At 44.0% G+C, this 72,089-nt stretch overlaps 1 protein-coding gene across 2 annotated transcripts; it reads left to right on the plus strand.

The window, feature by feature from the left end:
* Positions 1-5,661: 5,661 nt before the first annotated feature.
* SERTM1 (serine rich and transmembrane domain containing 1) lies at positions 5,662-42,703 on the plus strand. Of its 2 annotated transcripts, none has more exons than XM_030563469.1 (2): positions 5,662-5,737; positions 39,575-42,703. In XM_030563469.1, exon 2 carries the CDS (start codon positions 39,761-39,763, stop codon positions 40,082-40,084), a length of 324 nt encoding a protein of 107 aa, XP_030419329.1. In that variant the 5' UTR covers positions 5,662-5,737; positions 39,575-39,760; the 3' UTR covers positions 40,085-42,703. The 2 variants fall into 2 exon arrangements, with proteins under 2 accessions (XP_030419329.1, XP_030419323.1); XM_030563463.1 differs by having other exon boundaries at positions 5,677-5,996.
* The last annotated feature ends 29,386 nt before the right edge of the window (positions 42,704-72,089 follow it).

The raw sequence follows: 72,089 nt of genomic DNA on the forward strand, positions 1-72,089 counted from the left end.
ATTCCCCCATTGTTCAATTCACTCAGGTCTTGAGGTAAATAAAGCTCACTGAAGTTGGGAAGACTGCATTATGGCTAGGAGGGAGGGAGTTAACTTCCTTTGGAAGAATTGGATTTTGGGAACTGCTAGACACAGATGCCACCTAGAAAGGCCATTGTTCCAATCTGGAAAATTCCCATTGCACTTGCTTTTTCTCCTCTTCCTCTTCAGAGGGAGAATCTTTCTGTCCTAATTTCCCCACTTTTATTTACTGTCAGAAAATTGACCTGTAAGTCTGAGGAATTCTTGTTCTTCTTCTTTTTTTTTTTTAAAGGTACTATACTTTAAAGGACATTTACTCACCAAGCAGATTTCTTCAGTCCTTTGCAGTTGAGTACCACCAGCCATACTAGCAGAATAGAACTAGTTTTGGAGCCTGTGAAGTCATCATTTATCTATGATTGTAACCAGTGACATGCAAATACAGAGCTTGCCATGAGGATCGCTCTGGGCACAGTATCCAAATAAGAAAGAATACAGCAAATTCTCTGTATTTTTGTTTAAATAGCTTCAGTAGGATTCCTTGCCTCCACTGGGAAATGATCATTGCTAACAGTATATTTTCAACTTGATTTGTGCTTTATTTGCCATAGCAAATTTGCCATAGTAACTCCTTAGCCACATGTGTCCCTTTCAGCAGCGTTTGCAAGTTAAGCTAAGCCAACATTAAGTAATTCCATGTTTGAGATTTCATAGTATGAAATAAATAGTCTACTCTGGTTCTTATACTATGCCTACCGCTGTGATGTCAAAACATCTAAATATAAAAAAGCAGAAATTACTTTTTCCCAGGATGAAACCTATAAGGAGATTTTGCCAATCTGGGACTAAAATCATCCCTTTTGATTAATCCATCATGACTTCCATTGATGTCAATGGGGCTCTACCAGGGATGGATTTAGTCCATTCTTTGGGAATAATTTTACCTCTGGGATTTATATTGTATTAATTTCTGCTGCTCAGTCCTCCAAAGCTGGCTCTATATCATGATATACCAAGCTGCCCCTTTCTGTTATGAAATTATGTAAACTGCATCATGAAAAACGATATGTTGAAGAAGTACCTAATGGCATATTATGAACTGCACAGCTCCCATAGAGCAATTAAAAATGATAAACAATCTTTTCTAACATTTTCCTCAAAACTGCACATGGGCTTCAGCCAGTCACAAGACTTAGCTGCAGCGAATGCATTAAACAATCCATCTGCTCTTCGCACTGTTCATCACTGATTTATAACCCATTTGGCCAACAAAAACAAAGCTGATGAGATGAGTTCTCCAGAGACCAACTACAGCTTTTCACCTACAGTGTCCAGAGAAAGAGATGTGTCCTATCCAGCTAGTGTTTTCCCAGGATTTGGACCCAGCAGATATGTTATTTGCAGGCTTCATGCACATGTTATTGTCTGCGTGGACTTACAGGATCTTGTTTAGGTCTCAGTTATACTCCTGGAAATATAATAATTTAATTGCCTTTAGTGGAATTGTTCTAGATTTGCTCCAGTGTAACTGAGATTAAAATGTGACCTACAGTATCCTCAAAAGGCTCAGCAGTTCTTCAGAAGACTCTGAGGTGGTATCTCATGGATTTTTCAAGGACACTTCCAACCTTTCACTTGCTACTGGGACTGATATATTTTTAACTCTTCCCTTCAGTGAGCCACATCTTGGCCCCATTGGTGCAAAAGGACTATAAAGCTACCCTAAATTGGCAGCCAAGGATTTCGCAGTATGCCACACCTAATATTTGGGTGTACAGCCAGCATAGTCAACTCTACATCACCTCCTTCCGGACTCCTAGGGTAGGGGGAAGCCTGGGGATGGTAGAAACAATGACCACAGTATTCTTTCTCCAGTGATCCCTGGCTAGTTTACTCTACCTATCTGGGAATTTATATGGCCCGCCTTACAGTAGCATCTGAGTGTATCACAATCACTAATTTCTTTTATCCTACCCACCTTTATCCCAAGGTGAGGAGGGAACATTTAGCCCCATTTTACAGATGAAGAACTGGGTGACAGGATAGATTAAGTGACTTGCCCAAGGTCACACAGGAAGTCTGTGTCCTAGCCAGGAATTGTATATGAGTTTCCTGACTCTCATTTCAGAGCTCTGACCATCTTCCAACCCCTTTGGTGTCCCTAGCCTCTGTTTGCCAGAAGCTGGAAATGGGCAACAGGGGATAGATCACTTGATGATTACCTGTTCTGTTCATTCCCTCTGACACACCTGGCATTGGCCAGTGTCGGAAGGCATGATACTGGGTTAGATTTGGCCCTGACCCAGTATGGCCATTCTTATGTTCTTATATTCCTTTTGGGCCCTTACAAGCTACTGGAACTTAAAAGTTTCTCTCAGTAGTGCTGGTACCTTGAGCAGGGACTTGGATTAGATGACCTCTCGAGGTCCCTTCCAACCCTGATATTCTATGATGCCTGTTTCCTGAAGGAGGGAATTCCTTCCTCCCTCCTACTAGCCATCACAAGGAAGAGCTAAGCTTCTCATGACCAGCAATTCAACCTCCATGGACTATGACCTGTGGAGCAGGAGGGAGGATGGGAATGGGATTTGGGCTCACCCACACTGGGCTGGCAAAGGGGAAGAAAGAGTGAGCATGGGCAGATAGTTGTATACACACAGAGCCAGCACACACTAGAGGATACCATGGGGAAAGAGGGATTCTCTATCAAAAACATGGAACAAAAAACCCAGCAGGAGAATGGGGAATAAAAAGACGCAGAAAGGGTGTTCAAAAACACAGGTCTTAAGGTGTGGGAGGGTTTTTTTCACATGCATATACAAATGGGAGAGCTTTGGTGTAGACAGATGGGAAGGAGCGTTCACACATACTTTGGAGCAGAAACACTAGGAAGGATATAAGGGGGACAAGGAATTGCATACAGAGCAGGGACAATATAGCAATGTAGTAGAGGACAGAGAAATGCCGTCAGAGAAAGCAGGAGATGTGGAGGATGGAGAGAGTATAAGTACAGAGGGATACTCTCATGCACAAAGGACAGTGAGGATGGAGGGATGGGGGAAGGATTCACACACAGAGAGGAGTGGTGGAGTGGGGGAAGAATTCACACACAGAGAGTGGGGTGGGTAGATGGATTCACACACACAGAAGGGTGGTTGGGCTGGAGGGGTGGGTGGCAGGATTAAGAACATAAAAACGACCATCCTGGGTCAGACCAAAGGTCCATCCAGCCCAGTATACTGTCTTCTGACTGTGGCCAATGCCAGATGCCCCAGAGGGAATGAACAGAACATGTAATCATCAAGTGATTCATCCCCAGTTGCCTATTCCCAGTTTCTGGCAGACGTAGGCTAGGGACACCATCCCTGCCTATCCATTGATGCACCTATCCTCCATGAACTTATCTAGTTCTTTTTTTGAATCCTGATATAGTCTTGCCTTCACAACATCCTCTGGCAAAGAGTTCCACAGGTTGACTGTGTGTTGTGTGAAGAAATACTTCCTTTTGTTTGTTTTAAATCTTCTGCCTATTAATTTCATTCGGTGACCTCTAGTTCTTGTGTTATGAGAAAGAGTAAATAACACTTCCTTGTTTACTTTCTCCTTACCAGCCATGATTTCCCTTATTCATCTCGCCTTTTGTAGGTTCCAGAACTATCTCCTACAAGCAGCAGCAACACACACAGAGTGGGTGGTGGGGATAGGGTTGGGGGGTAGTGGTGGATGGATTCACACAGAGTGGTGGGAAGGGAGGCATAGGTGGAAGGACTCACAGGGAATAGGGGCAGTGGGAGTAGAGGGTGAGGGATTCACATGTAATAGGGGTGGTGGGGGTGGAGGGTGAGGGATTCATGTGGAACAGAGACAGTGGGGGTGGAGCGTGAGGGATTCACACACACAACGGGGTGGAGGGGATGGAGGGTGAGGGATTCACATGAATGGGGCAGTGGGATGGAGGGTGAGGGATGCACACAGAACGGGGCGGTGGGGATAGTGGGTGAGAGATGCACACGGAACAGGGGCGGTGGGGATGGGAGGTGAGGGATGCACACGGAACAAGGGCGGTGGGGATGGGGGGGTGAGGGATACACACGGAACAGGGGCGGTGGGGATGGGGGGTGAGGGATGCACACGGAACGGGGCGGTGGGGATGCGGGGTGAGGGATGCACACGGAACGGGGCGGAGGGGATAGGGGGTGAGGGATGCACACGGAACGGGGCGGAGGGGATGGGGGGTGAGGGATGCACACGGAACGGGGCGGTGGGGATGCGGGGTGAGGGATGCACACGGAACGGGGCGGTGGGGATGGGGGGTGAGGGATGCACATGGAACGGGGCGGAGGGGATGGGGGGTGAGGGATGCACACGGAACGGGGCGGTGGGGATGCGGGGTGAGGGATGCACACGGAACGGGGCGGTGGGGATGGGGGGTGAGGGATGCACACGGAACGGGGCGGTGGGGATGGGGGGTGAGGGATGCACACGGAACGGGGCGGTGGGGATGGGGGGTGAGGGATGCACACGGAACGGGGCGGAGGGGATGGAAGGGTGAGGGATGCACACGGAACGGGGCGGTGGGGATGGGGGGTGAGGGATGCACACAGAACAGGGGCGGTGGGGATGGAGGGTGAGGGATGCACACGGAACAGGGGCGGAGGGGATGGAGGGTGAGCGATGCACACGGAACGGGGCGGAGGGGATGGGGGGGTGAGGGATGCACAAGGAAGGGGGCGGAGGGATGGGGGTGAGGGATGCACACGGAACAGGGGCGGTGGGGATGGGGGGTGAGGGATGCACACGGAACGGGGCGGTGAGGATGGGGGGTGAGGGATGCACACGGAACAGGGGCGGTGGGGATGGGGGGTGAGGGATGCACACGGAACGGGGCGGTAGGGATGGGGGGTGAGGGATGCACACAGAACGGGGCGGTGGGGATGGGGGGTGAGGGATGCACACGGAACAGGGCGGTGGGGATGGGGGGTGAGGGATGCACACAGAACGGGGCGGTGGGGATGGGGGGTGAGGGATGCACACTGAACGGGGCGGTAGGGATGGGGGGGTGAGGGATGCACACGGAACAGGGGCGAAGGGATGGGGGGTGAGGGATACACACGGAATGGGGCGGTGGGGATGGGCGGTGAGGGATGCACACGGAACAGGGGCGAAGGGATAGGGGGTGAGGGATGCACACGGAACAGGGGCGAAGGGATGGGGGGTGAGGGATGCACACGGAACAGGGGCGAAGGGATGGGGGGTGAGGGATGCACACGGAACAGGGGCGAAGGGATGGGGGGTGAGGGATGCACACGGAACAGGGGCGAAGGGATGGGGGGTGAGGGATGCACACGGAACAGGGGCGAAGGGATGGGGGGTGAGGGATGCACACGGAACAGGGGCGAAGGGATGGGGGGTGAGGGATGCACACGGAACAGGGGCGAAGGGATGGGGGGTGAGGGATGCACACACCCAGTCCCTAGGCACCGTGCAGCAGCCTGGCTGTAGGCAGCCGCTGTCATTACAGCAGCAGGAGGAAGGTGGCGGGAGCGCTGATTGGCTGATTGGCTGCCTGGCGCCCGGCCCCGCCCAGGACAGGGGCGCTGCGCTCTCCCCGGCTGGCGCGGGGCTGTGTGAAGTAGGACGCCGGTGGCAGCCCCGCGCTCGCTCTGGTCCCGCTCGCTGAAGCCAGACTGGGAGCTCGGGCCATTTCCCAGAGCAGGTCAGTGAGCTGCCCCCCACCCCCGGCTGGGCTCGCCCCCTGGCGATCCGCAGGAGTAACGGGGGTTGCATGGGCGCACGCGGGGCTCTCCGGAGTGACCCATGTGGTGCGGCTGGGCAGCGGGAGCTGAGCGGCGCTGCAATGGCTGTGCTGTCCCAGGGCTGCCCATGCCTCATGTCAGTCCCGGCCTCCAGCGGTGGAGCCGATTCTCGGGACTTTAGAACCGGATCATCAGGAGCTGCTGAGTCTCCTTCAGTTGGTGAGCGCAGGGGAGAGGGGGGAGCTGGCAGTGCCCCGGCGGTTGATTTCCATGCAGACTCGCTCTTCTGATGAAGAAGGAGTTTGCTCTGTGCAGTGTCAGCGAGGCATGGGCCCTCCTGCCCCCCACCCCACTTAAAACCTAATTTATTCAAATGGTCCCAGTTTATAGCAGCCTCCGGAAACATCCCCCCCTGCGCCTGCCTGAGCCGCACCTCCCTGGGCTTGCTCTGCTCGGGGCATGGGGCTAGGAGGCGTTTTCCTCCCAAAGTGGTGGAGAGATTCGCCAGCTGGGCAACCGCTGAGGCTGCTCCAGAGCTGAACCTTTCACTTTCCAAAGGGACAGGAGAGAATCTGCTTTGCTTCATTGCTTGACTTCCCCTCCCACCATGGTCACTTCCCAGAGAGGCAGCTTGGTCCATTCATCCTGCGCAGCGAGGCAAGGATCAGTCAGTTGCAAAAGAAGAGTGATAGGTTCAGATGTTTACAGCTCTGGGTGTGGGGATGCTGCTATGTTGAGGGGTCAGGACAAGGGCTAGGAGTCAGTCCCTTTGGGTGCTGGGATTTGTTTGCTGCAGAACTTTCTCTGCACCTCCTGAAAAAATTAGTTGGGTTCATTGTGGATCGGTTTCAGGTGTACGATAATTATAATATAACCCCGTTAAGGGTGTATGCAGCTTACCTCTGGAGAGTGGTGTATAGTGGACAGTTCTCAGTTCAGTAAAAGCAAGTGTTATGGATCGGGCTAATGGCAATGCTGTGTAATTTCTGAAGCGATCATTCTCACTTTTTCATTACTGATTTATGCATCATTAGTTTTCTCACAGTACCCTACTGAAACTGATAGTTGCATGTGTTGGTGGTTGGGTGGGTGGGGAATTAACATACTTTTTGCTGTTTCAGATTATAGTTTTTCTTAAGTCGTTTGCTGTACATTTTCCCTGCTTGGGCTTTTAATGCAATGTGATACTCACAACTGCTGCATAAAGGTCACTAAACGAAAATGATTCATGCTTTTTCAGCAAGAGAAGAAAACAGTTGCAGAGTTTGAATCTGCTTCCCCTGAAGTCAATGGGAACGTTGCCTTTGACTCTGCTGAAATCAGGATCTGGTCCTTAATTAAGAAGGAAAAAAAATCTTTGCAGTTGATTGGAGTTCTAGCTTGCTGCACAGGAGTTGGGGAATTTTTCTGCATTCTACTGAGCCAGTGTAATGTGCTTTCTTCATGATCTGAGTTATCTGATTTCAGTCTTGGATCAGCATATCACACTCAGTCAAAGGTGCCTATACAGATAGATATGTAATATTTATCTCAGAATCTATCCATTTATCTCAGGCCTCCCATCACCATATATTGCACCTGATATTGACTGGTGGGATCAATGATGAACAACATATTAGTAATGTTAACAGAGCTTTCAAAACAGGATTTGAAAGCCTGACTTAATTGTAGGAAAACCCCTTCTGTCCCCTCTGCATCAGGATGAGTTACTGTAGTTAGAAAGAGAATACTGGATATTTTGTCTTTTTTGTGCCATAAAAGAAAGGGTAGTAATCAATGACATCTAATTTGTGGCTTGTTTTGTCTGTTTTCCTTTGTGGCTTTATTGTTTTCAGACATGATGTGATGGAGTAACGTACTATTTTTGTCCTTGTTGGCCTTTTCTTGACTCATTCAAATACTTAAAAATAAAAACATACTTTTTTCAATTCAGAGAAATTGTTTTGTTTTCAGGCAGAGGGATAGACTCTTTCACTGAGCCCAGGTGATGGACTGTGTCCATGAATTGGCTCTTTTCAGAATGGAAAAGATGCAGAGTCAGAACAGGCATATGTTGGTTTCTATTCTTTAACTATCCTGTCAAATGTAAGTTCTGTAGTGCAGAGCTAGATTTGTTACTGTACTATATATTCTGGAGCTCTGGAGGTTAAGGTTGCCATCGGCATTACATCCCGCATTATTTGTGTGTGGCTATGACAGGAGTTGTTGCCATTGAAAATGCATGGCAAAATTCCCACTGAGTCAGGATCAGGCTTAGACAGTACAATATAGAAAAAATATAAGTTGATGCATCTGCAGAAAAGTACATGCTCCCAAATCAGTTTCTTCCCAAGTAAAGGCCAGGAAGTGTTGCAGTATCATCGATATAGCATGTTTAATGTGAGATGATGAAGCCTGGGACAGAAAGCAGGGAAAGTGAATTCTCACTATCCTTGCATTGCTAAACAATAGGCAGGAGAGAGAGAGAGAGATGGGAGGAGTTGGTTAAAAAGCTAAACATTTTTGAGAGAACTTAACAGTTATAAAAGCATATAAAAGATATCATGCATAATAAATCAGATTAAACAGAATTCAGAGGAAATCATAGTAACATGCTAGAATGTACTACTAGTAGAGCCACATTTTGACGACTGCAGAGTTCTAGCATACTGTACATAGTATTGGTCATTTTATTGTGAAAAAGGATATGACTGAAATGTAGGGATGTATGGGGGTAATCTTCCCAGTTCAGAGACTCAAGAACCAAAAATTATGGAGTGATGGATCAATGCAGGACTGGAGCTGTTTCATACTAATCCCTTATGACTTCACTTTTTAAATTCAAATTGGCCATGGCCTTAGATCTCCAGGCTGTAATGGACTGAAATGAATCATGGCTTGGAACCACCCATACTTCCTTCTCTTTGATATTTTTACTCTAAGGGCTTGTCCACATGAAGGATTTTTGCACTGGTGTCACTGCCTATTGCCTGTCTTGCTAACCCATACCTTCCCTTGGGCAGGGTCACATCATATGATCTGAAGGGTCAAGAAACAAGCATGTCCCTCCATCCTCTGACAGCCTTTTAGATGGTATTAAAAGGTGTTGTTAAAGATGGTAATAACTGTCCTCTTTGGGGAGAAGAGAGGAAGTTAATTGAGATAGGCTGGAGCAGCTGTTGTTGATGAAGTCAGTTCTCGTTTCCTAGAAGAAAAAACAAGACAAACACACACAAGAGAGGAGAGAACAGCAAAGGCAGAAAATGCAGCTGTCTCTTGTGGACTCTCACTTGAAACCTCACTGCTGGAAGAACATAAATACAGCACAGAGTCTCATCAGCGACTCCGAGACCTGGCAAACTTGTACCAGCATCGGGCTTTCTAGAGCATTGCATTGACTGCCATTCTGGTGACAGGCTTACTGCAGTGTTGCAAAATAAGCAGTCCTGGTTGGCTAAGACAGTCTCTTATTGGACAGTCACATAGGGAAAAAGGAGAGGAATAAGAAAGAGAAGAATTCAGGTAGGGGGAAGGAAAAGGATACGTGGGGGGAGGAAGATCGGGGAGAGACGGAAGTCTCACATGCCAGGTGGTATTTTGGTATTCACCTGGAGACAATGGAGGTGGTGATGTCATCTGAGTCCCTCCCTCTGGCCTGCTCTGGTCAGGATGGATTAGGATGAAGGAAGTCTAGGGTCCCAGGAAACGGTGGGAGTGACAGCCATGATGCAGAAATTCAGCCCTCTCTCAGCTAGCAACTGTCATGTTCATTTCCACTCTGCTAATTTTCACCCCAAAGTCTCTGTTTAAAGACCCCAAAAGGGGGCGATGAGTGGAATAGCCCATCCCCTCATTATTTTGGCCACCAATTAGGCCTAATTTACGACACACCAATTTTGATCTATTGATTTTCAGTCCCATGCTTTTCTTGTTTTCAGGCATGATCTTAACACAACCCGTAAATTATATCAGTAGGCCTTTTTGTTTAGACTAGTCTTTGTGGCTTCCTTTTGCATCTTTTCCCATCAATATTTATTGTTATTGGTTATTGTGACATTTGATGAACTTTCACTCACTTTTTACAGTTGAGTTCACAATTAGGGTAAATATGTAGGCTCAATTACCACAACACTCCTCATTAGTTAAGGGGAAACTAACACCGTGAGAGCCCTTAGACTGTATTCTTTGGAAACAAGGATAGTGGGGTCCAATGTTGAATTTTCTGATTGATGTTATTTTGAGCAGTATCAAACCATAGGGGCCCAATCCTGCAGACCTTTAGTCTCACAAGTGAATGTGAGGCTAAGGATTGCGTTACTTGTGCAATGTGAATGAGGGGTGCTAATAAGGACAACACGCATAGGGTTAATTGTGTCTTGTAGGTGTAGCCTATAGTAAATGATGCTGCAGAGCTGCACTGCCCCAAATACCAGAAAGCAATTCTGCCTCAGGGTCACAGAATACCTGCCAGAGCTCCTAGCTGGGCAGAGACTGTATGCCTGCTCCCAAACCCCTTGAGGAGGTGCAGCTTAATTCTCCTTGTGTAGCCAGCTAGCATTGTGAGCCAGTGCATTGTTGCAGCGGGAGTGGAGCATGGCACAGTGCATTCCTGGGGATTCAGGATGGAGTAGCCCCCTTTACTCCCTGAAGTGCAGGCACTGGAATTCTCTCTGATCCTTACAGGGGACACGCATTCCCCATTCCTCTACTGCTTTCCTGCATAAGGGCCAGGCAGGATTTTCTCCAAAGAGAGCTCCTCACTGACCAGAAGACACTTGGATGAGAACAGAAAGGCATGTCACTATTTGGGGAGATGGGCGTGAATGCGTGCTAACAGCAAATCACACACTAACATAATTCGACTGCCATTTGTTTACTCTGAGGGCATAGATGGTGCCACCATTACACACATTGATCAGCACCTTAGCCCATGAACCCTGCTCATTTCCATTGGACTTTTCACAGCCTAAGGTCCTACTCTCTGTGTGTGAGGCTGGCAGAACCTGACCCAGCCTGAATGACAAAGGGAGGCTATCAGACAGAGCTAGTTGAATTTTTTTCAATTACTTATTTTCATTCAAACTTAATTGAGAATGTAATGTTTTGTGAAAAAGTGGGGTTTGAATTAAATCTTGCAGGTTTTCATTGAAAAAACAGTCCTGTCCACAAAATTTGCAGTTTTAACAGAAAACTTGTCAGTTTGGGATGCCAACAAACAAACATACATCAGATTTTTGAGGGTTTTGGGGTGTGTGTGTGGGGGGGAGGGGTTTCAGCAACAACTAAACCAAACCATACCTGAATACCTGACAATCTGAAACAAACAATGAAAAAAATCATTCACTTTTTTGCAGGGGAGAAAAAAAAACAAAAACATTTCCCCAGCAGATCTGTTACAAGACCCCTTCCTTTGCGGAGTCAAGGTCGGGGAGGTAATATCTTTTTATTGGACCAACTTCTTTTGGCAAGAGACAAGCTTTTGATCTTATGTAACAGCGACAGACCCAGTCGTTGGCGGGTGGGATCGAACCTGGGATCTTGGGAGCTAAATGTGTGATCCAAAAGCCTTATGGCTGGTAGCTAAGGCTGTACAGCAAGCTCATCAATCTCTCTCTCTCCCCCTAGGTGGTCTCAGTGCCACTAGATGGGACAGAACACCACACTCCAAAGGTGTGTGGGTTACACTTACACAGAGCTCTTCAGGTCTGGGAGAGTAGTGTGTAAGTTTGAAAGTTTGTCTCTCTCACCAGCAGAAGTTGGTCTAATAAAAGGTAATATCCTAGGACCAGCATAATTTCAGCTCCTGCCTCCCTCCAGTCACTTTTAAGTATTGAAGGTACTTTGTATAATTTCAGTGAAACGGGATTAAAATTAAAAATTTTACAGATCAGAACTTTTTTCCAAACAACAAAATACTTAAAATATTACCACCCACTCCTGTGTATAGATCATGTATCTGTGCTGTAGCCATAACCCTCTCAAGCTCTATGGTCATTTTTATACTGTGTACATGTTATGTTATACTCAGGTTAATAAAGAAACTCAGATATTTAAAAAGCAAACAAACAAAAACCCATTACATACAACAGTTCCTTTGAGTCAGATTCAGCCTCCTCCTTTCTTGGGAGGGCACCGGGCTTTCCCTCCTTGTGTGGTCAGGCACAATTGCAGTCCTTGCTGAGGAGTGCAGAGATTGCTCCCTATTTACTCCCACAGAGGTGCAGGGAGGAGACAGGATCTTGTCCCCATCCTCCTCCCCCAAACTCACTGGTCCATAGAGCAAGTGTGGATATATGCTTATCAAGGCAGAATTCCTCTGAGTTATAACCGGGGCAGTACCATGATGCACTCCCCCTTAATAATAGACTCTGTGTAAATGGCACAACTGAGCCTTTGGGAATAGCTTTTAAAGGCATTAAACAGATATTAGAAGGAATAAAAAGTGTGTGATACAACTGCTTATCCAAAGGACCTATTGTAGATGAGCTTCCTGATCTCCTAGACTAACTAGTCCTTCTCAAATGGTACTCCTCATATAATTCAAAACTCAGCCCTATCTGTCTCAATGGATACAGCTGCCATTTGAATATGAATGAACACATTCCAATAGACTTGAGGATGAATTAGTTTTTGCATTACAGCTCCAGCATATATAATCATTTTCGGCTTGTGTAGGCACTGTTTTCTTCGCTATGTACGGAAGCCACTGCACTGTATGTAACAGCAGAATAAATAAGTGCAGCGTTCAGTGTGAAAGGAATTTGTTCATGAAGGTCCTCTATAGACAAGAGAGACATGGAACACAAGTGCAATCATTCGTATTTGTCTAGTTTGAGGACAATGTGCATTTTGAGGAGACTCATGAATCTTCCCTCCAGAGAGTCTTTCTGAAAGAAATGAGGAGTAGATAGACGGTCTATCCTGGGAGGTGCTGGGTATTGAGGGTGCTCACCACCTTTTAGGATTTAGTTTGAGTTGTCTACTTAGTAGGGTTATTATGTGATGACCAATTTCCTTAAGGGGCATCAACACTTAGTTCCAGAATGGGGAGAGGTTTCCAGGATAATGTCTTGATGCTTTTGGGCAGAACAGTGTAATAAATGTAATCAAAAAATTTGAATGTCAACAATGTACTTAGTAGTCTTGGTAGCACTAGGTAATTTTCTTTATTGAATTTGGACAGGCTTAAGCCATAAGTAAAACAATGATAGAAGGGATAAAAGCAACGTACCGATGTGTTAACATTTATCCCTAGAAAGCTATTTCTCGAGAGTAGTTCACACCAAATGTGCTGAAAGGGTAGACGTTTTAAATATAAAGATTATGTGGGTCTCTTTCCTTTCAGGGAGGATCTTTTTGAAGGTGGCACTATTTGTTTTAATCTGCGTGGTCTGGACTGTTTCCCCATGTGCAGTCAATTTAATCTGCATTGCTGAAGACAGCACATGGGCCAGATTCTAATCTTAGATATGTGATACATAGTGCTACACAAAATCTGTTGCTGCCCTTGTGCAGACCTTGTGCTTACTGATGGATCTTTCATGGTAAGAAAGCAAACTGTAAGCTCTTTGGGACAGGGGCTGTCTTTTTGTTATGTGTTTGTACAGTGTCTAATGTAGCAGAGGGGCCTTTAGGTGCTACCACAGTATAAATAATGCCTATGAATTATTCGTAGTAGTATTTATTTTATTAAGATTAGAGCTAATGCAAACCCACCTGAGATTAGAATCTGGCTCTGTGACTCCAAAGCTGAAAGCAGTGCCACAGGAAAGCAAGCTGTTGATGCTCCTCATTCACTCCCCTGGGAGGGATGACGAGAAGGGTAGTAGGATGACATGATGGTAAAACATAGACTAAAAAGGATTTTTTTTATAGGGCTGTCAATTAATCATAGTTAATGCAAGCAACTAATTGAAGACAAATAAACTAGATTAATAATAATCGTGATTAATCACAGTTTTAATCACACTGTTAATAATAGAATACCAAAGCACATTTATTATAAATATTTTGGATGTTTTTCTACAGTTTCAAATATACACAGCATTTTTTATTACAAATATTTGCATTGTAAAAAAGGTAAATAAAATAAATAGTATTTTTCAGTTCACCTCATACAAGTACTGTAGTGCAATCTCTATCGTGAAAGTGCAATTTACAAATATAGAATTGTTATTAGGGCTGTCAGTTAATCACAGTTAATGCTTGCAATTAACTTAAAATAAACCAATATATTATTTTTTTTTAACAAGTGTTAATCACACATCTCTGGAGATGGGACTTGGCAGCGGCCAGGTGGGGAGGGAGGCACTGGCCGTGGTAGTGAGCAGGAGGCGGCCAGGGAGAGGGGACTCCATAACATCCAGGCCACATGCACAGATTACTGAAGTGCCTCATGCCCCCTACTTCCTATGAAAATCTATTGATTTCCTTTACGTGAGGAGAAGGATAAGAGTAATCGCGAGCAGCCACAAGGACATGAAGGGACAGGGAGCTTTGGAGTCGCTGCCACAGGACCCCATCCCCTGGGTGACTCTAGCAGCAGCCCCACTGCTCTAATCGATTGTGACCCTGTCCTGTAGTCTGTGGGTGATTTGAGGCAGCCAGTTAAACACCTTTCAGAGGGAAGAGAGGAGTCTGTCCCACCCCCTCCCCCACCTGCACCATCCCCTCCCTGCTGGACAGGACTGACTTTGAAAGTGGGCCACCATCCAGGGCACCGTGCTCAGGGGGATGCCGCTGCATGCCTTGGGGCTGAGGTGCCCCTCCTCCCACTGCCCTGCTCCACTGCTGCTCCCCCCTCTGCCCTCCCACCCCATGGAGCCACCTCTGGCCAAGCTGGTGTGAACCGGGAGTCTGCCTTCTGTCTGCTGTGCAGAGCAGGGGCAAAAGAACTGATATCTGGGTGTCCCCCTTCTCTGCCCATGTACCCAGTCACCGCTGAGCTATGGTCGGGGAACAGGGAGAGCCTCTCTGCAGCTGCTGCTGGCTCAGGAGTGACTGTTGCTGACAGCAGCTGCTGCTTGCTGAAAAAGTGTTCAGGCTCCTGAGTGCTCTGCTTAGAAAGACAGCGCTCCCCTGAAAAACACCCCCCCCACACACACTCATACTAAACCAATATCTGAAATGGCATCCGTGGTGAGCCAGGAGTGGCCAGAGGGCTGCAGGAGGGACATTGGATCTTGCGAGATACAGCCCCGTGCGACAGCATGGAGCCCGCCCTGAGCCACTGGCCAAGTGGCCGGCACCATGAGCCACAACAATAGCACAGAAGTAGGGGTGATAATACACCATGTACTGTGCCATGCTTATTTCTGATTGACTGAACAAGAAGTCAAAAACAAGAATAACATTGTCAGACACATAGATGAACATGACTTGTTGGGGGAAGAGTCAGCATGGTTTTTGTAAAGGGAACTCATGCCTCACCAATCTACTAGAATTCTTTGAGGGGGTCAACAAGCATGTGGACAAAGGAGATCCAGTGGCTACAGTATACTTAGATTTTCACAAAGCCTTTGACAAGGTCCCTCACCGAAGGCTCTTAAGACAGTAAGCTGTCATGGGATAAGACAGAAAGTTCTCTCATGGATTGGTAACTGGTTAAAGGATAGGAAACAAAGGGTAAGAATAAATGGTCAGTTTTCAGAATGGAGAGAGATAAATAGTGATGTCTTCCAAGCAGGGCCGTCCTTAGGATTTATGGGGCCCTATGCAGTATTATTAAATTGGTGCCCCTATGCCTTACCCCAGCTTGCAGCCCGGTGGGGGAGCTGGGGGTGGGATGAGGCAGCAAAGGATAATGAGATGCCCATCCCACCTCACGGTGACAGAGAGTCACAGTTCCCCACAGTTAGAGACCCTCCCATACCTTTTCCCTCATGCAAAATGGATAGGTAGAAGGTACCGAATTAAAAGCACTAAGCCTGGGAATAAAAAATGGCAGTCACAGGTTTTTTGATATGCCCTGAAGTTTGTCAGACATTTATTTGCAAAAACTTTGTAGTAAGGGTGAGTCAGCTGTTTTGCCGAATACAAGATTAAATATTATGGAATACCTGATGCAGCTCTTCTGTTTTACATTTTCTTAATCAGTATTTCTAAGATGATTTTATATTTTAAATGTACTCTTAAGCTTCATAAAGTAATCATTCCAGATGACTATATATTTAACTCACTGAAACAAAGACATTATTTTAAATTAAGCAGTCGCAGAGGTTTAGTATGTTCATAACAATGTTCATTGCTTTTAGAAAAAGGGAACACTAATTTTCTTTGTGTGATCTCCATAACAATAGACATGTTTATGAAATTTCACCAACTTTAAAAAAATGTTTCCAAAGATTTTAGGCATAACAAAGGATTTTATATCTTACTAAAGTATTGATTTTGCTGGAGGATTCTCTTAAAACTAGTTAATCAGATAGTTAGAGGTAAAGAAAAAGAAACTCTTTGTCTAGCTATCTGGAAGCAAAGGAGTCTTGTCCCTTTAAGGGCTCTCTTCAGTGGGGGTGTGAGGGTAGGAGGAGAGGGGGTGAAGGGAGAAAGGAGTGGATGGAAAGGACAGGAAGACTTTGGAAGCGAGTTTTTGTACTATAGTAATTAAAATGTGTATTTTATATAAGGGTGGTCTTTTGAAGGATTTATTTTAAAAACTGTGTGTCTGAAGATCCAAGCATTTAAGGCTAAAGATGATCGTGCATCTAAAAATCTGTGCAAGGATTTTTTAGAGATGTGATTTTATAATCTTCATCAACTCACTAATGAAATATTTTTAAAGCAAATTTTAAACTAAGGTCCTGTAGACTGACATGTTCTGAGTAAATATTACAGCAGGAGTCGACAGCCTTTCAGAAGTGGTGTGCTAAGTCTTCATTTATTTACTCTAATTTAAGGCTTCACGTGCCAGTAATACATTTTAACATTTTTAGAAGGTCTCTTTCTATGAGTCTATAATATATAATTAAGCTATTGTTATATGTAAAGTAAATAAGGTTTTTAAAATGTATAAGAAGCTTAATTGAAAATTAAATTAAAATGCAGAGCCCCCTGGACTGGTGGCCAGGAGCCAGGCAGTGTGAGTGCCACTTAAAATCAGCTCCCGTGCCACCTTCGGCACGCATGCCATAGGTTGCCTACCCCTGTATTACAGTAATGCACAGCTGTTTTTATCAGCAAATTCAGAAACTGAAAGTATATACCTGGGGTTTGGCAAATGCCTGTTAAATGGATTCATTACCCCTTGAATAGCTCTTTAACAGTTTCAGTGTTGTGCTCATAGGTCTGGCAGGCTGGAAGACTCTCACTTTTAACTAATAGATGAGGAAGACTCACCAGGCTGCAGCAGCAGGCTGTGGGAGCCTGCTGCAAGGGTTAGAACAGGGATAGGAAAGCCAGTAGGGTGGACACTAAGACCCAGTGGTGCCCCAAATTTTCAGGTGCCATATGCAGCTGCGTATGTTGCGTATGCCTAAGTACGGCCTTGCCCTCAGGGGTCTGAACTGGGCCCAGTCCTATTTAACATATTCATAGATAATTTGGAAAAAGGGTAAACAGTGAGGTGGCAAAATTTGCAGATAATACAAAACTACTCAAGATAGTTAAGTCCCAGGCAGACTGCGAAGAGCTACAAAAGGATCTCTCAATACTGGGTGAATGGGCAACAAAATGGCAGATGAAATTCAGTATTGATAAATTAACAGGAGTACTTGTGGCACCTTAGAGACTATGGGTATGGCTACACTTGAAATTTCAAGGCGCTGCCGTGAGTGTGGTCGGAGTGCCAGCGCTGGGAGAGAGCTCTCCCAGCGCTGCACGTAAACCACATCCCTTATGGGTGTAGCTTGCCGCACTGATTACACCGAGGCTTTACAGCGCTGTATCTTGTAGTGCTCCAGGAGGTGTTTTTTCACACCCCTGAGCGCGAAAGTTGCAGCGCTGTAAAGTGCCAGTGTAGCCAAGGCCTAACAAATTTATTGAGCATAAGCTTTCGTGGGCTACAGCCCACTTCATCGGATGCTTAGAATGAAACATATAGTAAGAGGATATATATACATACATACAGAGAACATGAAAAGGTGGGCGTTTCCCTACCAACTCTAAGAGGCTAATTAGTTAAGACGAGCAATTATAAGCAAGAGAAAAAAAACTTGTAGTAATGTAACCCTTCTGCCCCTCTGAGTTGGCAGCAACAAGGGCCGGGTTCAGTATCCAGGGGTTCCGTTTCAGTAACACAATGCATAACCGACTGGAGCCCCCACCCAGTGACCTGGGACACTCACATACCACACCCCCCTGGACGCCTCTAGGAGGCAATACTTCCCCTCTCGCAAGCACGGAGTCTGAGTGTAGCAAAATCTTTTTAATAAAGGAAGGAATTAATGCGGCATCCCATTGGAGAAACACCACAAAACAGGGTATAACACAAACCATAAACAAAAACACACCTCCAAGTACGTTTGGCACTGTCCTTTTTTCCCCTTAGGGTTTTAAGTCCAATCACCCCAAAGTCCAACAACCCAAAAGTCTCTGGTCAATGCCACCCCAGAGTTCGAGAGTTTATCTGTAGAGATCCCTCCCCCCAGCCTGGGTAGAAAGGGGCACCTTACGTGGTCCGGGGCCAACTGCCCTGCCTCTCCATGGGTTCTGCTTCCGCCTTCTCCACGAACTGCTCTGCTTTACCAGCCGCTCCACGCTGCTCCTCCAGCCGTCCTCAGAAACTGCTCCGCTCCACCAGCTGCTCTGCTCCATGAGCTGCTCCAGTTCTCTCTGCAAACTGCTCAGCTCCGCTCGCTCTGTGGGCCGCTCCACCCATCCCACAGCTACTCCGCTCTGCTGCCACCAGCTGTCCCGTGATCCGCTCCACTCCGCCAGCCGCTCTGTTCCACAGCATATCTTCAGGCTCCCCCACTAGTTAGCACAGTACTCAGTGCTCTCAGCTCAGTTATTTCAGCTCTTTAGTGATTTCAACTCTTAGTGATCTCAGCTCTTAGTAGGGGAGTCCCAGTGCTAGTGCACCATTAGCGCAAAGTGAGTTCAGCTCAGTAACATGTATCTAGATTCTTAAGGGAATAAAAAAATCAACTCTGACATTCCACAGAGGAGAGAGGAGGGGGTGGAACTGGTGCTTCTGGCTCCACAAGGAGACTGCACCACCAGGCACAGATATCTGTCCCCAGCCTCTCTCAATTCTCTGGGTTTTGGAACCCATGTCCCTTGTCTAGCAAGTACCACCCAACTGAGGGTGAGTCATTTGTCACCAAGCAGTCCCACCGCTCAGCAGTCTGGGATAGGGTAGGCGTGCCTATGCAAATACACTCTCTGAAATTCTTTCCACCAGATGTCAGTGTAGAGCTTATCCTGACACTGCTTACAGTAATAATCAAGATGGCCCATTTGATAAATACAAATTAATATACATTGGAAAACATAATCCCAATTATACATATAAAATGATTGGGTCTAAATTAGCTGTTGCCACTCAAGAAAGATCTTGGAGTCATTGTGGATAGTTCTGAGAATATTCATTCAGTGTGCAGCAACTGTCAAAAAATCTGAGAATGTTGGGTATCTTTAAGAAAGAGATAGATAATAAGACAGAAAATATCATATTGCTTCTATATAAATCTATCATATGCCCACATCTTCAATACTGCATGCAGATGTTGCCCCATCTCAAAAAAGATATACTGAACTTGGAAAAGGTTCAGAAAAGGGCAACAAAAATGAGTAGGGGTTTGGAACGGCTGCTGTATGAGGAGAGATTTATAAGACTGGGACCTTTCAGCTTTGAAAAAAGACAACTAAGGGGGGATATGATAGAGGTCTGTAAAATCATGACTAATGTGAAGAAAGTAAACAATAATTTCATTTGGTGACCCCTAGTTAATAGACAGCAGGTTTAAAACAAACAAAAGGAAGTATTTCTTCACACAACGCACAGTCAGCCTGTGGAACTCCTTGCCAGAGGATGTTGTGAAGGCCAAGACTATAACAGGGTTCAAAAAAGTACTAGATAAGTTTATGGAGGATAGGTCCATCAATGGCTATTAGTCAGAATGGGCAGGGATGGTGTCCCTAGCCTCTGTTTGCCAGAAGCTGGGAATGGGCAAAAGGGGACAGATCATTTGATGATTATCTGTTCTATTCATTCCCTCTGGGGCACCTGGCATTTGCCACTGTTGGAAGACAGGATACTGGGCTGGATAGATCTTTGGTCTGACCCAGTATGACGGTTCTTATGTTCTTAAGCAGGACGGAGTGGGCTTGTAGGCTCTAAAGTTTGACATTGTTTTATTTTTGAATGCAGTTATGTAATAAGAGAATTCTACACTTTCATGATAAAGAGATTGCATTACAATACTTGATGAGGTGAATTGAAAAATACTATTTTGTTTATCTTTTCTACAGTGCAAATATTTGGAATAAAAATATAAAGTGATCACTGTACACTTTATATTTTGTGTTATAACTGAAATCAATATATTTGAAAATGTAGAAAACATCCAAAAAATATTTAAATAAATTATATTCTGTTATTGCTTAACAGTGTGATTAAAACAGCAATTAATTGCTACTGTTTTTTATCTCACGATTAATTGCAATTAATTTATTGCTTGATAGCCCTATTTTTTTTTTTTACTATATAAACATAATTTTTTAGCTAAACTCTAGGAGGACATACCAATCAGAGACACAAAACATACCAGGCACCCACTCAGTTTGTCTTTCATACAAATGCTTGTCCCTTAGAAATTCAGTCACTTTCCCCCTTAGTTCTTTTGCCTTTACAGTCTGGTCATCGCTAATCTCTTAAGTTTGGGTTTTTACTCTTTTATAGGAGTTTTCTCAACATGCCCTTCTCCTGCTAGCTGTCCCTTTAAATCTGGCTGAGATAACCAGGTACAGCTCTAATTTAAATGGCCATTCGGCATCTGACTTCTAGGGTTTGCACCTCCCTGCTAGTAAGTATTTTGTTCCTTTGCTTTACTTCCTCTCTGTCACCTTCCTTTGAAGTGTGAGTGTGGTCGCAGCGCCAGTGCTGGGAGAGAGCTCTCCCAGTGCTGCAGGTACTCCACCTCCTCATGGGGATTAGCTTGCAGCGCTGGGAGCTGCGCTTCCAGCGCTGCGGCACTGTTTACACTGGCGCTTTACAGCGCTGTATCTTGCAGCGCTCAGGGGGGTGTTTTTTTTCACACCCCTGAGCGAGAAAGTTGCAGCGCTGCAAAGCGCCAGTGTAGCCAAGGCCTAAGAAAACAGCTAAATGTTACACAGGTTGGGCCCGATCCCAAGTTGCCCTGCGCCTTGTGTAGCCATGGTACAAAGTGCAAGTAAAGTTCATTTGAGTCAGAATGGTAACAATTTACATTCTCTCTGCATTGGTTTAAACTGATTATACCACATACAGAGCAATGGAAAATCTGACCCATTAAATGTATTCCAGATGGTAAAAACACAGACCCCACACATCAGCCTATTTAATCAAGGGCAAGGTAAGTATCCCTAAGCCTTTGAAGCAGGTTAAGTGTCCTTTTTTGAAGCCGAGGAGAAAAAACAAACATACATTTTCTCTTGCACAAATACCACCTGATTTAATTGGTAGCCAAATCACCTGGGATTCCTATCTTGTTAGTTCATAAGCTAAGAAGTGAAGGGCTTAGTTAGGACTTTAATGGGAAACTGCTGAGGAAATAACTAGTTGTGGCAGGCAGTAGTTTTGGTGATTCACTAGGTGGCACTCTTCCCACTGAGGCATTATTTAGCTGATTCCATGCCCCAGCATAGTGTCATAGGACTCTGTGCTGTGCGAGGGTCCATCTTTCAGATGAATGTAAAAACAAGATTCTTATTATTTGGACTTTTTAATTGCTAATGGCAATATTTACAGCAATAGGGAGTACTAATCATGTAATTCTGGCCAAATTCTCACTGGGGAATTATGTTCTATCTCCCCAGCTAATCACCCTGTAGCTTCAATTGGAAAAAGTGATCTTACATCTCTCTTCTGAGCTACTGCATAGTTTGGTTGTATGCAACTTAAAGGCTACATCCTCCCACACCACTGTTGGTTGCACTTCAGTGCTGAAGGGATCCCTGCATATCAAGTTTGTTGAACGCTTTGTTAGCTGAAAGGAGTCTTATATGCATAAAGCTCCATGCAAAAAGGAAAACAGTTGTAGGAAAACAACATAGTTATATTCTCCAACCAGTACTGGCAATAAATAATACTTAGTCCTGCCATGAGTGCAGGGGACTGGACTAGATGACCTCTCTGGGTCCCTTCCCGTCCTGCGAATTCTATGACTAGTGAGGTCAGTAAAGCAGACCAACTGCTGCTATTTAAACCACTTATCATCTAGTGACATGGTGGTTAAAATGCTCAGGCTGGTCTATATTAGTGCTCCAATGAGTGAAGCTGTACCGACGGTAGAGCGGAGTGGACAGACACTCAGTGGTTAGTATTCTAAATTAGAACTTCAGGAGCTAGGTTCAATTCCCTGTTCCACTACAGCCTTCCTGTGACCTTGAGTAAGTCATTTAATCTTTGTGTATCTCAGTTCACCTTCTGTAAAATGGGTGATGATTGCACTTCCCTGCCTCATTGGGTTGTGAAAATAAATACATTTTTAAAAATATGATTGTGAGGTGCTCATTTAGGATTTATTTAGGATACCAGAGAAAAGGAGAGAGGTGGTGGGAGATTCTAACAAAAATACTAGTGTCTAAAACATTTCAGTTTTCAGTAATCTCAAACTGGCACTCTTCATGAGCACTTACAAACCTCCATGATAGCTAAAATATCTCTCATCTCATAGTCCCAACAGGTCAGAAAGAAACAAGAAATCAAGGTGCCATCCCTGAAAAAACTCGTAAGGTCTGTGACCAATACGCTGAGAAGAAAATGAATATCCCAGACTTATTTTGGTTCCCCACTCCTCAGCCTTCCCAACTGTGTAGAGCCCCAGCAATTGTGAAGAAGATCCATTAAATTGCATTTTTGCTGAGGCCAGGCAATGAAAGAAAATGGTTGAATCAAGATATGGAGAGAGATGCAACTGCATTGTAACAGATTTATAACACTGTGTAACCAAGGTTATCTAAAAAGTACCCTATTTACTGTATGTCATGTTGAGATTGCAGCAATCATTTGTAACCCAGTTTAGTCTGCAGTTGGGGACCACTACTGACTCACATACTGCTCAACGTTTAATGAAACATTAAACATATTCTGGTGTCAGGATATGGTATTAATTGATGTTGTCTGTGCTGTTGAAAACAGCTCATTGTAATTTTCTCAAGAAATAGCCTTTCAGAGGGGTGCCATTCAGGGAAAGATGTAAACAGGCAATAAATTAGAATAAGATTAGTCAGGTTTCATCTGCGAATTACACTTAGAGATGAAAGGAAGAATAATAGCTGACAGAAAATATTTAAAGAGCAGTTCTACTTTGAAAAGTGACCATATAAGAATGGCACAATCATATTCAATAGACTGTCTCCTGGTATGTAGTCAGTGATATCTGGTGTCTTAAGTAACAATAAGCATTTATTATTTTTTACACCTATTAGGGCTGAAGAGCCAAAACGAAGAGCGGAGCTAGATTCGTTTCCTTTTTAGCATCATCAGCAGATTTGTTTACTAAGCTCCAATCAATTCAAGCTATGCCAACATATTGAAACGTCATGAGATTGCACAGTGAAGGCCTAATCTGAAGGCAGGAAGGTTACACAAATGTAAAATGAGAGCTCGATTTGGCTTGTAGAGTCTTCACTATTGGGACTGATGTGGGATGGAGTTATGCAGGAATAAACTATTCAGGAATAACTCCATGTGTGAACACACTTTCTCTGGAATAAGTGTCCATCCATGAAGTTATCCCATTTTAAATGTTTCTATTCTAGCTACTGAACTTTAAATTCACCCCTACCTTAATCCACAACAACTTTCAAGCGTAGACAAAAAAAATGCCTTTTTTTGTTTCAGTTTTCACCAAAAAAGTTGGCAGTGATTGAACAGCTAACATACTGAACATCAGTGTAAATGGGGTAGGCTAAAATAATGTCAAACCAACTTAATATCCTTCTTTGACAGGGTAACAAGCCTTGTGATAGGAGGGAAGCAGTAGAGGTCATATATCTTGACTTTAGTAAGGCTTTTGATACTGTCTCACATGACCCTCTCATAAACAAATTAGAGAAATATAGCCTAGACTAACCCACTGTAAACTGGGTGCATAACTGGCTGGAACACCATATTCGGAGAGTAGTTTTCAATGGTTCAAAATTGATCTGGAAGGGCATATCATGGGGTCCCATAGATATCTGTCCTGGGTTCAGTTCTATTCAATATCTTCATAAATAATTTGGATAATGGCAGACAGAATGCACATACAAAGTTTGCAGATGATACCAAACTGGGTGGGATTGCAAGCACATTGGAGGACAGGATTAGAATTCAAAATAATCTTGACAAACTGGAGAAATGGTCTGAATTAAAGGACAAATGCAAAGTACTGCAATTAGGAAGGAATAATCAATTGCACAAATACGAAATGGAAGATGACTGCCTAGGAGGAGCGCTACAGAAAAAGATCTGGGGGCTCTTGTGGATCATAAACTAAATATGAGTCAATGTAACACCGTGGCAACAAAACAAAACAAAACCACCACCATCTTCTGGGATGTAGTAGCAGGAGTGTTGTAAGCAAGACATGAGAAGTAGTTCTTCCACTCTATTCAGCACAGTGTCCAGTTCTTGGTGCCACATTTCAGGAAAGATATGGACAAATTGGAGAAAATCCAGAGGAGAGCAACAAAATTTATTAAACATCTAGAAAACATGATCTATGAGGGACGATTTTAAAAAATGTGTTGGTGTGGTCTGGAGAAGAGAAGACTGAATGGGGACATAACAACAGTCTTCAAGTATGTAAAAGGTTGTTAGAAAGAGAAAAGTGATAAATTGTACTTCTTAACCACTGAAAAGACAAGAAGTAATGGGCTTAAAAATTGCAGCAAGGGAGATTTAGGTTGAACCTTAGGAAAAACTTCCTGTCAGGGGGGTTAAGCACTAGAAAAAGTTACCTATGGAGGTTGTGGAATCTCTATCATTGGAGGTTTTTAAGAACAGATTAGACAAACACCTGACAGAGATGGTCTAGACACCTGCAGGGAACTGGACTAGATGACTTATTGAGCATATCTATGATTTCTAGAATTCCAGGAAGGAATTTGGCCCAGGATGTTTAGGCAAGATTTTTCCCTCCAATTATTTGCACACTTGTACTAATGAGAGCAAGGCCTCAATCCTATACTGTGCTAATTGTTCATTGGGCCTGGAGATACTGTTTGTGGCTCCCCAAGCTTAGGGCTGGTAGGGGAGCCAGTTTGACCAAGCAGAGTTTAAGGCAGTCCAGGACCCTTTAGCCACACTCCTTCCAGGAACATATCAGTCACAGGCTGTGATGAGACCACTCACCTCACGTGAGTGCCCCTACTGGACAGGTGTGTCTGCACCTGCACTCTCTCAGCTTTGCTCTGCTTGTGGTGGCCCCTGTTGTGTTGATAGTTAAACTTCTCAAGGAGGTTTTCAGTGATTTGGCCCTGTCATAACCTATTCCCAGATTTGGACCTTTCCGTCCAAAATATGGGGGTTAGCATGAAAACCTCCAAGCTTAGTTACCAGCTTGGACCTGGTAAAGCTGCCACGACCCAAAAAATTAGAGTGTTTTGGGGCACTCTGGTCCCCCCAAAAACCTTCCCTGGGGACCCCAAAGACCCAAATTCCTTGAGTCTTACAACAAAGGGGAATAAACCATTTCCCTTCCCCCCTCCAGGTGTTCCTGGAGAGATACACAGAAGCAAGCTCTGTGAATTTAAACAGAGGAATTCCACCCTCCCTATTTCCAGTCCTGGAAACAGAAGTACTTCCCTCTTCACCCAGAGGGAATGGAAAGTCAGGCTAGTAAATCTAACACACACAGATTTCCCCCTGACTTCTTCCTCCCACCAATTCTCTGGTGAGCACAGACTCAATTCCCTGGAGTTCCCCACCAAAGAAAAACTCCAACAGGTCTTAAAAAGAAAGCTTTATATAAAAAGAAAGAAAAAATACATAAAAATGGTCTCTCTGTATTAAGGTGACAAATACAGGGTCAATTGCTAAAAGAAATATGAATAAACAGCCTTATCCAAAAAGAATACAATTTAACACATTCCAGCAACTATACCCATGTAAATACAAAGAAAACAATAGAAACCCTATGGTCTTCCTATCTTTGTACTTACAACTTGGAAACAGAAGATTAGAAAGCCAGGAGACAGAAAAAATCCTTCTCATAGCCGAGCGGGAGTATAGGCAGAAGACAAAGAACTCAGACACAAACTTCCCTCCACCCAGATTTTAAAAAGTCTTGTTTCCTGATTGGTCCTCTGGTCAGATGTTTCAGGTTACTTCTTTCCAGGTGAAAGAGACATAACCGTTAGCTATCTGTTATTTACACGCCCCCCAAATTGCAGACAGTGGGGAGGCTCACTGGCGGCGATTCCTCTAGAACTTTAAAATAAACAGATTAATACAACACATGCACCTTTACATATACCACTAAGTATATAACTAATAGACTTCTACATTTTAAGAACACTTTTTAACTACTGGATTCTGGGAAACACTCACGGGAGAGAGCATCAGCTACTTTGTTAGAAGCTCCTGGAGATGTGCTGAATTTCAAAATCAAAATCTTGGAGAGCTAAACTCCAACGAAAAAGTTTCTTGTTGTTCCCCTTGGCAGTATTGAAGCCACTTTAGTGCAGCACGGTCAGTTTGTAGCTGGAACCGCCGTCCCCAACCATGTGGGCGTAGCTTTTCCAGGGAGTACACACTGGCGTAGCATTCCTTTTCACTGACTGACCAGTGACTTTCCCTCTCAGACAGTTTCTTGCTGAGAAACACGACAGGATGGAAGTTGGATCCATTGCTCCTGCATGAACACTGCTCCTATCCACGCTCCGATGCATCCGGGTTACTAGGAATGGCTTGTCAAAGTCCGGGGCCTGAGCACAGGGTCAGACATGAGCGTTGCCTTAAGTTGGGTAAAGGCCTTTTGACACTCATCAGTCCACTTAACTGCTTTGGCTGGGTCTTTTTGGTCGGTCGGTCAGTGGGGCAGCGATTGGCTGTAGTGTGGTAACAAATCGCCTGTAGTACCCCGGCCAAGCTAAGAAGGATTGGACCTGTTTCTTTGACCTTGGGACAGGCCACTTTTGGATAGCATCCACCTTGGCCTGTAGGGGGTTTATGGTTCCTCGACCCACCTGGTGCCCCAGGTAAGTCACTCTGTTTTGGCCTATTTGACACTTTTGGCCTTAACAGTTAGTCCGCCTGCCTGATGCACTCAAAGACCTTTTCCAGGTGTAGCAGGTGTTCAGGCCAGGAGTCTGAAAAAAACTGGCCACATCATCGAGGTAGGCAACTGCATATTCCTCCCAGTCCTGCTAGTAGACCATCTACCAGCCTCTGGAAGGTGGCGGGTGCATTTTGAAGGCCGAAAGGAAGGACATTAAATTCATACACCCCCGCATGGGTGACAAATGCTGACCTTTCCTTGGCAGGTTCATCTAGCGGTACTTGCCAGTACCCCTTGGTTAAGTCTATTGTAGAGATGAACTAGGCACGTCCCAACTTCTCCAATAGCTCATAGGTGCGTGGCATTGGATAGTTGTCCGGACAAGTTACCGCATTTAGCTTACGGTAGTCCACGCAAAAGCATATTTCCCCATCTGGTTTGGGTACCAGAACCACTGGAGATGCCCATGCACTGGTAGATGAGCGGATTATACCCATCTGTAGCATGTTCTGGATCTCCCGTTCTATAGTAGCTTGGGCGTGAGGAGACACCCGGTAGGGTGAGGTTCTAATTGGGTGAGCATTACTTGTGTCAATGGAGTGGTATGCCCATTCAGTCCGTCCTGGGGTGGCTGAGAACAATGGGGCGAAGCTAGTGCACAGTTCCTTGATTTGTCGCCGCTGCAGACATTCCAGGGTGGTTGAGAGGTTCACCTCTTCCATGCCACCGTCTTTTTTCCCTTCGTAGTAGACACCGTCAGGCCACTCAGCATCATCTCCCTGGACTGTAAACTGACAAACCTGTAGGTCTCTGGAATAGAAAAGCTTGAGAGAATTAACATGGTACACTCTGGGCTTTAGTGAGGAATTGGGAAATGCTATGAGGTAGTTCACAGTTCCCAGGCGCTCTTGGACCGTGAATGGCCCTTCCCATGATGCTTCCATCTTATGGGCCTGTTGCGCCTTCAAGACCATAACCTGGTCTTCTACTTTGAAGGAACGTTCTCTGGTATGTCTGTCATACCAGGCCTTCTGCTCTTCCTGAGCATCCTTTAGGTTTTCTCTAGCAAGGGCTAAAGAGTGTCGGAGGGTGCTTTGTAGGTTGCTTACAAAGTCCAGAATGTTAGTTCCTGGAGAAGGCGTAAACCCCTCCCATTGCTGCTTCACCAACTGTAATGGCCCCTTAACCTCGTGACCATACACAAGTTCAAATGGTGAAAACCCTAAACTGGGATGTAGTACAGCCCTGTAGGCAAACAGCAACTGCTGCAACACTAGGTCCCAATTATTGGAGTGTTCATTGACGAATTTACGTATCATGGCCCCCAAAGTTCCATTAAACCTTTCCACCAGGCCATTGGTTTGATGGTGGTACAGGGTGGCAACCAAGTGGTTCACCCCATGAGTTTCCCACAGTTTTTGCATTGTCCCTGCCAGGAAATTAGATCCTGAATCTGTAAGGATGTCGGAGGGCCAACCTACCCTGGCAAAAATGTCTGTTAGGGCCAGGCACACAGTGTTAGCCCTGGTGTTGCCTAGAGCTACTGCTTCCGGCCATCTGGTAGCAAAGTCCATGAAAGTCAGTACGTACTGCTTTCCTCTGGGTGTCTTTTTTGGGAAAGGACCCAGAATATCCACAGCGACTCGCTGAAATGGGACCTCAATTATGGGGAGTGGCTGGAGAGGGGCCTTGACCTGGTCTTGGGGCTTTCCCACTCTTTGGCATACCTCACAAGACCGGACATACTTGGCAACATCCTTGCCCATCCCCTCCCAGTGGAAGGACTTCCCCAACTGGTCCTTGGTTCTGTTCACCCCAGCATGGCCACTGGGATGATCATGGGCTAAGCTTAAGAGCTTCCCCCGGTACTTAGTTGGAACCACCAACTGTTTTTGCGGCTGCCATTCTTCCCGGTGTCCACCAGAAAGAATCTCCTTGTATAAAAGTCCTTGGTCTATAACAAACCGGGATCGATTAGAAGAGCTGAGAGGCAGTGGGGTGCTCCGTGCCGCCGCCCAAGCTTTCTGAAGGCTGTCATCTGCTTCCTGCTCAGTCTGGAACTGTTCCCTTGAGGCTGGGGTCACCAGTTCTTCCTCAGACTGTGGACTTGGGCTTGGTCCCTCTGGAAGCGATGTAGGTGATGGGGTTGTTTCCGTTGCTGGTGAACCGCTCTCCGCTGGCGCACCTGAGGGTATTTCAGGCTCTGGCTGAGCCTTTTGGGTATGGCTGTCTGTTGCTTCTGCCAGTTCTGGCTCGCTGGCACCCTCTGGTGTTGAGTTTGAAGATGTGGTTGCAATTGCTGGTGCAGGTTGCTGTTCCAGTTCCGGGCCTGGGACTGGAGGTGCTGTGGCTGTTTCAGTGGTTGGCATGGAATCCGGGTCCACTATCTCTGTCTGGGTCTCTGGTAACACAGACGGGGCGTCTGTGGATGGCTCAGGAACAGGAATGGGTCTGGAAGCTTGCCTGGTTTGGCTATGTGTAACCACTCCCACTCTCTTGGCCCGCTTCACCTGGTTGGCCAAGTCTTCCCCCAGTAGCATGGGGATGGGATAGTTGTCATAAACTGCAAAAGTCCACATTCCTGACCAGCCTTTGTGCTGGACAGGCAGTTCAGCTGTAGGCAAGTCTACAGCTTGGGACATGAAGGGGTAAATTGTCACTTGGGCCTTTGGGTTGATGAATTTGGGGTCTACGAAGGATTGGTGGATAGCTGACACTTCTGCCCCTGTGTCTCTCCACGCAGTAACCTTCTTTCCACCCACTCTCAAATTTTCCCTTCGCTCCAAGGGTATTTGAGAGGCATTGGGCCTGGGGATCTTTGGTGTGATGGTGGTGTAATGAACTGCACTCGGTTGGTGGTCTTTGGGCAGTTGGCCTTGATATGTCCCAGTTCATTACACTTAAAGCATCTTCCATCTGACGGGTCACTGGGTCGAGGTGAGTTACTGGAGACTGGTGAGGTGGAAGAATAGGGCGTGGCTTTACTTGGGTTGTATGTGGGGTCTTTGGCTGTCCTCGGTTGTAGGGTTTATTGTCGGTGTGCCCCCTGGGGTATTCGTTCCCCCTGACAGTAGCTTTCTTGCTTTCTGCCACTTCCATCCATCTGGCTCCGATCTCCCCCACCTCGGTGAGATTTTTGGGTTTTCCATCTTGTATGTACCATGTTATGTCCTCAGGAACACCATCCAAGAACTGCTCCATTTGTATGAGGAGGTGCAGTTCTTCCAAGGATTTAACATTGTGTCCTGATATCCAGGCCTCATAATTTTTCCCAACATAGTAGGCGTGTTTGGGAAATGACACAGCTGGTTTTCACTTTTGGGTTCTGAAATGCCGACGGGCATGATCCGGGGTTATCCCCATTCTGTATCTGGCCTTGGTTTGAAAAAGTTTATAGTCGTTCATGTTCTCCTTAGGCATTTCAGCTGCCACCTCTGCTAAAGGTCCACTGAGCTGTGGCCTCAATTCTACCATGTACTGGTTTTCAGGGATGCTGTACCCAAGACAGGCTCTTTCAAAATTTTCCAAGAAGGCCTCGGTGTCATCACCTGCCTTGTAGGTGGGAAATTTCCTGTGATATGGAACCATAATTGGCGAAGGGTTGTTAGGATTGGCTGGCGTGTGCTACCCAGCCTGCGCTAAGTCCAGTTCATGTTTTCTCTGTTTTTCCTTCTCTTCACTTTCTTTTTGTTGTTTTTCCATGTCTCGGTGGTGGGCTGCATTTTTGGCTTCTCTTGTTTTTGTAACCTTTCCATCTCTTGTTTGTGAGTTGCCTCATCTCTGGCCATCTGTGTTCTGAGCAGTTCTATCTGTTTTTCCATTGCTTCGAGCTGTACTGCGTCTGGTTTTCGTGACATCCTGTTTCCTTGTGTTGGGGTGCCATCCGGTGTTTATCTTCTGAACTGCAGGTTCTCTGTTGCCTCCTGGGGTCTGCCTAGCAACAGTGCCTTTTTCCCTTTCTTCCTCTAGCTAATCTTTTAAATGTAAAGTAAACCAGAAAAACCACTTTATTTGCATGTGTATAGTGCCGGTATTTGACTCCTAATGGGAATGCTATTGTGTGACAAAAGACCTGTTTGTCACAGCTTAATGGTTCCTTGCTTAATATGCAAGCCAGAAACTGCAAGAGAGAGCAGAGAAAAAAAAATCTCTGGTTCCTTTTAAAACCAAACTATCTCTGCTTAAAAGCCCGAGCAGAGAAAAAGAAAATAATATTTCTACTGGCTTCTGGATTCTATCTTTCCCACAATGCTGCACACCATGTCATAACCTATTCCCAGATTTGGACCTTAGCGTCCAGAATATGGTGGCTAGCATGAAAACCTCCAAGCTTAGTTACCAGCTTGGACCTGGTAAAGCTGCCACGACCCAAAAAATTAGAGTGTTTTGGGGCACTCTGGTCCCCCCAGAAACCTTCCCTGGGGACCCCAAAGACCCAAATTCCTTGAGTCTTACAACAAAGGGGAATAAACATTTCCCTTCCCCCCTCCAGGTGTTCCTGGAGAGATACACAGAAGCAAGCTCCGTGAATTTAAACAGAGGAATTCCACCCTCCCTATTTCCAGTCCTGGAAACAGAAGTACTTCCCTCTTCACCCAGAGGGAATGGAAAGTCAGGCTAGTAAATCTAACACACACAGATTTCCCCCTGACTTCTTCCTCCCACCAATTCTCTGGTGAGCACAGACTCAATTCCCTGGAGTTCCCCACCAAAGAAAAACTCCAACAAGTCTTAAAAAGAAAGCTTTATATAAAAAGAAAGAAAAAATACATAAAAATGGTCTCTCTGTATTAAGGTGACAAATACAGGGTCAATTGCTAAAAGAAATATGAATAAACAGCCTTATCCAAAAAGAATACAATTTAACACATTCCAGCAACTATACCCATGTAAATACAAAAGAAAACAATAGAAACCTATGGTCTTCCTATCTTTGTACTTACAAATTGGAAACAGAAGATTAGAAAGCCAGGAGACAGAAAAAATCCTTCTCATAGCTGAGCGGGAGTACAGGCAGAAGACAAAGAACTCAGACACAAACTTCCCTCCACCCAGATTTTAAAAAGTCTTGTTTCCTGATTGGTCCTCTGGTCAGGTGTTTCAGGTTACTTCTTTCCAGGTGAAAGAGACATTAACCCTTAGCTATCTGTTTATGACAGGCCCTCTGGCTGCGTCACACACCATTGGTAGGTGTACAAACAAAACAGACCCTTTCTGGGCTACAAATCCAATAGGGGCTTTCCTGGTGCCCTCTGTAACATTGTGGTCTGTAGCCCTGTCTCCAGGCTCAGTTCTCTGTCCTTCTAACAGGGTCACAGTACCCTAATTAGTCTTGGCCCCTTCTGAGCTAGCTTCCAATGGTACCTGTTCTATTATGGAGCAGTGCCCCTGGGCCTCTCCCTGGTGACTTTTTGCTCTGTAGGAAGCCTTCCAGACCCCAGCTCTCCAGATGAGTCACTAGTTCAGTTTGATCCCCTTTTGAGTTAACATGGTTCAATTAAATGCTGACCCTCTTCAGGGTCTTCTGGCCCCTTCTCTGGGCTTGGTTAAGCTCCCTTCTCTGGGCTCAGGCCACTCTGCCTGTGGGGGAGGTGGTCGGGGCCCACCCACTACTCCAGGTCACAACCCAGGGACCCTATAAGTAGCAGCCATCAGCTGCTTCTCTTTAACTACTTGCTGCTGCATTTCCCTGGGCCACTTCCCTTCTTAGCCCCAACACTGTCAGCTTCGCCCTTACTTGAGAGCACTGAAGTCTTGCTTGAGTCCCAGTCAGCAGAAGCACCTTCATTCTCAGACTCCAGCCAGGAACTGCTCTGTCCAGATACTGTAACTCCTGCATCTAGCCAGGAGCACCCAATCTGCTGTCAGCAGCAACTTTTATATGAGCTTGCTGGGCTCTGACTGGCTGCTCCCTGCAGCCTCTCTCTGGTTGTCTGCTTTCCCTCAGCCTCTCTATGCAGCTTGGAGGGCCCACCACTACTACTGTTTCTTGGAGCAGGGTGTGGTAGGACCAAGAGGCCTCCAGCAGGGGGCCTCAAAGGGCCTGATACACCCCATCACACAGCCCTTACATCAGTGCTAACCACCTATGCTAGCAGGGCCTGTATGGGGAAATCTGGCTGCTTTTCAGCTTCTTCATGATGCAGAAACTGCCCAAGGGAACATAGCAAGATAGACAGGCAGGCTCTATCTCATTTTCTTTTCTCATAATAGGTTCTGTGCCTTCCTATGAACAACATCAGAACTGCAGGGCCTATTGTGTTCCCATTGAAGTCAATAGGACTTTGCCATTAATGTCAATGGGATAATGAAAATTTGTCAAATGCACCTGAGATACATTTGAATCTAACATTTCTATATGAAGTTCCTTCCTCTTAAATATATATTTTAAATGTAACACTTTTTATGGGTTGCCCCAAAATGTTTCCAAAGAGTCCCTCTTATCTTGTGGTAGGCATATTCACATCACTTCATGCTTACGTTGGGCCAGATACTCAGGTACTACTCAGTGTGAGTAAGGGAACTGGAGTCTAGCCCATCTGAATATAACATTTTATACTGTCTATTATATTGATACACAATATTCAGTTTTTTTAAAAAACAACAATCTAATAGATATTGTAATGATCTACATTGAGCATAAAAGCCCCCAGTACAGCAAGTCATGTCTATCCAGGGCCGGCTGCAGGCCCCAGCGCGCCAAGCACGTGCTTGGGGCGGCACGCCGCGGGGGGCGCTCTGCCGGTTGCCGGGAGGGCGGCAGGTGGCTCCGTGGACCTCCTGCAGGCGTCCCTGCAGAGGGTCCGCTGGTCCCGTGGCTCCGGGACCTGTGGGAGGTCTACTGGAGCTGCGGGACCAGCGGACCCTCCGCAGGGACACCTGTGGGAGGTCCACCGGAGCCACGGAACCGGCGAGCGGCAGAGCGCCCCCCACGACGTGGCGCCGTGCTTGGGGCGGTGAAATGGCTAGGGGCGGCCCTGTATCTATCTATCTATCTGTCTATCTATCGATATGCATATTTAACTTTAAGCCTATGATTAGTTTCCTTGAAGTAACTGAAACAACTTGTGTGCTTAAAGCAAAGCATGGGCCTAAAATGCTTTGTTGAATTGGTCCATAATTCTTAACTGCAAAAGTAGGACATACCAGATTTAAAGTTTTATAAAGATTTTGAATAAATCTCCCATGTTTTACCAAATTAAAACAAGCGTGAATTAATTTTAGATTATTATAGAGAAATGCAATTAACAACTGATCCGCTGTTCACTGTGATGATTAATCAAGGACAAAATCTTTTATATCAAAGCATATTTTTAAACATAATCTAGCCATAAAACATTTAAATAATTACAGACTAAGAAATCATTACATTTTATCCCATTACTTCACTTTGTGCCACTAAAGTAAAGGAGAATCTCTCCCTGTTGAATCTAATAGAACTGTGTACTTTAAATATTATTCCTTGGTGTAAATAATATTGGGGTTAAAACAATGGTTTGTTTCAACATATTTTATGAATCAGTATAAAGCTATATACCAAAAGGGTCAGATTTTCAAAACCCAGCCTTCTTTTTTGTGTCTGAAATTTGCAGGTGCATTTTTGCACCTCTTATTTTGTGGACACAATTTAGGCCATTTGGATGCCTAATTAAGAATGGCAAAAGAGTGTGCAGTAAAACCAAGGCAGATTTCATACCACAGTGTAATTATTTATTTATCTATGGAGACACTTAAATTGCATTCACTCACACTAGAGTCTAGGTATGGAAAACATTTGTAATATTAAAAGACTTTTTACTGCTTATTTAGTCATTATTACTTGGGTACTTAGGGCTATTTATGGCATATAATGTTTCTCCTAAATTTAATTTACAGTGAAAAGCATAATGGGTAACTCTATGCTAATTATTATGGAAACTGCAAGTCAGATTTTTTAGCACTCTCAGTAGGTGTCTCCTTAGGCTTTTATTAGTCTGCCAGAGAAGAAACAGCACCAGCAGAAACTTATCTCATCCTTCTTGAGGATCATTAGTACAATTTCTTGCTTTTCTCACAGGCAGGTAAAGTGTCAGCCTCATGAAGAAACAGATTCTTAATTAAGTTAGGAGAACTGACAGGAAATATAAATTTCAAAGGTAAAGTTATAAGGTGGAGCATTATGGGCAAGAGTGTTGGAACATTTTCATGGAAACATAGCAAGATGCTATAGTGTGACATCCAAAAAAGACCACAAAGTGATTATTTTAAGGGCCTGTGTAAATGTGTGGACTCACCCCCACAGCACCTCCTGCTGGTTGCTTCGGGGAATTAGCTCGATTCCAGCTACGGAGCGCCCTCTGCAGGCCAGTGATCCACCTGTCCTCCGCTGGCCCCCGGCCCCTCCCTGGACCTCAGTGCCCCGTTAACTGGGTCTCTCCTCTCCCAGGGGAACCCCAGCCCTCTATCCCCACTTTGCCTCAGTATTGGCTACTGCCCAGTCATTGTCCAGCCCCATGCCCTGGGGCAGACCAGTATCAGCCACTCATCATAGGAAAAGGGGTTTTGGCCTGGCTGCCTTCTCCCATCCTCTGGCTGCCCCTCTGCAAGCCCAGTACCTTGGAGACCTAGAAGTAGGCCCTGTAGCCTGGGGAGTTGCTGGCCTAGGGCTTCCCAGCTCCTAAGGCTTTTCCCCCAGCCCTGCCTCCCTGCCTGCCTTCAGGTCCCCTGGGTGAGTCCCTGAGCAGCCAGGCATGTCTCTCTCTCCAGTCAAAGAGAGACTCTTTCTGTTTCTGGCTCCCATGGCCTTCTTATACAGCCCTGTGGCTCAGTTTGGAGCATGGCCCCCAGCTGCAGCCACTCCCGTCATCGGCCCAGGCTTCTGGCTCCAGCTACGGCCCCTTGTCAGGGCTTTTTTAACCCCTTCTCTCCCACAGCAGGAGTCCACCCTGCTACAGCTTGATTCTGCCACTGCTATTTGCATGGCATAGACTCTACACTGCAGGAAGCTTTAGTGAAGTCACAGAGGATTATCTATGAAGTAAGACGCTACTCAATGGCAGTAAAATGGCAGAACTGGGCCTTAATAACGATAACAATGTTTAGTTAAAACTGGTTGCATTTGAAAATATGAGTCCTCTCAAGATGTCCAATGTAGTCTGTAATAAAAACCACTTATTTTAGGAACAGGCAATTCAGTTTTTTTAAGAGTTTTCTTTGTGTGGTTTTGTTTTGTTTTGTTTTACTATTGGGTAATCTCTTTGCCCTTTAAGATGACGTTAAATGAAGGCTGAAGAGTTCCTTGCATCAGAAGTTCAGCTTCCTGTTTCACTCATGGCTGATTCTGAAGTGGACATGTGCAAAGAGGCTTAGGGTTAGATAGGGTACAGTGCCTCCTGGAGTTCAGGAGAAAATGACTGCTGTGTTTGTTTTGAACAGCATGCAACCTGGGCTCCTTGGCCCAGGCTCCTCCCTGGTCCCTCTGGATAGTCTAGAGCTGTTAGTGACACTGATCTTTCACAGTCTTTTCCGTCCCTAGATTACAATGTTGCCTGCCCTTTCTCAAGGGCACAACAATGAAAGAGTCACTTGTATTCTTCCTCCTCTCTTATGCACCTGTGGAGGGTTGGATACATCAGAGCCTTAAGGCACCTGTAAAATCAACTTTGCTTACTTTCATCGGCTGGAGAGTATCGAGTGCTCACTGATATAGTAGAAAGGTGCAGATACAAACCTAATAAATGTAGGTTTAGAAGGAAAATCTTGGCAAGGGAAAATCCTTCTCTTCTCTACAAAGCACTAAAAAGAATAGATAAAAATGTTCCTCCAAGCCTGGAAATGAAGGTTAAAAATACTTAAACTGAATTGAAACTAAAGTTTAAGGTTCAAAGCAAGTTCATCGTAGGTGGGACCCCTGTCTTCTTCAGCTTCATGCTGGAGACTTTGGTTCTCTGTAGATGTTCTCTTCTTGTAGGGGAAGAAAAGGTCACTACCTTTCTCCAACAATATGAGAGGATTCAGCAGGTGCATTTAAGGGATGGATGTACGTGTAGATAGATAGGCAGTTGGTGTGATTCTCCAATGCCTTATAGCTTGAGTAGCTATTGACACGAGTACAAAGTTAATGGACACTGGCATACAGAGGTACCAAAACAGAATATTAGCATTTTACACTCATTTTCTACTGATTAAGCCCATTCTAACTCTGGTGCAGCATATCTACACTGGGGATTGGCTACATGGTGCAAAAGCCACTAGTATAGACCTCCTCTTGCCTCAGTTTTACCCTGACTGTTGGGATCATCTGAAGCACCTGAGCCTCCAGATTTAAACATGAGGGGTCTGGAAGCAAAGTATTTTCAGTTGAAGGGCCCTCCTCCATCTATGGAATCCACTGTCTTAGAGCTTGTCTATACAAACCTTAAGTCTTAGTTCATGGCAGACTGGGGTATAAATCTACCCTGCACTAGTCTGCCCCACTTTAAGTGTCAATGCAGACCCTTCTGCCAGCCTACCACCCATGGAAAGTTTTGTGGTGTGCTTTGATTGACCTCCCTTTGAAACAGGAGTAAGTTAAAGCGCACTGGGGAGCTTGTAGTGTGCAGCAGCAGGGTCCACACAGGCACTTTACTGTGTGGCACATTAGTACAGAGTAGATTTGCACCCCAGAGTGCAGTGAACTAAGTGTTTGTCTAGATGAGCCCTTAGATCAAACTACGGCTCGTGGGCTGGATCTGGCCCACCAGCCATTTTAATCCAACCCTCGAGCTCCCCCTGGGGAGCAGGGTCTGGAGCTTGACCCATTCCAGCCAAGGAGCAGGGTCAGGGGCCACTCTGCACAGCTCCTGGAAGCAGCAGCATGTCCTTCTCCAGCTCCTATGTGTAGGGGAAGCCAGAGGGCTCCACTCCACACTCTTCCCCTGCCCCAAGCGCCACCCTCACAGCTCCCATTGCTCGGGAACTGCAGCCAATGAGAGCTACAGGGACGGTGCCTGCAGATGGGGCAGCATGCAGCAGAGACTCCTGGCCACGCCTCCACGTTGCAAACACAGGGGGGACATGCCGCTGCTTCCGGGAGCTGCTTGAGGTAAGTGCTGCCCGTATCCTGCACCCCTGAGCCATCTCCACATGCCCCAACCCCCTGCCCCATCCCTGATCCACCTCCTGCCCCCCAAACCGCTCAGTTCCAGCCCAGAGCACCCTCGTATACCCCAAACCCCTCATGCCCACCCCACCCCAGAGCCCACAACTCCAGCTGGAGCCCTCACCCCCCCCTTATACTCCAACCCCCTCCCACACCCTGATCTCCTCGTTTCTGGCCCCACCCCAGAGCCCGCACCCCCAGCCAGAGCCCCCTCACTTTGTCCTACACCCCAGCCCCAATTCCATGAGCATTCATGGCTCGCTATACAATTTCTATACCCAGATGTGGCCCTCGGGCCAAAAAGTTTGCCCACCCCACCTTAGATTGAGGCTAAGTTTGCTGAATTGTGGGTGTTGGAAGGAAAAGGTGCAGTTTTTAGCTGAGAAGTTTATTTTATTGAAGCCACCTTATCAAAGCAGATCAGCCTGGTAATGATTTGATTCTTGCATTTTAATCTTTGTATATGCACTTTGTGAAATTAGATCAGCACATTTTATAAATGTAAAATAAATAAGCCAAGGCAATTTCTCTGGTTCTGGTTACCTTAAACAAGACATCACAGAGATATAGATTTAATAATGGTAGTGGGTTTACCATCTCTCACCTTGCTTAAAAACCTGACTCTGGGATTACAAGTTTAACTCTTTAAAAGGATTTTTTAATTTTTTTCTGGTGTGGAAACAGAAAGTTGATGGCCAATTCCTGAATTCCTGCATTTTGTAAAGATTCCCTTAGCAAAGAATGCATACTGTAGCACAAACCTTCACCATAGATTATGAAACAGCATTTATTTGGCCAGCACCATGCTCCAACAGGGCTTTGGGGTAGCTGGGATATCACCAGTTTAGTTCATGTTGAGGCATCACATGACACATGAACTGGCAAACATGACTGTAGATGACATCAGTAGAGATGGCCTGAGGCACTAAATTCAGATTTGGATCTTCATTATGAAACATCCCACCTCTACAAAATTCGAGAGTGCTTGGATTCTGGGGTTCATTTGGCTCCATGTGGATATAGTAAGTGAGAAATTTGGATCTGGGTTTGCAGTCCAAGACTTTCTCCCACACCAAGTTCAGAGCTGTTTGGATCGGGAGTTTTGGATCTGGCTAATCTCTAGTAAAAGCTGTGGGAGATTTATGTGCAGAATTTTCTTTCTACCCCTGCTTTTTGGGGAAAACAGACCATAAAGCAACAGATACTGATTTATTTTTTTTTCTTTTCTTTTTTAAGTTCTTGAGGTCAACTGTATGGGGAAATAATTTACTGTTTTTAAAATTATATTGCCTCAGGTGAACAATTAAAGCACATGGTCTAATAGTAAAATTAATTTTATTGTTCTTTTCTTTCAGGACTGAAGGATACAGCATCTTATATGACCTGTGGGTTTGAGAAGTGAAGAATAACTCTGATCAAAGGGTGACCTGTTATGTCTATGTTGTGATGGAAAAATGAAAACATCTACAATACAGCATTTTTAATACTTCTAAAACTGCCTTTGACTACAACATCTATTCCCTTCAAAACACACACACAAAATGTCGGAACTTGACCCTTCATCTGGATTAGTAGGAAACATGGAAAATGGGACTTTTCTGGAGCTATATCCCACATCCCTGTCAACTTCAGTGGATTCCTCATCTGGCCGCTTATCAAATGTCTATGTCTATGTTTCTGTATTTCTCAGTCTCTTAGCATTTCTTCTTTTGCTATTAATCATTGCACTTCAGAGGCTGAAAAACATCATCTCTTCCAGTGCCTCCTACCCAGAATACACTAGCGATGCTGGAAGTTCTTTCACTAATTTAGAAGTTTGTAGTATTTCTTCCCAGCGATCTGCTTTCTCAAACCTTTCTTCTTGAAAAGAAATGAAGGAAATATATTGTGAATGGAGCAACTTTGTCCAGCTTTTGAGGGAAATAGTGCATGCAACGTTTACCATTGAGGACTATTAATCATGAAAGAGGTGACTTTTAAAGTTCTCTTTGATTTTTCTCCCTCTTTTTAGTTTCCATTTCCCCTTTTATTAATGTTGCTTTTCATCTTAGAGCATGGAAAATGGCGTCTGGTCATAGCTTCATGTATATACTGGTAATGCCGCCTTTCTCTCATACGTATGCACATCTATGCATACACACTGACTTCCTGCCAAATTTAAATATAGTTCTAGGTGGATGTTCTAATTCTTCTCTGCAGTTGTATCCCTCTTACCTGGATTTCCCTTTGTTAGTGTGTCATTGACTTTTCACTGGATAGCGTCTTCTGGACAAGATCATTTTCACAAAAATGCCACCACACTGATTTAATAGACAAATTGGCGCCTGGGCAAATTTTAAAGTTGTTGGGTGGAGTTTTTTGTTATTTTGTTTTTAATTGTGATGTCATTTCAATATTTAAATTATGTTATTAAAACAAAACTAAAATAATGCTTTTGTTAACAAACATTAATTTTGTCTATGTATACCTGTCCATTGAATCTTTCTGTATAAAGCCTCTACAAGTCAACTTTCACATACACTTTGACATATTGCTTAATTTTATTTAGCAAAAGCAGCTAGAATAAATATGCACAGTTGTAAACTCAAGTTGTACTGTATGTTGTAAAGATATTTTTAGTACCTACCTGCATGCAGTTGACAGGACTACCTGCTTCTCAGGGGGATGGTTTCTGCCTCTGCCTCACAAATACAGCACACTTCCTTTCCACACTTCAGTGCTACTCTAGCTTATTGTAAACACAATCTGAGCAGCCTTTTCTCTCTTTGAGAGACACATAACTCCCATTACCGTTGCTGGCAGCTGATTGCCTGTATTAAGAGCCCTTATAGGCATGAGGAGTTCTTACCTCAGTGGAGCTGCTTACATCAGTCAGAACTAGTGAAGGGCCAGATTCTGCCTTCTCCTTACTTGGATGCACAGTGGGGTGGCAGAGCAAGGCAAATCCTTCTTGGCATGGCCTGTGTAAGGGCCAGGCAATGTCGCAGTCCCTTCACAGAGCCTGCGCTCTCCCTACTCCACCAGTGATGTACAGTGCCCCAGTGAGGATAAGAAGAGCTGGGGGGAGGTGAGGCCATGGCCCAGCCCCTCCTCCACACTACGGTATGGGCCCAGTACACATGATGGGAGAATAAGCTGTACCCCATTAAGAGGTGTAGTAGTGGGGGTGCCTTCGTCCTGCTCTAGGGAGTTCAGGGTCACGTATGTTGAGCCTAGGTGCCTCCCAATGCTCCTCACATCCCCATAGTGCTGAAATGGTATAACCTAGCCCCAGGCGAATAAGGGTGTGCAGGACTGATTCCAGCATAGAGAACAGACCCATACACACTTACGTAATTGGTATGATATACTCTCAGTAACTGTCCATTGTGTCCAAATGTAATACAGTAGCGTCCTTGATTAAAACGGAGTCCTGTGTTCGGTTACTGTCATAAAGCAATTATTATTATTGCAAAGCACAATTCTGTGAGGTCTCTAGCACACCTGATGTGGGTTTAGTCCCATTTAATTGGCAGTGATACGATATGGAATGCAAAGATTGGTTTGTTATTGCAGCCTCCAAATTGTTCCAGGTTACTACATTATAGCGTCATTACAGAACATGATCCAATGGGAATAGTTGTACGTTGGGCTCAATCCTGCTTCACATAAAGTCAATGGGTGCTTTGCCCTTGAGCAAGATCCAACTCAGTTAAAGGACCATGAGGAGAATAGAGACGTGTCATCGCTGGTTTTAACTAGCAGAGCTGCACTAGTAGCTCTAACTGACCAGTGTTACAGTTCCCCTTACAAACAGTGTGCCCGATCCTGCAGAGGTCTGTGCGCTTCCTGCAAAGTACCAGCACCTTTCACACCCATCACCCAATCAATCATGAGATAATTGGATCCTTGGAGGATCAAGTCATGTATTATTTGGCCAGCATGTTGTTAAAGTTAAGGAGTTGTTGGTATATTACAGCCTATGAGGCCACAGCTGTACATGGAACACTCTACAACTTTTTAAAACATTTTTATCCTCTCGGCTCTCAGTTTGCTAGAGGCAGGACACATATCCCCAAATCCAGCATTAATTGGATGCTCTATGAAAATGCAGTATTTTTACCATCAAATGTAAATGTAGTAATTAGAAATATCTTTATTCAGTGCCAAACAAAGGCAGATTAAATTGGAGTTGGTGTTTTCAACTTTTAAAAATTAATGTATTATACAATAAGTTTTGGTGTTGATTAGATTCTTCTTAGAGTCAAGGCATTTTGTTGCAAAATAAAGAAATTAAGTCACTGGGATTGCTGATTCACCCTGCTTTTATAAAGATATTTAGTCTCTCAATTACTCTGTTCATCCAGACATAGTTTTCCTCGAAACAGCTTCACTCCATTTTCACTAGAAACTGATGAAAGGACAAGGGGAACTACTAAGTTATTTATTTAAAGTTGAACAAGAAGTAACATTTCCTTTATGAAAGCTGTTTAAGATCCCAAAATCTGTAAAACAATGTCTTTGTGTGTAGACTTCTAAATACAAATAAATTAACTTTAAAACAAGATAGCTGAAAACCAACTCAACTTCATTTACCTGCCAAGGCCTGAATTCAGTCGCCTGTGTCTCCTTTACAGCAAATGAGGTTAATACCCATATAAAAAATGGAGGTGGGAGCCACAGCATGAAAATGGGTAATATTATCTAAGGGTATGTCTACACTACAAAATTAGGTTGATTTTATTTAAGCCGACATTGAGCCTCCGATTTAAGCCAGTCGATTCTGCATGTCCCCACTTTGCTCATTGTGTCGGCAGAGCACATCCTCACTAGCAGGGCTTGCATTGACACATGGAGCGCTGCACTGTGGGTAGTTATCCCATAGTGCATGGAGCCGAATGAAATGTTGGGTTGGGCTTGCAATGCCTCATGGGACCAAAACCTTTCCGCGAGTGGTTATGGGAACATGGCATTAGCCTCCCATGATGCACTTACCTCCCTCCTTGAAATCAGCAGCAAACAAACCAAGCCTTTTTGGTGTCTTTTTTCCTAACCCTGGGTTACCTGCACCGACGCCATAGCACACCAAGCATGGACCCCACTCAGCTGTACACTGTTGTTCTGAGCATTACAAACACCTCATGCCTTATCCTACAGTATTTGCTCAGCTGATACAGGAGCCGCCACACAGAACAATGTGATGCCATGCAAGCAGCCCTGCTAGAATCCCTGGAGCAGAGCAATTTAGAGATGCTGGCGACAGTTGTGCATCACCTTTACACGGTGGAGCGCCGCTTCTGGGCCCGGGAAACAAGCACTGACTGGTGGGCCCACATAGTTATGCAGCTGTGGGATGATGAGCAGTGGCTGCAGAACTTTTGAATGTGCAAAGCCACTTCCATGGAACTGTGCGAAGAGTTTTCCCTTGCCCTGAAGTGCAGCAATAATAAAATAAGAGCTGCTCTGACAATTGAGAAGCGAGTGGTGATAGCTCTGTGGAAACTTGCAATGCCAGACTGCTACTGGTCAGTGGGGTATCAATTTGAATGGGTAAATCTACTGTGGGGTCTGCTGTGATCCAACTTTCCAGGGCAATCCACAGACTTCTGCTAAGAATGGTAGTGACTCTGGGCAACATGCAGGACATAGTGGATGGTTTTGCCGTAATGGGATTCCCTAACTGTGGTGGGGCGATAGACGGAACGTATATCCCTATCTTGGCACCTGACCACCATGCCAAAGAGTACATAAATCAAAAGGGTACTTCTCAATGGTGTTGCAAGCCCTGGTGGATCACAGGGACTGTTTCACCATCACATGGGATGATCGGGAAAGGTGCATGACACACTCATCTTTAGGAACTCCAGGCTGTTCAGAAAGCTGCAAGCAGGAACTTTCTTTCCAGACTGCAAAACAACCAAATGCCAATTATGATCCTGGAAGACCCAGCCTATCTCTTGCTCCCATGGCTCATGAAGCTGTACACAGGCAGCGTCAGCAGCAGTAAGGACCAGTTCAACCATAGGGTGAGCAAGTGCAGAATGGTGGTGGAATGTGCTTTTGGGTGTTTAAAAGACCCCTGGGGTAGTCTACTTACTAGGTTAGACCTCAGTGAAAGCAATATCCCCATTGTTATTGCTGCCTGCTGTGTGTACCATAATATCTGTGAAAGAAAGGGAGAAAAGTTTCTGGTGGGGCGGCGGGTCGAGGCAGATCACCTGGCAGCCAATTTTGAGCAGCTAGCCACTAGGGCAATAAGAAGAGCACATCAAGGCATGTTTCATCTCCATGAGGCTTTGAAAACTAGTTTCATCAATGACCAACAGTAATGTAACACTTATGTGTGTTGTTCCTTACTGAGCTGTCCCCTTGAGTGCATGTATTCCCCTGTAAACTGCACCCCTGCTAACCACTGTGTCCTGAATGACTAAAGAGCCTTTTCTTCTCAACCCATTAAGTTTTATTATGCTCACAAACACCGAGAGGCAGCAAATAAAAGTAAGGTAACCTGGGGCAAAACGGCTGAGAACGCTGAGGGGGTGGGAAAACAAGGACAGCTTGCTTACAATTGCACTGCAACAACAATCAAAGGCGTGGGAATGGGCGCCTTCTGGTCCTTGTACCCCCCCTGGATTTGAGTGCAATGGATACCAAACTCTCCGCCTCATAGGATGTCTGGGAGAGGCGGATGTGGAACTTGGCAATGATAGCAGCAGGTTCAGCATAGGCTGCAGTGGGACTCTGGCATCCAGTTGTCTTTCTTGCACCTCAACCAGATGCCCCAACATATCTGTTTGCTACCTCATAATCTGCAGCATCTCGTCCTGCGTGTCACTCTTGTGTTCCCTGTCCTTGTGGTCATTGTGCAGGCTCTCTGACAATACAATGCCCCATGCACTGAGCTCCGTCCCGTCACTCTCAGAGGCACACGTTAACTCACTGAACATGTCCGCCCAAGTTTTCTTTTTCCGCCTACTAATCTGGGAAAATCTGTGTCCTGGTGTGGAGGATGCTCCTATGGACAAGGTTTCAGCTGCAGAGAATACAAAACACAAGGGTAGCATTGACAATGCATACATTGTTTCTGGTGCAAGGTTAAATCTTTTTATAAAAGAAACACCCCTCAATGCACTTCCTTGCAAGTCACAACTTAAGCAGAACCTCAGGCTACTGCAAGAGTCAGTTTGCTGCTCCAGCCATGGTGAGTAAGGCCACGAGGCATGGACAAGAGGTCTTCTGCTGCAGCTTTTGTTAAGACATTCTTGGGTTCAATGGTTGCAACCTCAACACAACCCCGTTTCCTCTAGCAGCCTGGATGGTGCTTGAGGACAGGCACCAGCGTGAAGCCCTGCAAATAGTTTGATTGTTACAAAAGTGGCACCGGGTTGGGGGAGAAGGGAGACAAACAGGAAGCCCCCTCCCCCTTTTAAAAGGCTGGCTGCAATACGCTGTGATCCCTTCCAACCACAACCAGGGCATGCTTGCCAAATTGTCATTATGTGACTCAGAATTCACCAGATAGGGGCAGATTACTTTCAAATTGCTTACGGTTTAAGGGCTAGCATTTAAAACTTCCCCCATTTCTCCTAGGTGAGCCTATGTGATATAACTCTCCTGAGAGTAACAGAAGTGGAACAGGAACAGATACTGCAAGCATGTGGATACACACCTGGTCCTTATGCTGCAGTACTGTGTGCTGCAATGATGCTAGAAGAGTTAATCCTGGATTGGCGTGGGAAAGTGTCTTACCGTGGTGGATGAAATAAGGCCACCCTTCCTGGAAACCTTCTGCAAAGGATTGCAGAGTACCTCCATGAAAGCTTCCTAGAGATCTCAAGGGAGGATTCCTGGGCCATCCCTGGACACATAAACAGTCTTTTTCGGAGCGCACCCTCTGGGTAGCTGGAGTGCTTGCCAATAACTTCTATCCCAATTTTTTAATTCCGATTCAACATCAAAAATAACAGCATGTAACCGCTACAGTTTGATTGAAAATGTGCACTCACCAGAGGTACCTTTCCTGGCATCACATTCTGCTGACAATTGGTCCTGTGAGGGGATGGATGTGATGGGTTGGATCAAAGAAACCCCTTTGAGGCTGCCAACTGATGTGCCAAGACTACTTCTGCCCCTGCTTTCCTGCCCTGGCAGCTTAGGACTTCAGTGCTCTGCCTGGTTTGAGCCAGACCTACTAGCCTGCTGCAAACCCAGACCCAGGGTCTGAACTGTGTGCACCAAAGCTGCAGATTTAGCTGAAAGCAGCTTACAGAAGTGTTCCTGTCTTTCACACTCAGATATCCAACTCCCAATGGGGTCCAAACCCCAAATAAATCCGTTTTACCCTGTACAAAGCTTATACAGAGTAAACTCATAAATTGTTTGCCCTCTGTAACACTGATAGAGAGATATGCACAGATGTTTTCTGCCCCCCCTCCAGGTATTAATACATACTCTGAGTTAATTAATAAGTAAAAAGTGATTTTATTAAATACAGAAAGTAGGATTTAAGTGTTCCAAGTTGTAACAAACAGAACAAAGTGAATTACCAAGTAAAATAAAATAGAACATTCAAGTCTATGTCTAAGAAAACTGAATACAGATAAAACCTCACCAGTTCCACTAAGCTTCCTTTTACAAACTAATCTCCTTCTAGTCTGGGTCCAGCAATCACTCACAGCCCCTGTAGTTACTGTCCTTTGTTCCAGTGTCTTTCAGGTATCCTTGGGGGTGGAGAGGCTCTCTCTTTAGCCAGCGGAAGACAAAAAGGAGAGGTCTCCCAGGGGGTTAAATAGACTTTCTCTTGTGGTTTGAGACTCCTCTCCTCACTCCTATGCAAAGTCCAGCTCCAAGATGGAGTTTAGGAGTCACCTGGACAAGTCACATATCCATGCATGACTCCATTTTTACCGGCTAAGTCACATTCCTGGGAAGGCTCAGGTGTGGATTAGCATCTTCAAGTTCATTGTTGGCTTAAGTGGTTTTTGATTGGGCACTTAATTTGCACTTTTCTCAAGAAGCTGACCAAATGCTTTACTAGGCTTGTTAAAATCAAGCCAGTACACAGCCAATATTCATTATTTTGAATACACAAATGATACATGCATACAAATAGGATGAATACATTCAGTAGATCATAACCTTTACATAGATATGTTACATGGCATAAGTAGCCTAAAACATAGTCCAGTTATGTCACATATGCAATCATAAGCATATTCCATAAAGCCTTATGCAGGGTGCCATGACATGACAATTAGTCCTGTGAGGGGATGGGCTCCAGAGTTAAAAAAGTTCTTGGCTGTCAGGGAGAATGGATCCTCCACTTGCCTGCTGTGCATTCTCCTCCTCCTCCTCTTCCTCATCAACAATGTCCTTCATGTTGTTGCCCAAAGTTGCCTGGGGCTCCTGAGAGATATCCACGGAGCGTTTTGGGATAGTGGTGGCTTTGCCACCTAGAATCGCATGCAGCTCCTCATAGAAGTGGCATATCTGTGGCTCAGAACCAAAGCAACTGTTCACCTCTGTTGTCTTCTGGTATGCTTGCTGAAGCTCCTTTATTTTCATGTGGCACTGCTGTAGCCCTTCTCCCCTCTGCCCTGCGTGATTTTGGCACAGATGTCAGCGTTTCTTCTGCTGGTTCAGAGCACTGCCTGCACAAACTCTTCTCCCCACACCACAGTAAGATCCATCACCTCCTGTGTGCTCCATGCTGGACTGTGTTTGCGGCCTTGAATATCTGTTGTCAGCTGTGCTGACAAGCTCTCCACACCGATCAAACAGGAAATGAAAATTCAAAAGTTCCCGGGGCTTTAACAGGGGGTCGTGCTTGACTTGACCAGCTATGTAGATGTGTATGTGTGTGTGTGTGTGTGAATATTTTTTTAATTCACAATGATGCAATGTTCACCATTACTATTATGTCCTTATAAGATGTTAAAGATTTTCAGTTTTCTACAGAAACTGTAGGAAGTTGACATTGCTGGAAGTTTTTACCTGTTTTTATAAAATTATTATTACTTCCATCCTTCAGTGACATATGGGACTGTATTCAGCCATCAGGATTGCAGAGGAGTTGTACCAGACTGAATCTGGCTCATAACAAGCAAATTCCAACAGAATACCTGCGGGAGTAACCACAGGCTAGTAGATACTCACCATCAAGTTTTATGGGATTACCAAGCACTAGTTCTTTTATGGGAAAAATAGTACATGAGCTAATAACTAGACCTGGTCAGGACATTTAAATTTAGACAAAAATTAAAATGTTTCATTTTTGTTAATTTTTTTTCTTTTCATTAAAAAAATGCTTTTGTTACCTTAAAAATTTTTGCTGAAAATGTTTGGAAGAAAACTTTTTCATTAGCTTCGCTAATAACAGATACTTCCTTGCTGCAGAATGTGAATACAATTATTTTTATTCCACATTATATCAAATTCCTCAAGAATACACAATCTGCAAAAATCTCCCTTCTAAATTATGATGGGTGCAGCCCCAGAATGCATATAAAGTTACACTGGTTATAAAACCTTACAGAAATACAAGTGATGGAGGAAGTCAGAGCAACATCTGGTTTTACAGTGACTAGCATGTCCTGGAGTGGTATGCTCCCTAAATCTGTCTGTGAAGAAACTCCAGGGGACTCATGAGAAATTCTGAAAAATAAATCCCTCAGCTACACTGATATAAAAATAGTTCCCAGTACCCCCAAAGGGCTACCAAAAAAAAAGTCATGAGAAACTGAGAGTACCATTTTCCAAGATCAAGAGACAAATAATTGCTGGTTATCATTAATGGATCAAGATAAAGATCTTACTTGAGCAAAACTCCCATTGGCCTAAAGTCTTTAGAGTTTGACTTATTTTTTTATTCATTAGTTATATGGTGCCCTAAGCAAACCTGATATGCCCCAAAGAGTTTACAACCTAAGAGCGAGATCCTTAAATGGATTGGTGACTATGGACCCCTGCATCCTCTTATTGACTTAAATGGGGCTGTGCATGGACTCAGGGGTCTACCTGTGTGGCTCTGTGATGGGGTGGTTTTCCCCTTTAAGGGTTGGAGGCCTGGAGCTGCTTATCCCCATCCAATTCGCCTCCCCCACACCAGCGATGTGGCCTGGGGTTAATTAGTAGAACCTCTGGGGCATGGAGGAGCTGATTCTCCAACAAACGGGTGGCTCCAGGCACCAGCATGCCAAGAGCGTGCCTGGGGCGGTAAGCCATGGAGGGGCGCTCTGCCGGTCACCATGAGGGCGGCAGGCAGGTTGCCTTAGGTGGCATGCCTGCAGAGTGTCCACTGGTCCCACGGCTTTGGCAGACTTCCCTCAGGCGTGCCACCGAATCCGTGGGACCGGGGACCTCCCGCAGGCAAGCCGCCGAAGGCAGCCTGCCTGCTGTGCTTGGGGCGGCAAAATATCCAGAGCTACCCTTGCCAACAAAGAGCAGCAGCAGGCTGCAGGATTGGGGAATGCTCAGGAAGCTGTAGAGAGAAAGGTGGGCTCTTGCAGGGAAGGGCTGGGATTAACCTGCTAAAACAGGAAGGAGCCTGGGACACTAGGAGAGTTTGGGGCTGTGCTCAGTGTAGGGCTGGGGGGAAGACTTTTGAGTTTATTTTTAAACTCGAAGTTAATAAATCAGACCCTAAGAAGGGCTGATGTCACTGGACTCATGAAAGCTGGTGTCATGGTTCATGGTGTATTGCCATCCTTATTTCTGCTCTTCTGCTGTGGCTTGTGGTGCCTGGTCCTCGGCATGTGGCTTAAGGCAGGCTTTGCATTGTCTCACTGGGGCTGCACATTTTAAAAGTGTTCTCAGCACTCCATCACCCAAGCAATTAACAAAAATATTGAATAGAACCAGGCCCAGGATTGACCCCCTGTGGGGCCCCACGATATATGCCCTCCCAGTTTGACAGTGTGTTGATAATTACACATAGAGTAAAGTACTTCAACCAGTAGTGCACCCTCCTTATAGTAAAGTAATCTAGTAAAGTAAAGTCATAAAGTCGGCATTTCCCTAGTTTGTTTATGAGAACGTCATGTGAGACTGTGTGAAAAGTCTCACTAAAATCAATGGGGTCCAAACCCCAAATAAATCCGTTTTACCCTGTATAAAGCTTATAGAGAGTAAACTCATAAATTGTTCGCCCTCTATAACACTGATAGAGAGATATGCACAAATGTTTGCCTCCCCCCCCCAGGTATTAATACATACTCTGGGTTAATTAATAAGTAAAAAGTGATTTTATTAAATACCAAAAGTAGGATTTAAGTAGTTCCAAGTTGTAACAGACAGAAAAAAGTGAATTACCAAGTAAAATAAAAATACAACACGCAAGTCTATGTTATTGTCCTTTGTTCCAGTCTCTTTCAGGTATCTTTGAGGGTGGAGAGGCTCTCTCTTTAGACAGCTGAAGACAAAATGGAGGGGTCTCCCACGGGCTTAAATAGACTTTCTCTTGAGGGTAGAGACCACCTCCTCTCCCCTATGCAAAGTCCAGCTCCAAGATGGAGTTTTGGAGTCACCTGGGCAAGTCACATGTCCATGCATGACTCAGTTTTTACAGGCAGCAGCCATTACTTACCTGCTCCCTTGAACATCCTCATATAGACCTCTTATGTGGATTGGAGCCTCCCAAGATCCATTGTCCCTTACGTGCTTCTTGATTGGGCATTTAATTTGCACATTCCTTTTTCAAGAAGGTGACCGAATGCTTTATAAAGGCTACTTAAAAATCAAACCAGTGCCCAGCCAATATTTAATAACTTTGAATACAAAAATGATACATGCATACAAATAAGATTAATAGATTCAGTAGATCATAATCTTTACAGAGATATGTTACATGGCATATGTAGCATAAAGCATATTCCAGTTATATGATATATACATTCATAAGCATATTCCCATGAAGCTTTATGCGGTACACCGTCACAGTACCATTCCCAATTATGTCTAGTTATATTGTTGAAGAAATTACTAGGGCTTCAGTTAATTGCCTGGGCACAAAACAAGGTGCACTGCAAGAGAAAATAAGAAATTAAAGATCAGTGTATGGGCCTAAATCTGGGTTAAACATTAAGTATGTTTGAGAGGTTTGTGGCTCTGATGACCCTTTCCATAGTTGGATAGACACAAATTATCCACTTTATACGTTCTTCTACCCTGATTGTGTGCAGAGATCTGCAGCTTTGAGGTGCTTCAAAAAGGCAGAACTGAAGCAATAAAATGGACTTTTGGTAAGAATTTTAAACATCTGTTCTCAATTATACTGGTGTGGGGCCAGCGAAATATTCTGGATTTACATCATTGTAAATGATAGCAACATTTAATCCTGCTTGTCTTAATAAGCTGCATAAACAGTATCATTTTTCTAAAATTAATTGTGTTTGGACTGCTGTTAGGGAAAGCTGATATGCAATACCAAATGTAACTTGATTAAGAAAACTGTCATTTTTATATGACCTTCTGATTTTTCATCTGGGAGGGAAAGTTTTATTCTGATTACCATAAAAATGATGGAGGAATGTTCCAGATATATAAAAACACTGTTAATTGGATCTACTGATGCATGCCTGGAAATTTTGATCTCAGTAACAGAAGTTATATATGTATACTGAGAAGAAACTAGACACCACTGTATAATAATGTTACCCCTCCTGCTGCACCCATCTGAACAAAGTCAACATTACGTTAGAACACACTGTCTTCCATCTTCAAGCTAAGACTGGCAGATTCATTATGTCTAGACATACTATGAATTCAGACTAATGCGAGCTTTTGACCAAAGGTGCTTTCCAGAGGCTAACTCATCAGTATTCACTAAGTAGAGATTTAGGCTGCTGCGACAAAGAAGAAAATCAGACACTGTAACTTGAACTGTGGCATCATCAAAAGCAATTAACTACATATTAGAGTGACACTGCTTTGTTCAATGGGGAATGGAAGATGGTAACCAGCAGCCCTGCACAGCAGATTCTGAGCGTTACACACAGAACTTGTGTTATTTTATAATACTGAAGGAGTTTACAGAGAGAAAGGAAGAGTGAGTAAAAATAGCAACTAAGACAGTAAGACAGGCTGTAAGCATGCACTGATAAATGGCTTTGCTCATCCTAGGTCTCACCAGCTCCTATGTTGTCCAGATATACCCTGCATAAGTGTCAACAAGGACAGAATTTGCTGCTTTATCTAGTCTTTTTAGCTAGCTATCAGGCCCTAGACATCCCCCTAATTAGCATAATCCTTCCTAAGGGAGCAGCCCATCTATTAATGGACTGTCTTCAATTTTGGATTGTTTTCCTAAACCAAACACAGTTCCTAGTTCAGGGCTGCAGCAAGAAGCAAGTAAGAAGAGAGACAGAGAACATGGAATGAAATAATAGATATGGGGTGGGGGAAGAATTGCAAAGTGTGGGTTCATTCTTCATCCTGGTTGCCCTCTCTGAAATTAAAAAAAAGAAAATGAGGGAATAAAGGAAAATAAAGAAAATCTTTACTTCTTTGTGCTCTATGGAACAGGGGAAATGTCCCTCCCTGTCACAGATAGACACATTGAAATGGGAATGCAGACCATTGCTAGCCTGCATGTAGTCCAGTGGGTGAGACACTAGACTGGGACTCAGAAGGCCTGTGTCCTGTTACTGACTCTATCACTGCTTTCCTATGTGACTTAGGCAAGTCACTTTGCCTTTCCCTGCCTCTGTTTCCCCTCCCATTCTATATCTGTTTTGTCTACTTAGGATACATCTACAGTACCCACCGGCTAAAACTGGTAAAAGAATCGTTAAGCAATTTCCTTTAGTACAAACTAATGTCCATGAATTTTAATAGACTATAAGTATACAGTAGGTAGGATTTTGTTTCCCAGTGTGGTTTTCCTTTTCTGAATGAAATCATTGTTGATATATATAATTGCCAAATGCTTCTGAATAAACATGAATACACTTATAATTTTAATGAATTCCTGAAGGCCAGACTTTATTTGTGTAGATAACCTCAGAGATGATTGTTTTCCTTAGAAACAATATTGATGTTATACTGGAGTATTGTGCTTTCTGAAAACATTGTTCTCTTTTAAATCTTTTTTGCAAATGTTTCCATTTTCTTATGAAATCCATCTATGTGGTTATGCCCTCATATTACTGTGCAGCAGGAGTTCTGTTAGGTCCCAAATCACTAGTACCTATTGGAAATCATTCTGGTGTTTGCACTAGCTGCCCCAGTAATTTAGGTTCCCAATCCTGCTACTGGATCTGTGCAGATGCCCCACTGTGCCTGCTCAAGTCCAGCAGCAGGATTTGGATCCCAGTGTGCTTCATGGCAGAGGCAAGGCAGCAGGAGACTTGAAGGACACCAGCAAGTTAGATTTGACCCCAAAACCAAGATTTTCCAAAACCTCAGACCCAACAGAAATCCTCCTATGCTGGTGTTTGGGATGTCAATGAAAGTTAGTTTTCCCTCTGCAGCTTTTATCAGTCAGTCACTGCTGGTAGCACCAAAAGCCTGAGAGTGAAACTGATTTTCCTCAGTTTTCATTGTCCAAGCTAAGAGAAAAGAAAGTAGAAAACAAACAGCATAAATAGAGACAGGTAAACTGGATTTCTAATCTCCTTTCCATTTCCTTACTCTAAAGGTGTTAAATCCCAGGGCCATAATCAGGGGTGCTCCTAGGATACACATGAAGGCTAACCCATAGCAATTTTTTATGGAACATATTTGTGTTACAAGGACTGATCAGGGTTACTACAGGGAATCAGGGGATTAAAGCCTCATAGAAAAAAGTAGATGAAAATGCAATCTCCAAACCTTTGCTTTAGGTTGCATATTTAGGCACAGCCATGTGCAGGAAGTAGTGTGTAAACTGCACCATCCCAGCAGTATGCCAAAAGCACTGCAACTCAGGCATGACTATACTACAGTGATGTAGCTACGGTGCTCCACTTGTAGCCCTGATTCAAATATCACATTCAGAAGCTGTTTTTTTATTTGGGCTTACCCCTGTCCAGTCTCTCACAGCGCTCTGCTGGCCTAAGTTACCGGCTGCTCCTGCAGAAGAGCTACACCTAAGCCCAATGGTTCCCTGGTTGGTAGTACTTCAGGACAGGGGCATTCATCACATTTGCTTCAGCCTGTCAACTGCTTGTTGCTGGGGACCTACTCAGTCCCACTCAACATCCTGACTTGTGAGCTGACGTATGGGTTCCACTGACTGCAGCAGTTACGAACTGAGCCTGGACAGAAATTTTATCATTCCTATGAAGCTCTATGCCCCTTTTCATAGCCACTGGAGCTGGCATGTCTCTGAATGCCTTGATCTTGTTGGGATGTGCTTTCAGTCCCTCTGCTGGGGGGCAGCATGTCCGGTGTATGTTGCCTCTCACTATTTAGTTGCATTTTTTCTGGGTTGAGTTTTTTATGTTCTTGTCCTTATTTCACTGGAGGAAAACTTGTAATTTTCTGTCATGGTCTCATTCAGCTTCTGTCATATTGCTCCCTTCACCTAAATTAGGATATCATCTGCAATTATTTACATCCTTTCAGCGTTTGGGAGCATTTTCTCTGGAACACCTCTGGTGCGGAGCTGATGCCCATTGGCATAAACAGCCATCTGTAGTGACAAATGGTGTTGCACAGGTTGTCAGCATGCTGGACTCTATTCAGGCTTATGTGACAAAACCTCACATCACTGTCAAGATTCTGGCTTTGGAAAATTCTGGCAAGATGTCATCAATTGTTGGCAGCAGATAGAGACATCTTTTCAATGCCTGGTTCATGGCTTTGCATAATGCATAACTTGTCTGATGGCTTCTTTATCATGACTATGATGCTTACCCAGGCTGTCCTGGCCTCTGTTGGAGCTATGATACTCCTGCTCTGCAGACTTCCAATCTGCTTGCTTACTGGATTACATAGTGCCACAAATTGTCCTTTGTGGTAAGTATACATTTTCCACTATGGAGTCCATTTCCAGTCACAGCTTTCCTTCAAGGCACCCATTGCCTTTGAAAACATCCCCATATACTTTTAAAATTGTTTTCATTGCTGTCCAAGGGACTCCCCCTTTTGCTTTTTGCACTGCAGGTATACAACTGTGATGCTGCACCCTGTTCAGAGCTCTAGCTTTATAAGTATTCCCTAAGAAGGGTATCTGGTGCTTACCATTCACCACTACAATTTCAGTTGGTACCATCTGTTTTGCAGGTTATTTACTTTGACGTCATATTTTCCTATGGGCTGCATTATGTTCTCATTGCACATTACAGAGCGTGTTTGCTTTGTCATAGGTGTGTTTGAGTCGAGTTCACCCCTGAGCAATCACATTGCAGGAAGCCCTGGCTTTAGCTTATTAATATTGTTGCATGTTCAGAGATTGGTATTATCCTTTCTTGCTTTCCTGTCCCAACCACCTGAATCTGATATGTTCTTGGACTCAAGGAAAAAGCCATGATGCCATCCCTGCCATCTGATATGTCATTCTCCTCTTGTACACGTCTGACTGAATCTTTCAGAGGCCTTCCTCTGGTCTTGCACACAATGATAAAATGGTTCAACTTGCCACATTCCTTGTAATGCTGTGCTAGTGCGGGGCACTTCTCCCTTACCTGTGCATGCTGTTACTCACACTAAATGCCTCTCATTATGGGCATGGAGCCCTGGCTACCTGCTGTTCTTTGCTCCGCACTGCATGTACTTCTGGGGGGTGTTGTACTGCTAGGGCTCTCACTCTCTCTCCTGAGGCTTTTGCTGCATGCGCATGTCTAAATATCTGTTTAATGTGAGATTGCCTTCCCAGATCAGCTGCTCCCACAGGTGGTGATCCCAAGTGCTGCAGAGTATCCTGTTCAGAATCAGGGAGTCTGTCAAGTCCTCAGAATTGCACTAGCAGCCAGTGTGCATGAGGCAGTAACACAGGGGCCTATCTCCTTCCCTTTGGATTGGTTTCTAGTGAAAAACCTGTGTTGCTCCACAGTTTCATTCTGCTTTGGAAAGCAGTGGTCCCCCAGAGCTTCTAGAATTACTGTCATACTTGAGGCAATGGTGAGCTTCAAAGTGCTGCAGATCTCTTTCCTGATTTCCCAGTAAGGTAAAATAACATTTTTACTGTCCTGCTGTTGTGAGCCTCCTGCATGGTCAGGTCTGTGTACAGCTCAAACTCCTTCTTCCACCAAGCCCATCACTGGGCTAGGTTTGCATCTGCAAAATCCAGGGCTCGGGGGGGTCTTCAGACTGAGTTCCTTGGCTCATGCTGCCAGGTGCTGCATTGCAGAAAACTCACAGCTCAGATGGGGCCACCTTGTTTCATTAGCAAAGAAGGAAGCTGAATGCAGATTAAGCTGAATAAGTGGAACTTTATTAAACCTTGTGCACTGCTCTATGTGGTTGCCTTGCTGCCAGCCTAACTTTGCCTGTTTCCCATTCCTCTCGTGTCACCTCAATAACAGCCCCTCCAGAGACCATGGACCCTCTGACTTCAGTTCCATTTATCATGATACAATGCTTTTAGCACTGGATGTTCCTGGTTCATTCCCGGTGTATAGGCCAATAGGGCAGCATAACACATGTTCTCACTTATGTATCAAACTCTGCCCTCATCATTTTTGTTGCTCTTCTCTGAACATGCTCCAGTTTGTCAATATCTTTCTAGTAATATGCCCAGAATTAAATATAATATTCCAGGATCAGAGCTGTATAGAATGATTGGCTCCCTGCTGTGTGATGTGATGCCTTCGCACAAGCAGCCCCAAATCAGCCATGTCATGCTATAAACTCCTGTTTAATAATTTCTTCTTCTGTCACACCTAGGTTTGTTTCAACAACTCCGTTGCACTGGTTTCCTACTGAGAATCTCTGTTCCATATTATCTTTTCCCAGTTCCATTTGTGTTGCTGGGAGACCAGATGGCAGCTCATGCCAAGGCCGCTGTGCATCAACTGAACACTGACAAATGCATAGCTGGAAATAAGTCTAGCTCACCTGCAAGGCCGCCCAGAGGGGGGGCCAAGTGGGGCAATTTTCCCCAGGCCCCGTGCCCCGCAGGGGCCTCCCAGGAGAATATAGTATTCTATAATATTGCAACTTTTTTTTAATGGAAATTGCTTTGCCCCAGGCCCCCTGAATCCTCTGGGCAGCCCTGCTCACCTGTGTGTTAATATTTGGAAAATAGGTATTATATTTATAAAAATGTGTTTAGACTTCATGAAATGCTTGTAAATTGCTGCATGCATTAATGTCACTTATAATGTCTGTCTCTTATGTGAAAAGGTAATATTTTAGGGTTTGCTCCATAACTGTAAAAGCATTTGCTCTGAAACTGTAAATCTCCACAGTCAGGAGAGGTGCATTACCAAGTGTGCAATATTAGTATGCCACAAAAAGTGATATCTTCTACTCAACAAAAGGAGGCCCATAGACACCAGACAAACCATTGTGGAACAACAGAGGACAAAAGACTTTGTTGATTGCTCCCCTCACACTCATGAAGAAGAGATGTTCATGGGGACTTGTCCCATCAGCTTGAACTCCGGGGGAAGGGAATAAAAATCCCACCTTTTGGAACCTAAGACTGTAACGCATTTGTGTGTGTCTGTTTACTTGCTTTATCCTTGCAAATAATTCTCATTTTTGTCTTAGTTAATAAATCTTTAATTAATTTATTATAGGATTGGCTATAAGTATTGTCTTTGGTGTGAAATCTGAGGTGCAATTGACCTGGAGTAAGTGACTGGTTCTTTGGGACTTGGAGTACCCTGAATATTGTGTGATTTTTGGTGTAAGGAGCCAATTATCATAAAGACAAGCTTACCTGGGTGGCTAGACGGATTGAAGTACCTGAGAGGACTGTCTGTGACTGCATGTTGAGGCTGTTGTAGTGCCTGACACTTGGTTAGTGACATCTAAGTATGAATTTGGGGTGTATGTCCTGCTTCTTAACAGTCTGCTCTGAGGTTGAAACTCACACTTCTGAGCCCCTCCAGACAGCTTGATAACATTAGTGTGCCTTTTTACAAGATTAAATTTATTTTATTCTCCTCTTCCTGTATTTATAATCTATTATTATTTTTAGTAGTTCTGAGAGGCCCCAAAGGAGATTGGGGTCCCATTGTGCTAAGCATTGCACAAACAATGCAGATAGCTGACGCAATCTCAGAACAATTAGCAATTATCTTCGAGAACTCACGGAGGATGGTTGAGGTCCAAGAGGACTGGAGAAGGGCAAACATAATATCTATCTTTAAAAACGAGGAGAAAGAGGACTCCAGGAATTATAGACTAGTCAACCTAACTTCAATACGTGGAAAGATTTTGGAACAAATTATTAAAACAGTCACCTAGAAGATATTCCGATTATAAAGAATAGCCAGCATGGATTTGTCAAGAACAAATCATACCAAACAACCTAATTTACTTATTTGACAGGATTACTGGCCTAGTGGAGAGGGGAAGCAGTAGACATGATATATCTTGATTTTAGTGAGACTTTTCACACAGTCTCACATGACGTTCTCATAAACAAACTAGGGAAATGCCGACTTTATGATTTTACTCTACTAGATTACTTCACTATAAGGAGGGTGCACTACTGGTTGAAGTACTTTACTCTATGTGTAATTATCAACACACTGTCAAACTGGGAGGGCATATATCGTGGGGCCCCACAGGGGGTCAATCCTGGGCCTGGTTCTATTCAATATTTTTGTTAATTGCTTGGGTGATGGAGTGCCGAGAACACTTTTAAAATGTGGGGATGACACCAGAGAGGTTGCAAGCACTTTGGAGGGCAGGATTAGAATTCAAAACCACCTTGATAAATTAGAGAATTGGTCTGAAGTCAAGAAGATGAAATTCAATAAAGACGAGTGCAAAGTACTTCCTATGATGGAAAAATCAAATGTATCGCGACAATACGGGGAATAACTGGCTAGGCAGTAGTGCTGCAGAAAAGGATATGCAGGTTAGAGTGGATCACAAATTTGAGTCAATAATGTGAAGTGGTTATGAAAAAGGCTGATATCATTCTGGAATATATTAACAGGAGTGTCATGTGTCAGACAAGAGAGGTAATTGTCCTGCTCTATTTGGCACTAGTGAGGCCTCCGCTGGAGTACTGTATCCAGTTCTGGGTGCCACACTTTAGGAAAGATGTGCACAAATTGGAGAAAGTCCAGAAGAGAAAAACAAAAATGATGAAAGGTTTAGAAAACCTGGCCTATGAGGTTTGTCTAGTCTTCAGAAAAGAAGACTGAAAGGGGACCTGATATCAGTTCTCAAATATATTCAGGGCTGTTATAAAGAAGACAGTGGACAATTGTTCTCCATGTCCACTGAAAGTAGGACAAGAAATAATGTTCTTAATCTTCTGCAAGGGAGGATTTAGATTAAATATTAGGAAAATCTAACTATAGGGGTAATTAATCTCTGGAATAGGCTTCCAGGGGAGGTTGTAGAATCCTCATCATTGGAGGTTTTTAAGAACAGGTTAGTCAAACACCTGTTAGGGATGGTCTAGGTTTACTTGGTCCTGCCTCAGGGCAGGGACCTGGACTTGATGACTTCTCACGGTCCCTTCCAGCCCTACATTTCTATGATTCTGTGAAGCAGACAATCCCTGCCTTGAAGAGTTTGCAATCTAAATAGATGTGGCTGGGAGAAAGGAAGTGTTATCTCCACTTTACAGATTGATAAGTGAGGCACAGAGATTAAACGCCTTGCCCAAGATTTACACAGAGTACAGTCAAAAAATTAACCTAGATCTCACGAGTCCTAGTCTAGTACACTAACTGTAAAGCCATCCTTCCTCTCATCATCTTTATATTATTTCCTTTGTCTTCATTATGCTCAATTCTTCCCAATTTTGTTTCCTCTCTGAATTTCTTTAATTTTCTGTTTAATCTTTCTCCAGATCATTAAATAAGATGTTAAATGAGAATGGACATAATGCCAGTAAGCCACTAGGGACCAAGCTGATCTATTAATGCTTAGCATTACCCTTTGATTACAATTCAGGCAGTTCTCATCCCCATCAGTGTTCCTACCAAGACAATTATGAGAGTAATATTTCACAAGTCAATGTATCAAGTGCATTGATAAATCTAAATATACTGGGGCAAATGCTCAGCTGGTGTAAATTGATATAGCTGCCAATGGAACTATGACAATTCACAACATCTGAGGATCTATCCCATTATACTCATACTCCTTTTCCTTCACCTACGATTTTTAAAATTATATCCACAAAAGCATTCAGGAAGCCTGGCAAAATGTGGCATAAAATCCTGGTTCCACTGAAGTCAATGAGAGTTTTGCCATTGACTTCAATGAGGCCAGGATTTCACTTCTGTTCCTTACGATCCTATGCTTCTAGGATTCCTGGCTCTATATTACTCTAGGTATTTGTTGATTTTCCTCTCTGAATATTTCCACTTTATTTTATCAGGGCTGGAAGCTGGACTTCACTGGAATGTAACTGCCAGTGTCACTCTTCTTTCCCTTCATGGAAACTGGAACCACATTTGCTTTTCTTCCATTTCCCAGGTATATCCTCAAGCCTTAAATTACCATTGAATTCCACTGAATAACACGGAGATCCTGTAAAGGAGACCTTCTCTTCATGTAGGATAGATATAATTTTAAGGCTCTAGTACTCCTCACTTTTCCATAACTTTAAACAAAAATAATTGTCAGTGTAGCCTTGAGGATTAATCTGTTGGTCTGTACAAAATGTCTTTTTGATAAATTTAAGTATTTGATGTAATAGGTGTATAGATTTATAATGCAATAGCTGTAATGCAAGAAACCTACAGGTAAAACATCCTGTATGACGCTAAGGCAACTTCAGCACATTTTGGGACCCTTACTCAGAAAAGTGATAATAAGACAAAATACCTAAGCAGATATCTGGAGACTTTTAACTGAACCAATAACAGTAAAGGGATTTTTGCCCGCAAATCTAACAAGAACACCAAAAATGCATACATACCTGTCATTCATAGGCACAGGCATCTTAGCCTATAAGACAAGTGTACCCTAACATTTCCGTGGGGGAAAGATGAAATTTGGGCATAGGAGGAAGGATTTCCGAATAATGCTCTGTAAAAGGTGAAACAAATCACCATTAGATAGGTGATACACCCATCTGTCTGTTCCTGTCTACTCTTCATCGCCTCCACACCCATCTACGTATCGATGCTACCCATCTACGAAGGCTGTTAACTATTAATAGGCCGTAGTATTATTTCTTTTCAAAACTGTAAGTAAAAAGGAATCTAATTTCCCTTCTGCTTCATTCTTATCCTCTAAAGCATCTAGTATATGTAGGGTTAAAACCAAAACGCATACAATGGCTTCCTCTATCAGAGGTGTGAAAAACACCCAAAGTGCTGCTGCACTACGAAGAGTGAGCTTATAACAGTGTATTATCATAAATATATCTCTTAAAGAACTGTGATATTTTGTAACTTTGTAATCTTGAACTGTTTTAACATTTACTTATTGTTTCATTGATTTTAATAAAAAGGTCTTTATGACTATATCTGTCTCAGTGTAAGTTCCTGTCATATACCCCGAAGTTCCTTTTATAAACTCTGTGAAGCCTGATTCAGGACAAACTTTCTCTTCTGATCAAATATATTGGCAAGCCAAACCCACACTAATTAATATCCAATAATAATTATTAATATTATTAATTAATTAAAATTAATTAATCAAATAAAATTAAATTAAGTGGATAAATTACACCAACCCTGCTAACCCACCCCAAATCAGGCTACATCAGCAGAACATTAAAGGTTAAACTGCATCTTTGCCACAAGACCTGAGAAAGCGGCAGGGCACAGATGCACTGCTCTAAGAATAGATAGAAATAGATTGCAACTCAAAGGGTACATCTACACTACTCCCTGGATCGGCAGGTAGTGATCGATCTATTGGGGATTGATTTATTGCATCTAGTGTAGACGTGGATAAATTGATCCCTGATCGCTCTGCCGTCGACTCTGGAACTCCACTACGGCAAGAGGCGGAAGCGGAGTCTATGGGGGAACAGCGGCCAGCTATCCCATGCCATGAGGACGCGAAGTAAGTGATTCTAAGTTGATCTAAGACGTGTCAACTTCAGTTATGCTATTCTCATAGCTGAAGCTGCTATCTTCGATCGATTGGCCCCCACCCCCCAGTGTAGACCAGGCCAAAGTCACAATCTGGTTCCTCCCTTTCACCTAGGGCAAATTACTTCCCCTGGTACGCTGGCTCAGCTACCTGCTCTTTCCCCACTCACAGGTGCAGGATGGAAGTTGCCACAATGAAACTGTTCTCCTCCTACAAGGTGGGTAACCTACAGCCCTTCGTTCCCTTGCCTGAGCACATAAATCAGCTCACAACTGAGCCCTATGCTTGTTAGGTAATTCCATGGACCATGAATACCCTAACATGTACATTACCTAGTATGTATATTATCTGAAATGACTGATTCGTATATGTTCACATCCCCTGTTTTTCAGTCAATATTTGTTTGACAAGGTCTATATTATGCACTAATTGTTCAAACTTTTTTCCTTGTTAAAGATGGATTTTTAAGAGGAGTCCAGGGTCTCCACTGGTTTTGAGAATTTCATTCTCTTTATTTATTTATAGACACCTTTTCTCTCTCTGATACCTCATTCCACCCAATAGACAATATTTGTAAAAAATTGTAACATGGGGATAATGATACTGCCCTCCTTTGTAAAGTGCTTTGACATCTGCTGATGAATGCACCATATAAGAGATTCATATTTATTAATTAATATTAGTAAAATTTATACACAATTTCTCATTCTCCTTTACGTTAGTTCACTACTAATCTTCTTTTTTGTTTTTTTGTTTTATTTTTTTGTTTTGCTGACTCTGCTTTTTTCCTGAAAGCCTTAACTGGTCCTTTCTATTTTTGTCGGGTTGCCGCCACCATTTTCTACCTGTGCTGCAGATATTTTTTTTAACCTCAGATCTTTGAGCAGTCCCATTGACCCCTAGACAGGGAGTCTGGTGGATGGTATGGAAGAAGTAAAACTTGGAGCTTTCCAGAGATTCAGTCCTTCCGGAATTAAACAAGCCACTTTATGAAAGCAACAGCACATTCCAAGGTGACTTGATTCAACAGCCCTATTAATATTGGCTCTCCATGGGTACTGAATGCACTTAACCCTTCAGCTAGTGGCTCACAATACTCCCAAGCATGCCATTATCAGAGTACAATGACAGAGCCACTCTTGTTATTTTTGGGGAATGTGATGGTTTGAAGTACTAATAGACTCTGTGGAATTTATATAATTGACCCACAAAGTATGAAAAGGGTTGAGGGGCTGAGTTTTTCACTGAAATGTTTGCAAATGTAACTTGTCTCAATATCTCAGTCAACATTAGAATTATTTGCTAAGGTAAATTCCACTGCTGCCTGAGTCTTGGCCTTTCTCCTTCCCCACTTATGCTGGAAACATCTGGAACGCCAAGAAGACAAATGTCATCCAAGGAAAATGGTCCAGTTTAAGAGGCAACCTGTATATTAAAAACTGTAACATTCAATGGAGTGAGAAAACTGCTGATCTACATACTGCCTTATGTAATAAGGTCTAAGGTTTAGATTGTGCGTTTTTCTTTTATTTTCTTTGGTAACGTACTCTGATAGTTTATGCTTACCACTTATAATCACTTAAAATCTATCTTTCTTTAGTTAATAAACTTGTTTTATGCTTTACCTAAAACAGTGTATTTTGCTTGAAGTGCTTGGTAAACCTCAGCTCAGGTTGAAAAGCTGGTGCATGTCCTCTCTACATTGAGGGAAGGGCGGACTAGGTTATAAACTTTCACTGGTCAGGCTTCTGACCAGGGCAGGATGGTACAGCTCAGGGGTGCTAGGCTAAGGGAATTGGCTGAAGCCTCTCTGTTGTTAGTTCATGAGTGTCTGTTGGAAGCATTCATATAAGTCATCGGGGTGTGTCCTTGTCTGTGTAAGTGCAGTATCTGCCAGAGGCTTGCAACTTAGCACAGCATCATAGTGTGTGAGGGAGCACAGGAAAGAGGACTCAGCAGTACCCAAGTTCCAGGTTGCACTCTGGAGACTCCATCACAGTTAGTTTAATGCTCTAATCTCAGCAGCTCTGCAGAACCTTTTGAGATGAACGTGAAGCTGTTTGCAAAAACCACAAAATATTCTCTTAATTCAAATAATTTTATGTAAAATAGTCATCAAAAGAAGCTTTCCTGGCAGTACTTTTGGTATACTTCAGAAATGTGTTTGGACCTTTGTGCTGATCAGAGGCACGTGTATATTTACATAAATTGAGAAGACACAAGGAAAGGTGCACGTGACCTAGAAGAGCATTGGAAAACATGAAAGCATTTGTGTATGACTGTACCATTGTGGGGAAATCACTCTTTAAATCCTTTCTCCTCCTCTGGCAGAGGGAAGAATTGAACTTGGATCTCCCCCATCCCATCTAACTAGAGAATTAAAAGGTATAAGGTAAGTGACAGCATCAGCACCCTTTCTAGCCGGAGTTTGATTGGGACACCTATCAGATCAGGCCCTCCACATGACTTAGACATTCCTCTGCCTATTGTCCTCTGGTTTGTGAATTGCTCTAGGGCTTAGGTGGGAGATAGGTATTCAATCACAGAGGCAGAAGTTTAGGTGCCAAAGGAATGCTTACCCTCAAAATGTAGGTGTCAATTAAGTTTAGACACCTACACGGTTCAGTGGAAGTTTTGTGGATTGCAGTGGAGCTCAAAAATGGGACTTAAGCACCTACATATCTTGTGGATCTGGACTAGAGAGACTGTGACTTTCCCAAGGTCACACAAGAAGTCTGTAGCAGAGCTGAGCGTTGAACCCAGATAGCCAGAGTCACAATCCAATGTTTCATCTAATGGATTCCATTTCAAATTCAATCTTATGATGAGCATCTTCTCATTGGCCTATGACTTTTAACCCTCTATCTAATAAACAACCAAAGCCCACTCCCTGAGCCTCCTAGTTCCCTGTGATAAATCTCCCTCCCCTTCAAATTTCAGTAACCATGTTGATCAAAATATGTAATGGAAAATTTCATTAAAAATAGGTCTGTTTGGGATACCCTGGCAAATGAAAACAACTTTGAATATTTCATTTTCCCCCCTCATTTTCCAACCAGCTTTCCTAGTTAAGAGTTCCCCTTTAATGGCTGACATACAAAGACAATGTGAGCTTCTGTTGTCACCTGGTTAAGGATTGGTCCTTTTACTCAAGTGGTGGAAGCTTGTACCATTGGTATTGAAGATCCTGGCTTTTATCCCAGCTGCTAATTTGCGGTAGGCAGGCTTTTACAGACTGGCCTCCTATCTCCCCTTTCTGGACAATTCAATCCTTACCAGGTGTTGTACAGAGCCTCTCTCCACCTGCGGTGCTGAGCAGTGTTACTATAGAGTACCCCACACTCCTTCCCCCACCATGTGAAATGAGTGGAAAACATGCCATGTAGTGACAGATTAAAAGAGTTTAATCCATGTATCTTAACAAACAGAAGGTTAAAGGGTAACTTCATCACAGCTTGGAAGTACCTGCATGTGAAACAGTGGGCATTTGATCAAGCAGACAACAGTATAACAAGCTCTAATGGTTGGAAGCTAGACAACACAGAGTGGAAGTAAGGCATGAAATTTCAACACTGAGGATAATTAACCTTTGCTACAATTTACCCAAGTGGCAATTTTTAAATCAAAATTGGATGTTTTCCTAAAAGATATGCTCTAGTTCAAACAGGAATTATTTTGGGGAAGTTGTATGGCCTCTGTTATACATGTCAGACTAGATTATCACAATGGTCCCTTCTGGCCTTAGAATCTATGTGCCTCAATCCTGGTCTGTAATGACCACTGTGAGCTGGAAGAAAGTAGTTGTTTCTACACACATTCACCTTTGCAATAGCAATACCAATAGTTATGTGAAACTGAATTTGTTAATTTCACAATAGTCCTCAGGTGGTAAAACCTTTTCATCACTGTCACTCTGGGCCAGACTCCAACCCGTGACCTCAAACTGACAGGTTCCTGTCTAGTACCATCCAGTCTCCAATAACTGGTATTTTATGTACTGTGGAAGTTATTTTTCCCCTTGTTAGTTTTTATAGTTTAATTTGGCTTGCAGTTTAGTTTGCTTTCTCTGTGGACTTTTGGTGATCAATGGCTTCATGTCTACTTGGCAGCGGTTTCAAGTGAAGTGCCCCAATGGTCGGTTCCCGGGGACAGTTTTGTTCAATATCTTCATTAATGACCTGGAGGATGGCATGGATTGCACCCTCAGCAAGTTTGCAGATGACACTAAACTGGGAGGAGAGATAGATATGCTGGAGGGTAGGAATAGGATACAGAGGGACTAGACAAATTAGAAGACTGAGCCAAAAGAAACCTGATGAGGTTCAACAAGGACACATGTAGAGTCCTGCACTTAGGATGAAAAAATCCCATTCACTGTTACAGGCTAAGGACCATATGGCTAGGAAGCAGCTGCCAAGAAGGCTAATGGCATTTTGGGCTGTATAAGTAGTGGCATTGCCAGCAGATCGAGGGATGTGATCATTCCCCTCTATTCGGTATTGGTGAGGCCTCATCTGGAGTACTGTGTCCAGTTTTGGGCCCCACACTACAAGAAGGATGTGAAAAAATTGGAAAGAGTCCAGTGGAGGGCAACAAAAATGATTAGTGGGCTGGAGCACATGAATTCTGAGGAGAGGTTGAGGGAACTGGGATTGTTTAGTCTGCAGAAGAGAAGAATGAGGGGGGATTTGATAGCTGCTTTCCACTACCTGAAAGGGGGTTCCAAAGAGGATGGATCTAGACTGTTCTCAGTGGTAGCAGATGACAGAACAAGGAGTAATGATCTCAAGGTGCAGTGGGGGAGGTGTAGGTTGGATATTGGGAAAAACTTTTTCAGTAGGAGGGTGGTAAAGCACTGGAATGGGTTACCTAGGGAGGTGGTGGAATCTCCTTCCTTAGAGGTTTTTAAGGTCAGGCTTGATAAAGCCCTGGCTGGGATGATTTAGTTGGGAATTGGTCCTGCTTTGAGGTCCTGAGGTCCCTTCCAACCCTGACATTCTATGATTCTATGATTCTAAGAACTACGTACTCACCTGCACACTTATTATTCATTGATACACACTCAGCATTGCTGTCATAGAACTGAAGGTCACATATTGTAGATTCTTCAGAGGATAATTCTACAAAGCATAAATAGCTCTAGGAGTATTAGTGCACTGAATTATTAAAAATTCCATCACTAAAAATGAAGACATGATATCATCAGCCACTGCATGGTCTAATGCAGTGGTTCTCAACTAGCAGTCCAGGGCTCACTGGAGGGTGGGGGACAAGCAAGTTTCAGGAGGTCGACCAAGCATGGCTGGCATTAGACTTGCTGTGGTCCAGGGCAGAAAGCCAAAGCCACACCACATGGAGCTGAAGTCTGGGGTTCCAGCTCCACCACCTAGGGCTAAAGCAAGAACTTAGCTTCACAAGACCTCCAGTGGCATGGGGTGTTGGACAATTGCCCCCTGCTTGTTACCCCCTAACACTGGCCCTGCTTTTTATATGCAGAAGAACAGTTGTTGTGGCACAGGTGGGCAGCAGAGTTTTTATAGCATTTTGCAGAGGCTCAGAAAGAAAAAGATTGAGAACCCCTAGTCTGATGGACTGAGCAGAGGACTGAGAGACGAGATTTTCCTGGTTTCTAAACCTGGGTCTGCCATTAACTCAATGTATGACCCTAAATAAGTAGCTTAGGACCTAGGGACAGATCCTCTGCTGGTGTAAATTATCCCTAGTTCCACTGACAATAGAGCTATCACAATTTGCTCCAGCAAAGAATCTGTCCCCTACTTTCCAAGGGTACTGAGCACCCACAACTTCAGCTGAAATCAATGGCATCTACAGGTGCTCAGCCCTTCTGGAAGCTTGCCTCTGAACCTCAGCATATCTCATTTCCCTGATGTTTTCAAAAACTGTGAGATCACAGGGGTCAGCAGAGAAACCTGTGTCATGGGGGTCAGGCAAATGAATTAGACAATGTTTGAAAAGCACTTTGAAGATGTAAAGAGCTCTCTAAAGTGGAACTCAGAGCAGCTGTGGAGTGATGAGGAGCAAAAGTTTGTTACACTATCTATCTGCCCTCTGCAATCTTGGGCCTGGCCAAAAACTAGTTTGCCCTTCTACATAAATTAGACAAGTCTCAGGGGTGCTCTAACTTATGTTGGCTAGGTCCCTATGAGGACTTTTGCCAGCAGAAGATCAGCTGGAGCACTGTATTCTACTCTCTCCCCACCCCTTATGCCAGGGAAATCATCAGGAGTCTATTTAAGGTAGTTTTAAATCCCTTTTGCATAGCTGAACCTCAGAACAGGATTGAGCCTGTGGTGAACATGGAGTTGAGCTGTAATAATTTTATGAATACATGACTTGAGCTGTTGAGATTGTCAAGGTACAACTGTACTGGGTTATTGGAATGTGTGAAAGTATTGGTTCAAGTTAATAGTGGGATATTGGGAAACAAGCAGGAAGACAAACAATGGCCTAGATAAGTAACAGCCCAGTAAACACTTAAAAGACAATAGCCAAACTATTAACTGTGGAGAGGCAACTTCCAAGCTCCAGTCCATGTTACACAGCTGTTTCACCAAGGCTGAAACCCTAGAGATTGAAAGGGCACTAAGCAGTTAAAGTTAAAAGACCCTGGAGATGGGAAGGGGTGAGCTGTCAGTTACTACTCACCTGCAGACTAACAGAGATACTGATGGAAACAGAGGCTACGTCTACACTACAGCATAAAATCAAAATTACTAAAACCGGTTTTATAAAACCGATATTATAAAATCGATTTTATGGGTCCACACTAGGGCACATTAATTCGGTGGTGTGCGTCCATGGTCCTATGCTACCATCAATTTCCGGAGCTGTGCACTCTGGGTAGCCACAGTAAAAGAATGACACCAATAACTTCGATTTCCGTCCACACTAACCCTAAATCGATATAGTAATATCGATTTTAGGGTTACTCCTCTCGTCGGGGAGGAGTACAGAAATCGATTTTAAGAGCCCTTAAAATCGATTTAAAGTGCCTTGTAGTGTGGACGGGTACAGCATTAAATCGATTTAATGCTGTTTAAATCGATTTAACTGCGTAGTGTGGACCAGGCCAGAGGCTGCAGGTAAGCAGTCAGCCAAGCTCTATCCAGTACTTGGGGGCAGGGGAGTAGCTGGGCTAAGTGGAATTTGCATACATTGGCAAGGAAAGGCTGGGTTTAGGTCAGATATATGCCTATTGGCTTTTATTGTTACCCTGTTCTCTGTGCTTGTTAAATTACTATGGACAAATACATCATACATGTTTTGAAGACACTGGCCTGAGCCACTGGATTTCATTCTGCTCACAAGCTCTCGGTGAGGATTTTATAGCTGGACTCAAACCCAGTTGGGCTGACTGAGGTAAATATGGTTAGTAAACAAGGATGTTGTAGCCTGATGATCCAGTCTAAAGTGGGAGTGAACTGCTAGATTCCACTCAGTGAAGTGCAGTTGTAAGCCTAACACTCAGAAGAAATTCCCAGGGAAAGAGTGAGAAAGAGATCATAGGTGCAGCTCACCCCTGAACCATAACAGAGCCCTGTATCTTCACTGACTGAACAGAGAAGACAGAAGTTTTGTCTTTCTAAAACTAATCAAAAACATGTTTTGTTTACAGAAGGTTTTGGTACTACTTACACTTTTGCAGTGCAAAGTTGACTACGGTACACAAACTAGACTGTTCCTATTCAGAGGGGGCTCTCGTGTATGTGTACATTTTGCAGCACAACTGCTGGTGCAAACAACTAATAATAATGAAGAAAATGTTAGTGAACAGTACACTGAAGATTGATTCTTTGCTAAAAAACATCGATAAAAATGGCATTGTGGGTTCTGGATTTATTGTGTCTTAGTGACTTCCTGTTCATATTTGCTCAGTAGACAAGTAAAAAGATATTGGGATAGATCCTCAGCTGGAGTAAATCAGCATAGTAGAGCTACAATGATTTACAGCAACTGAGGAGAACCTGGCCCATAGTTCCTAGATGTGAGTCCTGCAAACTCAACTTTGTCATTAGTAACGAAGATTCTGAGGGACAAATTCTGCTCTCAGCTAAACCACTGAAACCTCATTGTATCTGTTAGATATACCTGAGAACGTAATTTGATGCTGCTATTAGATATTCAGTTAACCATTCAGTTGATGAGGCATGAAGTCAGAACAGAATCCAAATCACTGTGTCAGATCTATGCCAGCTCAGCAGTGCAAATAAGTGTAAAAGTAATGGAAATTTATTTTTGTCACACACTGGGAGTGCATTTGTTGAGTAAAAATGTCATTTTTGCATAATCCCTATTCACTGGAACAATTTACCAAGGGTTCTGGTGAATTTTCCATCACTGACAATTTTTTAAATCAAGATTGGATGTTTTTCTAAAAGTTATTCTCTAGGAATTATTTTGGGGAAGTTCTATGGCCTTTGTTATATAAGAGGTCAGACTAGATGATCACAATGGTCCCTTCCGACCTTGCAATCTATGAATTATAACACTGCACTTTACACCATCTTTCCATATTTGTTTAAGACATGATAATGGCCTATTGCCATAATAAAGAGCAGGAGTGTGTAACTCTTGTTAATTTTCATTAATGAGATGGTGACACATCTGGAATGATCCACATTTTTGAATTAATGAATAAGCATGATTTAAAAAACAAAAAACCTGCCAAAGTAAGGCATTTGCCCCACAAAGTGTTACTTTGTTCATTCATTTGAAAACGATAGTTCAGTTTGACAGTGTAGTTCTACTCTGAAAAGTGACTCTAAAAATGGCATTGTAGGGTTCCATCTGCGCTGTGTCACAGTTGCTTCCAGGTGTTCATAGCAGCCCGTTCTGAAATCACTACCTAGGATCTAAAAGTCAGGCTGTGTTCTTTCCATCTCATGAACGAACACCTATAGCAGAAGTTCTCTAGGTCAAATGATGCTTTTAAATACAACGCTGCACCATGCTGTCTTCCATTGTGCACTCATTTACAAATGTGCAATTCCAATGCTCTGGAACTGGAACTTAGTGAACAATACTGATAGAAATAGTTGACCCAGAAGAATCCAGATCACTTTCCCTTACTTGTATTGAATGTTTCAAGTTGCTGACAGGAATAAAAAGCAGTAAAAGTGTATTTGTCATAAAGTGAACAGCTGTGACTGAGTGCACACAGGAATAATACTCTGCCTTGTCCTGTTGGGTTCCAGGAAGTGGGCAAGATACTCTACTGTGTCCTGTTGGGTAGATACCACATCACAGAGACACAAATTAATGTTCTGTCTTTCAGCCATCTGAGTTTTGTTTGGAGTTGGACATTTTGGAGATTACGTAGACAGTGGAGTATTTAGTTAACTCACTAGAAATCAAAAGCACAAGTATCAATCTTTGCAGGAGTAAGACCTTAATCTTGCTGGCCATATTGCCTGCTCCTCCCCCAGAAAGAAATGTCCTTGTATAAGACCAGGTCTACACCACAGACTATCTTGGTATAACTACATCACTCAGGTGCGTGAAAAATCCACATCCCTGAACAACGTAGTTATACTGATCTAACTCCCCGTGTAGACAACGCTATGTCAGCTGGAGATCTCCCATCGACATAGTTGCTGCCTATCGGGCAGGTGGATTAACTATGACAATGGGAGAAGCCCTTCCATCAGCGTAGTAGCATCTTCACTAAAGACCTCCAGTGGTACAGCTGCACCACTGTACGTGAAGACAAGGCCTTAAAATTTGCAAATCAGAATAACAGCAAACAAAACTCCTAAACATTGTAGA

The sequence above is a fragment of the Gopherus evgoodei genome, chromosome 1 (assembly GCF_007399415.2).
Source record: "Gopherus evgoodei ecotype Sinaloan lineage chromosome 1, rGopEvg1_v1.p, whole genome shotgun sequence".
Taxonomy (NCBI): Eukaryota; Metazoa; Chordata; order Testudines; family Testudinidae; genus Gopherus; species Gopherus evgoodei.

What these genes read in the sequence shown, in the direction of transcription:
- SERTM1 (XM_030563469.1), top strand. Translation starts at nt 39,761, where the DNA reads ATGTCGGAACTTGACCCTTCATCTGGATTAGTAGGAAACATGGAAAAT.